At 42.2% G+C, this 72,089-nt stretch overlaps 3 protein-coding genes across 5 annotated transcripts in view; 2 read left to right on the plus strand and 1 right to left on the minus strand.

Moving 5' to 3' along the window:
* Nucleotides 1–2,015: 2,015 nt before the first annotated feature.
* LOC120048405 (monoacylglycerol lipase ABHD2) lies at nt 2,016–26,394 on the minus strand. 2 transcript variants are annotated; one of them, XM_038994360.1, is made up of 11 exons: nt 26,161–26,394; nt 24,325–24,414; nt 23,531–23,755; nt 19,074–19,249; nt 17,823–17,990; nt 17,423–17,606; nt 14,880–14,972; nt 14,286–14,384; nt 12,694–12,763; nt 12,395–12,479; nt 2,016–7,347 (listed from the first exon to the last, which is right to left on the minus strand). In XM_038994360.1, the coding sequence occupies exons 3-11, from the start codon at nt 23,746–23,748 to the stop codon at nt 7,136–7,138; spliced, it is 1,305 nt and encodes a 434-aa protein (XP_038850288.1). In that variant the 5' UTR covers nt 23,749–23,755; nt 24,325–24,414; nt 26,161–26,394; the 3' UTR covers nt 2,016–7,135. The 2 variants fall into 2 exon arrangements, with proteins under 2 accessions (XP_038850288.1, XP_038850295.1); XM_038994367.1 differs by lacking the exon at nt 26,161–26,394 and adding an exon at nt 24,600–26,139.
* A 1,801-nt stretch (nt 26,395–28,195) lies between these two features.
* On the plus strand, nt 28,196–53,566 carry LOC120048420 (lactadherin-like). Of its 2 annotated transcripts, none has more exons than XM_038994389.1 (10): nt 28,196–28,363; nt 33,385–33,510; nt 34,776–34,907; nt 42,566–42,679; nt 42,884–43,065; nt 43,627–43,782; nt 44,066–44,210; nt 45,969–46,153; nt 50,405–50,560; nt 51,680–53,566. In XM_038994389.1, exons 1-10 carry the CDS (start codon nt 28,285–28,287, stop codon nt 51,821–51,823), a joined length of 1,419 nt encoding a protein of 472 aa, XP_038850317.1. In that variant the 5' UTR covers nt 28,196–28,284; the 3' UTR covers nt 51,824–53,566. The 2 variants fall into 2 exon arrangements, with proteins under 2 accessions (XP_038850317.1, XP_038850306.1); XM_038994378.1 differs by having other exon boundaries at nt 28,197–28,363; nt 45,951–46,153.
* A 14,341-nt stretch (nt 53,567–67,907) lies between these two features.
* Nucleotides 67,908–72,089, plus strand: part of LOC120048562 (hyaluronan and proteoglycan link protein 3-like) — a 13,937-nt gene continuing 9,755 nt past the window's right edge. The window contains exons 1-3 of the mRNA XM_038994649.1: nt 67,908–68,316; nt 69,890–70,027; nt 70,319–70,541. Coding sequence (XP_038850577.1) covers nt 69,898–70,027; nt 70,319–70,541 — 353 coding nt within the window. The 5' untranslated portion in view covers nt 67,908–68,316; nt 69,890–69,897. The remainder of the gene's footprint in view (nt 68,317–69,889; nt 70,028–70,318; nt 70,542–72,089) is intronic.

Consider the following 72,089-nt stretch of genomic DNA (forward strand, 5'->3'; position numbering starts at 1 on the left):
TTATTTTAGTGTTCCCTTTATTTTTTTGAGCAGTGTATATATATATATACACACACATACAGTGCATTCAGAAAGTATTCAGACCCCTTGACTTTTGCCCCAAAAATTTTACGTTACAGCCTTATTCTAAAATGTATTAAATACAATTTTTTCTTCAGAAATCTACACACAATACGCCATAATAACAAAGCGAAAACAGTTTTTTTTTTACATTTTTGCCAATGTATAAAAAAACAAAACAGAAATAGCTTATTTACATAAGTATTCATACCCTTTGCTATAAGACTCATGACAGTCCGCTTGGAGTTTGCCAAAAGGCACCTAAAAACTCTCAGAACATGAGAAACAAGATTCTCTGGTCTGATGAAACCAAGATTTCTTTAGTCTGAATGCCAAGCCTCACGTCTGGAGGAAACCTGGCACCATCCCTACGGTGAAGCATGGTGGTGGCAGCATCATGCTGTGGGGATGTTTTTCAGCGTCAGGGACTGGGAGACTAGTCAGGATCAAGGCAAAGATGAACGGAGCAAAGTACAGAGAGATCCTTGATGAAAACCTGTTCCAGAGCTCTCAGGACCTCAGACTAGGGCGAAGGTTCACCTTCCAACAAGACAACGCAGGAGTGGCTTTGGGACAAGTCTCTGAATGTCCTTGAGTGGCCCAGGCAGAGCCCGGACTTGAACATCTCTGGAGAGACCTGAAAATAGCTATGCAGCAACACTCCCCATCCAACCTGACAGAGTTTAAGATTATCTGCAGAGGAGAATGGGAGAAACTACCCAAATACAGGTGTGCCAAGCTTGTAGCATCATACCCAAGAAGACTCAAGGCTGTAATCGCTCCCAAAGGTGCTTCAACAAAGTACTGAGTAAAGGGTCTGAATACTTACGTAAATGTGATATTTCAGTTTTTTATTTTTTATACATTTGCAAAAATGTCTAAATCCTGTTTTTGCTTTGTCCTTATGGGGTATTGTGTGTAGATTGATGATGGGGAAAAAACAATTTATTCTCAAATTTATTAAGGCTGTAACATAACAAAATGTGGAAAAAGTCAAGGGTGTCTGAATACTTTCCGAAGGCACTGTATATATTTACTAATTAAACTAAAGTAAATGTATATATATATTGTGTTATTCTATGGCTGGTTATGGCACCTGCATAAGGGTGTCAAAACCCACATTTATTCAAATGTGTTTTTTCCTTGCCAAGAAGTTTCCTTTCTTTGAAAGTTTGTTTCTTACGTCCTTTGTTGTTGTAATGAATTCTTTAGTCATGTTTTCATAACATTTTAAATAACTTGTAGAAAATACACTGTCATGAAGCATTAAGGCTATACTGTGTCTCTTTACTTGGACTAAGAAAATACACCTCATGACACTGTCAAGAAGCATTATGACCATCATAATCATATAAGCCAGATAGGCCTATCACGTACATGCCCTTATGTCAGTCATCAGTCAAAAAGAGGGTGTTTTGTCCTGCTCCTGAAATCTGCTCCTGCATTCACCCCAGTCATCAGCAACAGAGCATTGGGGTAGGTGCATGTCTGACATCAATGTGTGCATAATTACAATAATTGAATATGGTACATTTCAGAAAATGTTATATAACAAACATACTGTTGACAAGTAGGCTATGGTGTAATGGAATGTTTTACCTTGTGTGGTAGGTTTTGTGGGTTTTGACACTCTTATGTGGGTGTCATAACCAGCCATAAATTAACACAAAATGTTCATAAAACTGTCATGACATATATTATGACAAGTTGTCAGTTATGACATTATGATGATGCTGGTTGTCAAGTGTTACCAAGTTGAATACTTTTCTAATCAAGATGTTATTTTTCATTGTTAGTATTTTGTTTAGATCATTGACAAAAAAAATGACAATTAAATCCATTTTAATTCCACTTTGTAACACAACAAAATATGTAAAAAGTCAAGGGGTGTGAATACTTTCTGAAGGCATTGAACATGAGATCAATCATAACACCAGTTGCTCATGAAGACAAGAAACTTTTTACAAGAAAATAATTTATTTTTGGAACACAACCATATTTGTTTTATTATTACATCACACACACCATTGGGTTTCTTTACAAAAACACACCAGTGATCTGAATTCATCATTTCATACTGTATGATTATATCAGTGCACCAAAATTACATTTCCACATCCACCACCCTTCCAGAACAGCTAACATCTTCATACAATGAAACGGATTGTAAACACAAGAATAAAGCTCTAGAATGTTAAAAGTGAACATTTGTTGATGTCATGGATCACTGTGTTCTTATAGGTGGAAAGGGCTCCATTCCCCATATCTTAGCTGTGTTCACCAGCTTCAGGCATGGTCAGAACGTTTCAGATAGAAATGGATTGCATAGCATTTACAGAGCTTTCTTTCTTGTGGAATCGAGAACCATGTTGGTTCTATGCACTACTTTTCTATGAGCATCGTTCTGGACATTTCACCTCATGGAATAAACCCCTGGGGCTTTAGGAGTGCTGATCTAGGTCCCCAATGTCCATACAACCAATGAAATATTTTGATTTAAAAACTGATCCTAGATCAGCACTCCTACTCTGAGACACTAGTTACATTTGGCCTCTGATCTCAGTGTGGTGAGCTCATCCAGTCTCAAAAGGTTGTTTCTCAAAAGCAGGACCTGCAAGACCATAGTCAGTCACACAATTAGTTTCAACAAGCGGAAGTTAAGATTAATACATTGTTTCATATCAATCCTAAAATAAACTCAGAACGTCGGACATGGATTGGAGGCCATTCTCTATGTCGAAACAGAACTGCATAAATAAGATGGTTCTCCCACTTTCATTTTGTACTCATCTGTCCCCTCACATGTCTGCATTTACACCTTGAGAGAAACAAAAATCCCTATTGATTATTGCCTGAATCTGTTATAAAATGGCCCCTGGTCCCTGTCATACAGTAACATATAACTGGGTCGTTTCACCAAATGACTGCCTTTTGTATCCTTTTGATAGTTGAAGTAGAAATTATGTTCCAATATTGAATTTTAAAAGCCTGTTATTCATTGAAGTGCCCTTTAATATAGACCACATGGAGAATTCAATAAATCACATGTTTTATATGAATAGACTTCCTAAAGTGCAAAAATTCAGCATTGACATGTCCCTCCATGAACACTCGGTTTCCTCCAGGAAGATTTTAACCCAATTAAGCTCAACATTTCTCCATCATTGTAAAGCCCTAGTTATTTAGTTGCTTTGGCAGTCCTTTCTGAAGATTGTAATTCATTTCAAGAAAAAGAAAAAAGTCCCTTCATTTTAAAGGTTAACTCTGTTACGTAAACTGAACTTTCAATTTAAAATGGTGAAACTATAATAATAACCTAAAGACACTAATATCTAATAGTCAAATCACAGTGTAAAAGCAGATGAGCTGGTTCTGGTGTTTTGTGGTGGGGAACTGAGTGGGTCGAGCCTAACACGTCAACCCTGTTAGCCCATATATAGACAGGCTAGAAATGTTTAAACTTTTATTTTATTAAAGCTTGCATTCAATTGCCCCTCCTGGTTGTACACAACTGGCTCCCATTCCCTCCATCACAATGGGATTTACGGCTTATTTATGATCACCAACCCTATTACTTTATATAGTCGCTTTTTTATTTAACCTCTTGAGATGGGAAAAGTGTTTTTAATGAAGTTGAACATGTGCACTTTGAGAGAATGTTACCAGCTGAATTCTAAAAAGGCACTGAATTGGTGGAACGACCGAACTATGTATACATTTTAATTGATTTGTATCTTTAAAAAGTGAAGACATGTTTTGGTTTTCCAAACCAGAGATGGTGTTAGGACTCAGCATACACACCTACATTCATTCATATACACTCACTCTGACAAATCTGCACATACAAGAAAATAATAAGTCACCGTAACAATACAAAAAACATTTCAAAAAGAATTCTGAAAAACAAACAAAATGTTGAATTCTGTAAGTAGTTTGAAGAGATACAATCCAAACCTGCATTTCTGTGCAAAGTTAGGTGATAAGTGGATTTCTATAGACAGAACACACCCTGTTGGTGTGGAGTCATAGCAAAGACGGCTTGTTATGCTGGTGTATCAAGACTCAGATCTTACTCGCTGGGATATCTCAGAACGACATGACTATCGGTTAGACTGGACGAGTCACTGACTAACTGATTTTCTATCAACTTTTAACTAAAACTGTGAAGTGTCCTTAAAAAGTGGTAACAAACATTGGTAATAAACATCAGTTAGTTCAACAGCTGTATTAAAATCTTGTCTCACTGAGTTAACATCAATAATGTCTAAAGGACTACAGTACAGTAACCTACTGGCTGGATTTAAGACAGTAGTTGTAGTTTGCTCTCCAAGCCTGCAGATGGCACCCTTGTGTTTGGATGCCAGTTGACTGAGGAAGTTCGAGAAGGGAGTGACGTTTACAAGGCTGAAAGAACTCAGCCAGCCAAATGACTGGCAGGAGGTGATGTTGAAAGAGCTCATTATGGTACACAGAGGGTATGGGTTGGGTGAGACTGATACGCCTGGCAGCATCCCAAATGGCACCTTAATCCTTATATAGTGCACTACTTTTGACCAGAGTCCATAGGGATCAGGTTAAAAGTAGTGCACTATATTAGGGAATATGGTACCATTTAGGACATAACACTAATGTACAGTGAATCACCAACTTTTCCTCCCTACAGTTCACTTGGCTGGACCTCTGGACTGGACAAGTCATGACAACACACCACCAGCATGGCTGCCACTGCAGGCTTTGAAGGGGAAAATGCATGGCCATTATATATAAGAGGAGGAAACACGGAAAGCTATGACGTCTCAGCTATAACATCTAAACTTGATCTTTTTCGCCACTCCCCCTTGACTTCGGGGTTGTCTTTGCGAACCTCATCAGATTCTCATACACCTCAGCATGTTTCAGCATTAACATTCCAGCATTCCTTCAAACATAAACGTGTGTGCTAAGACCTTCGGTCCTGACAACTAAATGGAAAGAAATTCTCTCCCCCGTTGAAAGATAATGTTCCCTAGCAACAAAGTTGGGCCATTCCCATGTATAATATACTTCCTCTCTGGTAGACCTCAACACTGCCACCAATATTCTATCAGTATTCTACCACTGGTCAACTAAAAAAAACTTTTCTGTGACGACTTTTGGTTCAACAAAATGGAGTCTGTTGGAAGTCATAAACACAATGATTATGGCCATCCTACTCAGCACACCTCACAGCTCAGGTCCCATGAACACATGGTCTATAAAACCAGTCATCTACATGATTGTATGTTCACCTCTGTACAGTGCCCTCGACAATTAAGGGTTCAACATCAGATGTGATAAACCAGTTATCACAGCAGTTATGTACGTTGTGACTTTGGTTGAAAATGTATTTGTGATATTATTGAGTCAGAGCTGCTAGCCCAAACAAGTACACCTAGGTCCATTTCCATACGAGTGTCTGACACTGGAGTGTCTGTGTATTGGCAGTGGGCTACTCTCTGTGTCTAAGGGAATGACTCCATAGTCAGTCATGCTTCAGAAGACCTGGAGCTGATCAAGGGTATAGGACTGAGTAGGTTAGGGTTAGTAGTAAGGCTGAGTAGGTTGACTGCACAGGACAGACAGCCAAGGAAGACTCACCCTGAGGGCTAATCTCAAATGACACTATTCCCTACATAGTGTACTAACATGTAGGGCACTATATTGGAAAAAGTGTCTTATTTTTATATACAAAAATCCTCTACTGGGAGGGTGGACTGTAGGGTTTAGTGAACGTGGGGATCATTTGGGCCGTCTAACTTGAAGAGTTATCAACCTCTCTCCCTCCCGTTCGTTAGTGTCACTGAACTAAACGTTACGCAAAAAAAAACAAAGTTTCTAAACCTTTGTCTTCCGCTAGTCCCATAAAAGAATAACAAAATGGTTGAATAAAGAAAGAAACGTGACATACAACGTATAAAGTGCATTGAATAAAAGTGATAGAACAACGAGACAGTAGGAATGTGCATGGATCTCATTGAGATTGACCACAGGTCAGGTCCGCTAGGTAAAAACCTACCTCCACTGCTTAATATCACTGAGGGGCGAGTGAGATCTTGGATGCATCCCAAAAGGCACCCTATTCCCTTTGTAGTGCTCTACTTTTGACCAGGTCCACTAAATTTCACCATAGGATCTAGGGTGCATTGTGAGACATACCCCTTGATTCTACATGGAATCAAGTGCGAAATAGATACTCATTTTTTGGGTGACTCGTGATCTGAAAATAATTGTATAATAAAATGACTATAATAATAATAATAATAAACTAATTCAATATTTGTATACCTTCCAAAAAGGGCTGATATTCACCAAGAAACCATATTTAGGACTAAAACAGACTGAACGGCGAATCAGATCAACCTAATAGAAAAGGTCACATACTAACAGAGCTATCCCGTAGCTCTCCTTCTCAGCACACACGGCCTGCTAAACTAAACTGGCTTTTTATACAGTATTTGTGAGTAACATACATTGTATAAAGAGGCAGTGTTGGTTTAAGACGGCAAACTAGGCTAAAGCCTTGGCAGTCGTCAGCAGTGAGCGCACTGTAACGTACAGTAACTGCAGCTTCATTAGTCCTCAGAGATAGTACTAGGAGGTTTCTTCTGTGCTGGTTTTCTCTACGACTACACATCTACCATGTCGCTCTCTCCCTCTCTACTCGTAGGATGCCAGTTTGTTTCATCCCTTTTTAGTGAGTATTTGGTCAAAGTCTCCATGGTTGGATCTCAGGGATCTCTCTTGGTAATGTTTACGTAAGGACAAAAGTAGTTGTTCCTCTCCACGCCACTAGTTCCCCTCAGAGACAAAGCACAAAGGCATTTAGTTATTTTAGTTCCTTCACGTGTAAGGTGGTTTTGGTTAGAGGGGGGCAGCAGGAGGAGTAGAGGCTGAGGGAACAGGGGTACCAGGGAGGAGACGGTTGAGACAGTAACCCGAAAAGAGGCGTGAGAGGAGAGAGAGAGAGTAGTAGTTCAAGTTTGGTTAAGGTTTCTCCTCAGTGAGTGGGGAGGGGAGGGTCAGAGGTGAACGAGAGAGGAGTACAGGAAGTTAAAGGTTACGCTGCCTTCTCTTCAGGACAGGGTGTATTCAGGTTCCCGCTTTTTTGGCATGGCGGTTTCTGTTTTTCCCATTGGCACATGGCGTTGGCGTAACCCACGATCACCTTGTCCATCCAGGTGAGGGGCTGGGGGACGAGCACGGCCCCCTCAAAGAAGCCCAGGTGCCCCCCATGCAGTGTCAGGGCGAAGATGACATTCTGCTTCTTCTCTGGAGGGGGATAGGAACAGAAAGGGAGAGGTTAGAATATGAAGAAAGCGGCATCTTTTAAAACATATTTTTAAGTTGATAGACAAATGGATAGAAATGTATGAGAGGGAGAGAGATAAGAGGGATACAGTACAGAAAGCAAGTGGAGGAACGGGAGATGGAACCGCTGCCTCCAGGGGCATGTGATCCGGGTCGGCAGCACTACCACCAGACCAGCCCCCGGAACCACATGGGAGTCATTGTTTAGTGACAGTTATGTCAGGAATGATGCCATACATTCTGTAAAATGACGAACACAGCACATAATGTTACACCAAGGTCGTAAAATGGCGTCATCTGTGTAATGGGACAGAGATATTGAGTCAGGCGTCTAGGAGGACAAGGAGAGGAAGGAGAGCAGGGTCCAGTGTATTAACACCCATCACTATCCCGTTAGCTCAATAACCCTGATGAAAGATAAACAGCGCCTTGATAAAGGCAATAAACATGTAATATCTATCAGGATCGACCAACTAGAATAATTAACCTATTACTCTGTAGCTGAGCTACTTCATACCGTTCGGTTTTGTTTTTTGTTGAAACACCAATTGTTCAACCCAATCCACTGGGAGGTGCACGTCAACCAAAATGGGACAAGTCACTTTGATTGGCTGTACAGTACAGCCTATTTATAACCTATTTAGTGAGGTTAGTGTTCATATATTAACTTGAAATAAACTGTTAGAACATTGTAAATAACAGATTAAAATGGCACAACATAACCTTTTATGAAATGACTAAGCATGTAGCAAGTAACAACAGTATTAGAAGTGGTAGAACAGAATCAGGGTTGGGCTGATTAAGGAAGTAAATTGATATTCCAATTCAATAATAAAAATGGACCCCTATTTTCCATTACTTCTAAATTAAACAGAGAAGTAGAAGATTTGTTTTCTCCCACAATTGAAATCACTTCCTGAATGGACCCCAACCCTGAACAGAACACTAGCGTGGGATCCAGACATGGAGCTGTAATTTCTCCAGCTCTAACTGGGTTAGTGGGGAACACTGCAGTGTCCGCCTGGTGAGCGCGATCCCACAGGGCTTGTACCAACCATACACTATCTGCTAACATCTACCAGCGGTTATAATAGCCTAGGTGATTCTAGGAAATGACTCATATTTATAAAAAATTCAAGAAGGACACCCAAGCTTTCCATTAGGCTGAACCCTGAAGAGGGTTTGATGTAGGAACACATTCATAATAAACCATTCAGTTTGGCCGGCTGCATCTTTTGGGAAGCAGTGTCCTATCAATTGTTTAATAGCGTTTTAAAAAAGGACCATTAACTAGACGCAAGGAAAAGTTGAAGCTTGCTTTAAAACAGAAATAATGTCTAATATGCAGCTTCCATTTTGTGACACAGAAGATAAGTATGAGCAAAGCATCATGAGGTGGCCCAAATTGAGGTCAATTCTACAGAAGCCTAATTCATCTAAACTACACACTGTTAAGTCATAATAATACTGTCATATTCTTCATTTGAATAACATTTAATTTGAATCCTGAAATGAAATGGAATGTAACTCTGGGTTAAGCACTATGCAGCACGAGACTCCTGACTGAGGTTCCCAACTAAAAGATTGGTGGCTGGATTTGTCCGCCAGACAGTCCTAATGACATGTGCCAACTACCATGCGGCTTAAAGTTTGATTCCAGGTGAGGTGACTACATTAGTTATACAAAAGCTTTTGCATGTTTCCAGGCTTCCTGTGGCCAGTGTGAGTCAGCCTGACTCTTCTAGGGCAAAGGGGACAGAACCACCAGCTGATTTCCCCTTTCAGAGAGTTAGGCAGGGCACCAGCTGATTTCCCCTTTCAGAGAGTTAGGCAGGGCACCAGCTGATTTCCCCTTTCAGAGAGTTAGGCAGGGCACCAGCTGATTTCCCCTTTCAGAGAGTTAGGCAGGGCACCAGCTGATTTCCCCTTTCAGAGAGTTAGGCAGGGCACCAGCTGATTTCCCCTTTCAGAGAGTTAGGCAGGGCACCAGCTGATTTCCCCTTTCAGAGAGTTAGGCAGGGCACCAGCTGATTTCCCCTTTCAGAAAGTTAGGCAGGGCACCAGCTGATTTCCCCTTTCAGAAAGTTAGGCAGGGCACCAGCTGATTTCCCCTTTCAGAAAGTTAGGCAGGGCACCAGCTGATTTCCCCTTTCAGAAAGTTAGGCAGGGCACCAGCTGATTTCCCCTTTCAGAAAGTTAGGCAGGGCACCAGCTGATATCCCCTTTCAGAAAGTTAGGCAGGGCACCAGCTGATTTCCCCTTTCAGAGAGTTAGGCAGGGCACCAGCTGATTTCCCCTTTCAGAAAGTTAGGCAGGGCACCAGCTGATTTCCCCTTTCAGAAAGTTAGGCAGGGCACCAGCTGATATCCCCTTTCAGAAAGTTAGGCAGGGCACCAGCTGATATCCCCTTTAACTTCTCTAGGGTAGGAGGCAGCATTCAGAATTTTGGATGAAAAGCATGCCCAAATTAAACTGCCAGCTACTCATCCCCAGAATATAAGATATGCATATTATTAGTAGATTTGGATAGAAAACACTCTGAAGTCTCTAAAACTATTTGAATCATGTCTGTGAGTATAACAGAACTTATGTAGCAGGCGAAACCCCGAGGACAAACCATTCAGATAAAAAAAAAAAAATTGAGGTCACCCTGTTTTCAATGAGTTTTCATTGGGAATCCAGATTTCTAAGGGACTTGCTTGCAGTTCCTACTGCTTCCACTGGATGCCACCAGTCTTTAGAAATTGGTTGAGGTTATTCCTTTGTGTAATGAAGAAGTACGACCATCTTGAAAAAGTGTAACTTCATGTGTACTGTTTGATAGAGGCGCAAAGACCAGAAAGCATGCTTGAGTATGTTTTCTTCCTGTATTGAACACAGATCATCCCGTCTTCAATTTTATCAATTATTTACTTTAAAAAATACCTAAAGTTGGATTACAAAAGTAGTTTGAAATGTTTTTGCAAAGTACAGGTAACTTTTGAGATATTTTGTCGTCACGTTACGCAACTTGGAACCGGTGTTTTTCTGGATCAAACGCGCCAAATAAATGGACATTTTGGATATATATCGACGGAATTAATCGAAGAAAATGACCATTTGTGATGTTTATGGGACATAGTGGAGTGCCAACAACAGAAGCTCGTCAAAGGTAAGGCATGAATTATATTTTTATTTCTGCGTTGTGTCGCGCCTGCAGGGTTGAAATGTTTTCTCTTTTGTTTACTATGGTGCTATGCTCAGATAATAGCATAGTATGCTTTCGCCGAAAAGCCTATTTGAATTCTGACATGTTGGCTGAATTCACAACACGTGTAGCTTTAATTTGGTATCTTTCATGTTATTATTTAATGAAAGTTTGATATTTATAGTAATTAATTAGAATTTGGCGCGCTGCATTTTCTTTCGCTTTTGGCCTAAACTCCGATTTTTGGATATAAATATGAACTTTACCGAACAAAACATGCATGTATTGTGTAACATGAAGTCCTATGAGTGTCATCTGATGAAGATCATCAAAGGTTAGTGATTCATTTTAACTCAATTTCTGCTTTTTGTTACTCTCTTTGGCTGGAAAAATTGCTGTGTATTTCTGTGGCTATGTACTGCCCTAACATAATCGCAAGGTGTGCTTTCACCGTAAATCCGTTTTGAAATCAGACACTTTGGTTGGATTAATGAGAGGTTTATCTTTAAAATGGTGTATAATGCTTGTATGTTTGAGGAATTTTAATTATGAGATTTCTGTTGTTTTGAATTTGGCGCCCTGCAATTTCACTGGCTGTTGGTTAGGTGGGATACTACCGTCCCACATACCCTAGAGAAGTTAAGAGAGTTAGGCAGGGCACCAGCTGAGAATCTCCTATATCTCCTATATTTGTGGCCTGCTGGAGGTCATTTTGCAGGGCTCTGGCAGTGCACCTCCTGGCACAAAGGCGGAGGTAGCGGTCCTGCTGCTGGGTTGTTGCCCTCCTACGGCCTCCTCCACGTCTCCTGATGTACTGGCCTGTCTCCTGGTAGCGCCTCCATGCTCTGGACACTACGCTGACAGACACAGCAAACCTTTTTGCCACAGCTCGCATTGATGTGCCATCCTGGATGAACTGCACTACCTGAGCCACTTGTGTGGGTTGTAGACTCCGTCTCATGCTACCACTAGAGTGATAGCACCGCCAGCATTCAAAAGTGACCAAAACATCAGCCAGGAAGCATAGGAACTGAGAAGTGGTCTGTGGTCACCACCTGCAGAATCACTCCTTTTTTGGGGGTGTCTTGCTAATTGCCTATAATTTCCACCTTTTGTCTATTCCATTTGCACAACAGCATGTGAAATTTATTGTCAATCAGTGTTGCTTCCTAATTGGACAGTTTGATTTCACAGAAGTGTGATTGACTTGGAGTTACATTGTGTTGTTTAAGTGTTCCCTTTATTTTTTTGAGCAGTGTATAAACAACACGATCGACGTGTTGTACAAACATCTGTGTCTATTGTCTGTTGTAAATATAAACATGATCGACGTGTTGCAGCCTACTTCTGTTGTAACTATTAGTTGTAACTATAAACATGTTGTACAAACGTCTGTGTTAACTATAATGACATGATCAACATGTTATACAGACTTCTGTGTCTGTGTTAACTATAATGACATTGCATTATAACAGACGCAGGACACAGACAGTCCAAGTAGAGATGTAATTTTATCAAGTGGGGAATGCGCATGTTTAGCTCTGGGGGAAAGGTGTCCTGGGGACGGGATAGGGCGGTTCGAGCCGGTCATGCAGCCTCTGACAACTTTTTAAATGCCCAGAACTGTCCTGTGATTTTAGAGCTAGTACCAACAGTCAGATCAGTCTACTGGCTCTGAATGTGCACCTCAGCATGTCTTAGGTTGAAGACAATAGACTGACTGACAGATTGACCAGGCACTGCCGAGTGGCCCTGTGTCTCTGTAGGGACGAGCTCTGAGTAGAGAAACTCTGTGTGTGTACTAATGCAGGTGTGTGTTACCTGCCAGTGTGCGAGGGATGGTGAGCAGAGACCCGTGGACCAGAGGATCGTCTGCAGAGTTGACCAGCAGAAGTGGCACGTCAACCTACAAAATACAACCATCATTAGATATACTGTATGCAATACACAAGCCCAATAAGTCCACTTAGACAAGCTTAAATCATGAACTCTCCAAAGAACCTCACACTGTTCTAAGCACTTCCTTTAATACATTTCTGATATTCATACACACATACATGTTTAGAAGAGTATTGTTAATTCACACAGGAGAGAAGTAGGGATAGAGAGTATCAACCTACATTGTGAATATAATGCACACAGCTCTCCTTCTCGTAGTATTCTTTGAGGGAGTTGTGCCCGTGGAACTTCCTGCAGAGACAGGAGGGGTGACAGGTCACAAAACAAAGCAGCATGCTGTGGAAACTGGAGGGATTATTAAGTGACATACTAAGTGTGTGCGCACATCCCTACGAACCGTGCACAGCAAGATACTCAGAGGCCTTTCTTAGAGCTTGGCGATATAGCAAATTAATGTTTTAGCACACTGTTCAAAATGCCTGTATCGAAAAATCAAGGTAAAAAAATATATATATTTTTAACTGTCTTTTTTCTCGTCTCCTTTGCTCCTTCTGTGCTGTGTTCACTGTGCACCTTCCCACTGACACACAGCAAGCCCCTCCCCACAACAAAGACTAAAAGAGCACTTCTTCCTCTCTGACAACAAGCAGTTTAAACTCTATCTGCATTTAAACTAAACCTTTCTAATGATACCCTATTCATGTCTCAGCTCCCAACATGTAGAACAGAGCAGACCTTACTAAGACGTGTGTATCAACGACTTGGGCAAATGTATGCTAAGTTCCTGTCGTGCGCGGCATTGCGGTAACACCACCGCTAGCAGCATTTTACCCACATGCTGTTATGTGCTAGCTGTCTAGTATGTGTTTTATAAATGTGCAATGAGCATAACAAGACACATTAATATCAGGAATTGGCAACTCGTTCTCACTTGATTTCAATATCTAAACAAAGTGAACAGTTTGTTCGAACAGGTGGAGATGGACAGGAGGGTGTATTCATAACAGTTCAACTGTTATACCATGTTAGCAAGCAAATACACCCAAGTTGGCTAGACTTGAAATATAAAGATTAGCTGGCTACCCACTAGAAGGTGGGCTTGAGAGGTTGACCTGTGTTCATTATCAATAATTCCTGCTACCTTAAGTTAGTCATTATTAGTGAATGTACATTGTGCCTGGTTCTGGTTAAATATGTAACAAAAAGGGTATTTTCATAGATTTAAAAGCCAGCGCAGCGATTATTGCAAAAAAGCAGGTTAATCTATTTTGATAAAATACATTTAATTATTAATGGGTAAAAAGCTTAGGTATAATTTTACAAGCCCTGAATTCATCATATTATTCCAAACTGTTTGAAATGCAGTGTTTTGACCTTAAATTGTGCAACAAAGCTTATTTCAAGATTTAAATCGAGAAACTCCCATTAGTTAGAATTTGTTTTAGGCCATAATCGCCCAGCCCTGCTCAATGGCTCCTAGCATAGTGTTCCTACGTATTGACAAAACTCGAAAGGTTTGGCTTGAACTTCAGCAGGTACTGATGAGTGTTGACAGTATTTTAAACATACAGCCATAAATCTCACATTGACCCCCTGTGAAATCAGTCCTAAATATTGTAGTGTTGAGGACTCAACACTGATTTCACAGGGGGTCAGTGTGAGACCGGTTGCTCACAGGAATAACTGCGTTGTGTCATTTTAGCATGTGTTCCTTATTAGATTCTATTTAGTGTATTTTACTAAAATGTATTGGGTGGAAAGCAAAACACTGATTTGATTCTGAGTCTAGTTTCTTTTTCAGCATGTGCTATACCTCATGATGGTTTCATCGATCTGCATGAGGGAGGTGGCCGTGTAGAGCCGGCTCAGGTCTGAGTCCTCCATCTTCGTTGCACTTCCAAACAGACTGCCCCTGTAAACACACACACAAAATGTTGAGACATGCCATTGAAACACGTGACAACACTAGTTATTCTCAGTAAAATCCATACCTATACCAGGAATTTCCGTGCCATCGCTAATTGCCTCCATTTCATTAGTTAAATAGTTTGCCTCAGGGAGCTGCTGTGTATACATTTGGTGTTTCTCCTCTATGGGGAATTTGACTGATCTGCTGGGTTGTGACTATGAGTTAAGTCCAAGCCATTTGTCATAGATCTTAAATAATATAAGCCATTTAGCAGACAGTTTGTTTTCCTATGGGTGGCCCCAGCAGGGCTTGAACGGGTGTTATCAGGTGATGATAGCTCCCAATCACCACATGGAGTTTCCACCATATCGCTTTTACAGGAATTTGGCCATTTCAGATGCATGAGAAGTGTCATGGCCCTAGGGTAGGGGCTAGGGGTTTCTTTGGGACTGGGCCTACCAGTGTGACTGTGCTAAGTATTGGAACAGGGCTGAGTACCTGTGTGAGAGGATGATCTTCTTCATGTTGTCGGCCATGAGGAAGTTGTAGAAGCGTCTGCACTGGTCCCACTGTAGGAACGTCTCCTGGGCCCTGTACACACACACACCAGGAAGTCAGTTGTGTGTAGAGAGAGAACAAATGATATTGTTGTCATGGTTATATCTGTTTGGCCTGAGAACCAACATTGTCAAAAGTTGTCTAAAGCATGCAACACGGGTTATCACTGTAGGCCAATACAGGACAACAACAACAAACTGCTGCCAACAACACTTTGTACTCTTGAAGCTGACATGCTAACCACCACCCCACACGTTAAATCCACAGAACGATCTCTCACTGCACTATGAACTCACCAACACTACCTAGCTAGCAACAAGCTATCAACAAGCTAACAGTACTAGCAACTAGCTAATAACTAGCTAGCAGTACCCATCTAGCAATTAACTAGTCCAACTTCATATCTGCTAGTGCACATGTAATCAGTTACTCCTCAACCTTGTTTCACATGTTATCAGTTACAAGTAGGCTTAATCAGATTTTTTTGCCTGACCATAAGTCCAGAGACCTCTATGACACACCAAATGTGTTTGATGGATCCTTTTTGTCTTCTTCTAATGCCTCTTAAGAGGAAAGTAATCAAAAAGTAACTTAAAGTAATCAGATAATGTTACCGGGTTTGGACAATCCAAAAGTTACATTACTGCTTACAATTTCACAGGTAACTAGTAACTAACAAATTGCATTTAGAAAGTAACCTACCCACCCAACCCTGATGAGAAATACTACAGAGGTAGCATATATAGTGAGAACTACAGAGCAGGCATAACAATCCCATTCAACAGATGGCATGGGCAATGACAAAAGACAAGGCTTTAGCTATGACAGACAGGAATGGAAAATAAAACAGAGGTATAAAGACTAATCCCATTTCACAAAAGGCCAGTCTGCCTGGTCCTGACACACACACGAACACACTGTTTACTCTCTGGACAGAGCAGACAGTGTTCCTGCCAAGAGAAGTTGGCCACGTTTCACACTCTAAAAAGGTGGGGTTCAAAAACACGTTTCACAGAGTTCCATCTTCTCCGTCCCAGAGCTTGTGCAATACCACATCTAGAAACACTGGAGTTGTGCGTTTTCAGTCACTGTGTCGTGACAAAACAGTTTTCCCTGTCACGACAGAAGCTCAAGTGTTTACAAAGTCTATACTCATTATGATAACAGGGAGTCTGCTGCAGACCCAAGTGTAATCAAATAGATTACAGGGACTAAGAACGGAAAACCCTGAAACCACCTCCATGGAAGAACTGCATGGTGCATGAACAATAACACTAACAACCCAGGTTAACGGAGCAGCCAACAGTATGAGTCTGTTTCAGTATTCAATAACACAGAACTTCAGTACTGTAGCCTAGCCTACATCTTTGCCTACCTCAAAAGACTTGGCAAGGCAACAACCAGTTGTCTACAGCGGAGACAGACCGGCACCCGGGCAAGGATAAAAGGCGGGGCATCTGTCCTCTGTCTTTGTTGTGTTAGTCACCAGTCCACTGAGATCACAGATAAAGCCAAACTACAGGAAATGATCAATGTTTGCTGGAGAAAAAACAGGATCCCAGCTACTCTCAGCCTTGTTGCCATCTTTGTCAGACAGAAAGCTGCTGGGCAAAGTGAATTCCATCTGAGTGAACCTCCTTTTACAGAGTAGCAAGGCTCAGAAGTAAGAGAGACAGAGCACTTGCATTCAAAGCAATACACTTGGAAAGTATAAAGGTGCATAAAAGATGACGGCCCCCCATGTACTTACCATAAAACGCCTCGTTCGCCATATTGTACACTGCTCTCTGTTACTAATTTATTCTACTGGCATTATCACAGTATACATGATTCTAATTCTCGCGCCAAGACAGTGGCAATTTGAAAAAAAAGTTAATTGTGCTTATTTACTGGCACATTGAACCATGTCACGTGCCGTAGTTTACAAACTCAGTGGATCGTCCTCAAACTAAGAAATATCTGAATTTCTTCCATCTTTAGAAGCCTTCGCCAATGGTAAAACCCAACTGAACAGTATCATTTTTGACAGCTGTTTTACCATAGCTTGCAAAAGAGTAGCAATGGATGCTAACCAACTGTACAGTAAATAACTTCAGCTAGCTAGCTAACTTCACTAAGGTGGGGCAAAACAATTCACTTATTTACATTAAGTTAGCTATGTTACAGCTCATTGATAACAAGCATAACACTGGCTCTAAAAAAGACAATGTGTCTACACTGTTTATATTTTGATGGTTATGACACCTTCACTGACCAAGTATACAGCTGTGTGTAAAAAGGGGATATAGTATGTAATGCAACAAACACCATTAGCTAGGCAAAATGTCCGTTCAGCATCCTTGCGTAGCAATTATAATACACAAAATTGTGCAGCACTGCAATTTGTAACCCCACGGAAAAACACGGGATAGCCATTTTGAGTAGCTCTTACATGTTGCTTTTGCGTACTTGCACAGGGTATAAGTCTTAAGACCGTAGCTCACCTGAGTGCACTGTATCCCTGGCAGACGCTGACGCAGCACAGCACTCTCTCCTGATTGGTCCGGTTCTCTCCCAGGAACTTGCACACGATGTTGCCTCCCAGGCTGAAGCCCACCACTATGAGGTGGGTGTGAGGGAACATCTTCTTGATGTAACCCACCATGGACGCAAACTCCCACGTGCAACCTACCAGAACAAGCACACGGACCAGAGCAAAGACATTACATACTGGGGCTTTGAGTTGGTTCATTTCCTTGGGAGCATAATTCATGGCCACTGATCTGAAATGAGGGTGGTGTGGTGAAAACCTATCCTGTCTTTTCACCTATAAAACTTATTGTTGTTGCTTTTGTGTGTTTTTTTTATTAGGAGTGTGTGTTTGCACATGTCTGTAGTCCTCACCGTAGGTGAACATGCGAGGTGAGGTGAGCTCGATGTTGGGCAGAGCACCCAGGTGATTGAGCACAGCACACCTGTAACCCTCCTTCTGAGAGTGACCCACAAAGGTGCGGATGTAGTGCTTCTCGCTATGGTTACCGATCCCCGGGCATATCACCATGGTGACGTCATCTGTTGGAATAGCAAACATACGAACAGATGGATCAGTGAGCCGTTTGCAAATGAAAATATGTAAAAGGCAAGATTACACGTCCTCATTGCACGGTGTCGTACGCAAATATGACAGGCAGCAAACAGACAGTATGGTGCCACAATAAAACCTCTGTAGGATGAGATGTCCCAGTCACTCAAATAATAAAACAAGAAGTAGCCTACTTACCAGAGGCTCTTTATTACCTTAATTTAACAGGCTAGTCAATTAAGAACAATTTGTTATTTACAATGACGGCCTGACAAGAGGCAAAAGGGATACAAATGTATTTTTTAAATAACTATGTAAGATAAAAGGGACAACAGACAGAAGCCACTGGCAACAGCACAACTAGAACAGGAAACAAACAGTGGATGTGTGTGTAGGCATGTGTGAAGTAAAGCAACATGCTCCCTTCCATATGGCAACGCAAACTAGTGACAATTAGAAACTACTACGTCTCAACTCTGAGGTCAAAACAAATGAACTACGTCCCAAATGGCACCCTATTCAGTACACTACTTTTGACCATGGCCAATAGTCTGGTCAAAAGTAGTGCACTAAATAGGGAATAGGGTACCATTTGGGTCGCAACCCTGATCTCATCACCTTAGCCGAAAGTAGAGTTTACCTAGAGTCACGGTCTGTAAATCTGTGTCCTCAACAACACTGACATAATAATCACCTACACAACGGGAAATGGAACCATAGTGTAAACAGGTCAATGGACCAACAAAGGCGTCAAAACCGCCCTGACAAACTGAGCCCAGACAGGACCGATACTGTACATAGGACAGGTCCATAGCACAACATTGGGCTATGATGAATTTACTCTCATGCTTCCAATGAGCTCATTCAACAGCTTTCCTTCCCATTGCACTTCTCTCCTTGGTCATTGCTGTAAATCAACAGTTAAATCTAGGCATAGAAAAGGTAAGGCAAGCACATCTCAATTGAGGGGGATGTTTTTGTTGTTGACTGTTTATATTGCAAAAAGAGAATCCTAGGCCAACAGAGATTCTCCATTCTTGATAAATGATCCATAAATGATTGAACTAGCCCACCTCCTGTCCGGTGGTCCCCCATGGGCTCGAAGAGGTCAAAGGTGGCGGTGGCCCCATCCTGCATGGGTAAGTACTTCCTGAGGCCTATGGGGTGAGGGCAGCTGACCCGCCCCATCTTGCCATACAGTGCTGTCTGCAGGTGGCCACTTTTACCCCACAGCAGGGGCGGAATGTACCTGCAAAACACACAAACACACAGATTCACTGCGGGCTGTTCTGGTTCGGACAAGGCTTACTTACTACATTTACTCAAGAGATGAAAGGTTTATTTGCAGGTAATAAAATACATTGTAATTCTTCGTATAGGCCCTAGGAGCTCTATCACATAGGCTAGTAGCCTACATCGCACACATACAGTACACTCTACATGTGTGGAATGTGCAACAGTGTCCATAAGAGGTTCCTGTAAGAAAAACACAACAGCATTAGGATATTAGGATGTCCCTTGAAGTAATAGAATAACTTTACTTGATGACTTGTTCTTGCTGACAGTTTTATTTTGGTCAGTCAGCTAATGTAGTATACTATTTTATTTGTATTCAACCTTTAACTAGGCAAGTTAATTAAGAACTCATTGTTATTTACAATGACGGCCTACTAAGAGGCAAAAGGCCTCCTGCGGGGAACGGGGCTGGGATAAAATTTTAAAAAACAATTTAAAAAAAGGTAGGAAAAAAGAGACTTCATGACAAAAGAGACACCAACACTACATAAAAAAGAGAGACCTAAGACAACATGGCAGCAGCACAACATGAAAACACAGTATCAGCACAACATGGCAGCAGCACAACACGACAACAACACAACATGACAACACGGCAGCAGTACAACATGGCAGCAGTACAACATGACAACACAGTAGCAACACAACATGGCAGCAGTACAACATGACAACACAGTAGCAACACAACATGGCAGCAGTACAACATGGCAGCAGTACAACACAGTAGCAATAACAAAGAGGCAACAACATGGCAGCAGCACAACATGACAACAGCACAAACGTTGTTAGGCACAGACAACAAGGGCAAAAAGGTGGGTGGTTTATTTGCTGTGTTGACTCTGTCACAGTGCATTGGAACAACATTTACACACAGCGGGGGACAGGGAAGAGATTCACATTCCTAAGTAAAAAACACACGAAGCTGACCATCCTTGATAATGCATCTGCCCTGGTACTGTATCTGTATGGGAGCAGACGTATGTAAGGGTCCAACCCTGCAGGAGATCAAAGTGGATCTATCTGCTGCTAGCACTGCAGTGAGACATGAGCTGGGATAGTCATATCACAGTCATACAATCTACCATCTCACATCCGCACACTGAGTTTAGCACAGAAGTACACCGAACATTTAGCAGGAAACCCTTGGCAAAATGCCAAAGACAAGTAGTGGTTTCCATTGTAGGTCTGTTTATAGATTAGCAGCCACGATAACAAAAGAAGGAGATCGATGTTGACAATTGCAATGTCCTCAAATGTAGCTTTGGCCTCCGATGCTCCCTGACTGGAGCGAATAGCTAGGCAGCTCCCTGACTGGAGCGAATAGCTAGGCAGCTCCCTGACTGGAGAGAATAGCTAGGCAGCTCCCTGACTGGAGAGAATAGCTAGGCAGCTCCCTGACTGGAGAGAATAGCTAGGCAGCTCCCTGACTGGAGCGAATAGCTAGGCAGCTCCCTGACTGGAGCGAATAACTAGGCAGCTCCCTGACTGGAGAGAATAGCTAGGCAGCTCCCTGACTGGAGAGAATAGCTAGGCAGCTCCCTGACTGGAGCGAATAGCTAGGCAGCTCCCTGACTGGAGCGAATAGCTAGGCAGCTGTTTGCAGAGAAAACCAAGGTCAGAGATAACCAAGGTCAGAGATAACCAAGGTCAGGGTGAACCTCTCTGTGTCAAAGGACGGACTGACGGTCCACACACATGGGTGGGGAGTGTACAAACTGGTACAGTAAATATCGTCAGCGAGCAAAGTCTGTTGCTAAATCAACAGTTGCACAACCCCCTCAATCTCATCTTCCTCCACTGTCATTAGAGCAGTCTGAGCACCTGGACATTACTTCCCTTACGTAACGCCCATCTCAAAACACAATGACCGCTGATGCTTCCCCACACCATTACTAATATTACAGATAAGACCTCCAACCCCTGTGTGTAAACAGCATTATCAACTCTGACGTAGGTAGAGTTAGGAAGGTAGCATGAAGTAGAACAGAAAAGCAGGAGTACTCCGGACCTCCAGGCTCTGATTTAAATATCCCCGATATAGACTAATACACTAAAGTCTTGGTCAGGTTTGATTGCCCAGAACATTCTCGCTCTGCGAATAATCCTCGACTGGCAGGGATGACGTAATGTTGTCACAGGACGACTAAGAGGACAAGGGGAGGAGTCCAGGCAGGCGAGGGGGGGGGGCTATGGCCCAATACTGTCATGACTGATGAAAGCTACACTTTTGAATATCTGTGTGACTGAAATCAGTCTGTCATATTGCCTACACTTTAGAGTGGTGTAGGTCTGGGTGCTCCAGTCAAGACAGAAAGAAAATGAGAATCTGAATCTCGTCTGTGACCGCACACATGTTCCTCCACACACATGTAGCGACATGTCTGTGCGCAAGTTTGTGTCCTCATACATGTCTATGTGCATGAGTGTGTGCGCTGTAACCTGCTGTCGCCCTTGACAGTCATCAGCAGACCAAAGCAAAGGAAACAGAAGCCAGCGTGGGCTGATAGATAGACAACACCCTTAGTTGTCTGAGGTACAGATCAAAGTCACGGGTCTGTTCTATTGGAAGTCTGATTTAATAACTAGCCTTTTGATATGATGCAATACACAGCCCTCTGATCTACTGCCTGAAGGGGTAACCACAACACTTTTGGGGGGTAAAATCATGGGGTAAGCCAGTTAACCTAAGCTCTTCGAGGCATTCATAAATTATATTCTTAAAAAAAAAACAATGGCTACATATCATTATTTGAAACATTCAAAAACAGATGAACCAATCCCACATTGCCCCTTTACAGGGCTGGTTTCCTGAACACAAAGCCATCCGAGACGGATTGAGATAAAAGGCCAAGTAGACCTCTGATCATGGAAACCTGGCTTCACTCAGTATCAGAGAAGAATGGCTCTGTTGCACATCACTCCAATGCAGGATCTGCCCTTTCAGAGGCTAACTCCCAAACTCTCCTTGGGCTAAATTGAGTAAAATGTTTCAGCTGCGCCCTTATTTTCTACAATACAATGACAGATGGAATGCATTGACTGCTTTGAACACAGAGTCGTTGCCCCCCTGTCTCGTATTTCCTCCACTGTGTACCTCTCTCCTTCTCCGTGATTGATCTGTCCGTGGTCACCGTGCTGGAAACAGTGTTATGCAACTTGACTGGGTGTCACTAGGAGTTACACAAACCGTCCTGGACCATTAGTCAGCATAAACAGTGCCAAGGAGCAATAGATGAATGAACGACAGCCCTACTAGCCCAATATCCTTTTACACACTTTCTGTCTTGGCTAGCTTTTGACTGAGTACAGCCCAGTGGAAGGATATAGTGCAAAATTAAGATTAAAATGAATTTAATTAAGAAGCAATTCACCTACTAATTAGTATAATGAACCTTATAAATGATAAAATGTGCAAGAGTTGGAGCTAAACAAATAGTCTTATCACATACTTATTAAGCCTATGACTAGATCAAATGAACTGACGGCAAATATTTAACTGGGCATCCCTCCCTGAGGAAGTCTGGAACATTCCAGGTCCGTTAGTCACGGCTAAAAACACACCAGTCTTAAAACACACAGACAGACTGTCAAACAAAAGCAAACAGCGCACATGAACACACACAAACCTCAAACTACATCTACAGTCTGCTTGGATAAAAAGTATCTGCATCCCAATTCCCTACATATTGCACTACTCTTGACCAGAGCTCTAAGGACTCGTGGCCAGAGATTTGAGATGAAATAACAGAGGCTTACATAACGAGACAGCAGCTGAGGGAAGCCTCCAGAGTCTCCCACCGGGCTTCAGACTCCCTTAAGACAGGGCTATTAGGCCAGTAGAGTAGAGTACTGGCTCTGAACCATGCCACACATTCAGAGAAACCTCTAGTCATACAGGAGTATCGCTTTATTCCACAACACACAGGAGTTCTTTGGAATGTGGGACTAGATGTAGGCTATAGTGTAGAGTGACAACAGCAGCGTTGGTGCTGTCACGGCAAGGCGATCATGGGTGCAGTGTTCCAATTACGGGCTACTGAAAACTCCCAGAACAAATCATAAGACCCCAATAAGCTATAAAATAGTCATGGCCAACTCGGTGGCCTTGTGGTTAGAGTGTCCGCCCTGAGACTGGAAGGTTGGGTTCCCCGGTCGAGTCATACCAAAGCCTGGAAAAATGGGACCTGATGGGATATTTAAAACATGGCCAAAGACTGAACGACAGGCCACTCACTCTTTGGTCAGGATGGGGCAGGACTTGAGCAGGAAGCGGTTGAGGGGCGTGTCCTGGTAGGTGATGTCAGGGGCGGCGGTGGGACTCTTGAGGTTCAGGCAGCGGACGATGACGTACAGCACCGTTGCGACCGCCGCCAGCTTCATGCCGTCGAACATGGCCGGCATCTCCGGGGCGACGATGGTGTAGTCATAGTAGCCCGAGTCTTGGGTGGCCATGGTGCCTCTGACAGACAAACACAGAGAAGTAAACAAAGCGTTAGACTGTAAATATTCCACGTAGAACAAATACAGCTAGTACAGATGATCCTGCTACACGGAAAACATTAAATCAACTAGCCTACATCAGCCATGCTCACATGTACACTGATTAACTGTACCCTGGACAACACAACTACATTTATGTCACTTTAAACTTACGTCTTGTTCACCAAACTTAATCAGTGGCAGTAAACAGTGTGGACCATGGAACAAACAGAGGGCACAAAGTGGTCTAGCTATTTCTCTGTCAAAAAGAGGAATTCAAGGAATGTAGCCTAGCAACAGCTAAATATGTTTCAGCTGCCTGCTAGGAGCAATGACAGAAGCAGAAAATTAACAAAGCCAATGATGGTAAACAGACTTGCCAAAACAAAAAGAGATGGTGGAGAAAGAGGTAGGCTGGTTTACAGTCCAAAAAGAAGAACTTGTGGTATGTAAATATGAGTCAGATGAGGTAGTTTAGATAAAACAAACAAACTTCAGAACATGGATAGGAAAGAGTTGAGCAATTCTATCAAACAATTATTTACTTACAATTTAGGTTTCAATTCAATAAAAAGATGATCCACTCTGTCCAACAGCCTTTATTTGTGCGGTGACAGAATCACAGTGACTTGGTAAAATCTGGAAGAAATACAAACACTTTTATTTCATGTTTTAAAACAGGTGTTAAGAATCTGCGTGATCTGGCCAAGACAACCCAACAGAACATCAGAGAAAATGTGCCTCTTCATATCTCCATACTAGACTTCTTTCCTTTAACATGGTTCTACAATCCCTATAGGTCCTCTTCAATATTAAGCACTGACCTCAAACCAGTCATTTGTGACGGATGTGTTCAAGTTCATCTGTCTCCTTGGTTAACAAGAGAATGTGCAGTGATCAATCCTAACAGCCCCATTACTAACAGTGATCCCCGCTGTCCTCCACTGCTCCAAATGGAATTCCCCGTAGAGCAGGGAATTGCTGCCCTCTCCAATCAGAAAGAACACGGTCTGATAAGAATCAATTACATTAGCCATGGCCACTAAGGTCAGCAGGCCACTAAGGTCAGCACTTCTATGAATCCTTTCTAAGGCTGTGTGCACTAGGCCTATATAGGGAATAGGGTGCCATTTGGGATGTAAACTAGGCTCTGTGTGTTCTCCTCTATACCCTCTAGAATGCATTAGTTAAGTCATAATAATAACAGCAGAAACTACAAGCCACTATTCGGGGGGGGGGGGGGGTTTGAAAGCATACTTTGATTTCATGGATGCTCAGATCTTGCATCCATAGCTCTGTCTATGAATTTGAGTGTTTTTACATTTCTCTAACCCCATCCCTCAGCTTTTTACCAAAACAAGTGATGGGTGGCCGCTTTGTTGTTGTTTCATGTAAACTGCAGATTGCCTCTGATGTGGGAAGGCCAGTCAGTCATCCAGCGTGATCACTGATGTAGCCTTAAATCATTTGGGGGGGAAAGCAGGTGCCTCAATAGGCCACGGCTAGCCTGTGCTAAGAATCACAGCCTGCCCTGCCACCATGAGATACAATAACATTCCAGAGCTGCGTAGTTGAGAGATTAGGGAAACCACCACGGGCTCAGCCCCATATCACCCTACTCTTTAATCTGTCTGTCACAGTAGTGAACATTTGCAGCTGGGCATGAGTGAGAATGCATTGAGATGGCTTACCCCAAATTTAACTCTCCTGTTTTAGTTTTCATCACATGGACCACTTTTTTCACATGTGTATTGGTAGGCAGGTGTAGGAATAATTTGCCTAAGTGTGTGATGATGACGATGATAATATAGAAATAGAAACACACTGCATGAGAAGACAATTACCTAGCTAGCTAATTTAGTTAGCCATCTCAGTAAATGCAGATTATCATAGTGCGCAGCAAGCCTAGTCAAGGGAAACCCACCACCAGCTACAATACGCACCATGCAGTCCCCGTTGCTTTATCTATCAATGGCTTTGCCACCGACAAGTAATGCTGGACACAGCAATGTTTTAGATGGCTTTCGTAAAATAAAAATGTTTTTGTCGACATAAGTAATAATATAGTAAACAAGAAAGAGAGGACTAGTACTGTAACGTTAGCTCGATGCTATTTGGCAAAGGGCCCCAACTCACCATCACTGCTTTTCGCGCATCCACGAGCTAGTGGTGGAATGAATGTTGACAACCTCTCTCGCAGTATGTCAAACCAACATACATCTAGCGAACTAAGCAAGGTATTTGTTCAAATGGAAAATAAAATGTGTTAGGGAGCTAGCATACCTTGCTTAGTTCGACAGTGGTGTGTTCAGCTAGCGAAACCGACGAAAACAACACAGCGCCCCGTCCCTAATCGTAACAGACAGAGATAGCTGGCAAACTAACCTCGTTACCGTCCTCTCCTACACCGTGTCCAGTCTTTTCCTTTTCTCCTTTGTGTCTGAATCCGTGTCTTTCCATAGGGATGTTTCTATATTTATCTCGAAATAATTTACGGTCCGTCTTTTCTATTATTTCACCCTCTCTGTCGATGGACATGCATTGACATGTAGCTACCGCTAGACTGACATCTCGGAATTCACTTCCTATTCCTATCTCATTTGCATATGATTCCCCTTCTTCTATTGGGTTATAAACGCAGAAACGTAATTTCTCTGACGTATTTTCCCATTTCTTACGCTGCGCGGCTCCAGTTTCTTTACAGCGATTGGCTAAAGAAAATGAATACAATTGTATCCCCCCAAAACATATTCAGGAAAATAACATGCTTACATATTCATCCGTTAATTTAATAAATAGCTAGCTCAATGATCACAACTTATTGCTGAAACGTGTGGAGAGTCGTGCGTCAATGTATAAGCCAATATAATTGTGTCTCATATAATACGTTTTCATTGTCAAAATGATCAATAGCATATAGTCTTTCTTGGAATGTGCAAGAAGCATGAGGATGCCTCCAAACAACAGTTATGTAACATCAATACATTCCCTTTTAGAAAGAAATCTGAGCGCTTTGTTCAGATAGCCTACACATTACAGCTGAATATGTACATCCTTTCTTATTCCTTCAAGCAATAACTTTTGTGCAAACACACAACTTTCCTAATGGATCACACACATTCACAACACTATAACAAAATCATTTTCAAATAATCAAATGTACTTGTAGGCTTTTGATCTGTAATTACTGTAATTACTTTATGTAAGTTTGACCCATAGAAATAATTACAGTAGTGGTTCCCAAACTGTGGAGCGCGTCCCCCCCCCCCCCCCCCCCCCCATTACATACATTAGAGAGATATTTATAACTGCCAGAAATGTCCAGATCAACTAGCCCATGTCAGCTAATGTTTTTCAGCTAGGTTTTTTAGCCTATAGATTTTGTTGTAATGTTCAAGTCACTCAAATATCACATAAATACACACTAGACATGGCAAAATCTACAGAATTGCAAGGAAATTAGCTTTAAAACTGAAAAAAATTATGCACCCGTGACAAAAATGTGTGTAATTGCAGGAAATAATCTTTAAACCTGCAAATGTTCCTCAACGCCAACAAGAGGGTGTGAGCAATTTGTCTCATGAACAGGGCTTGTTCTCATATAAATAGGCGTGGCGCACACACACGGGGGGGTGAGCGGGTGTTCTCCAATTCTGGAAGAGGGTCCTGAGTGAAAAAGTTTGGAAACCCCTGAGTTAGAGGACACATTTTGAAGTAGTCAATTTCCTTCTTCTACTACTTCTATGAGTTGGCAAACAAACTGAAAGGGGGCATACTGCCACCTGGAGTGTGTTGTTTGAACAAGTATAAAAGCCAAGGTTGGCGTTTTACTGCCACCTGTAGTTATGGAATGTTTGCTCACAAGTATAATTCATTGTGATGACCTGGATGGAATTATGTGATCCTTCCTTAACCCATAGGAAGTCCCTACCCAGTAGACTACTTCAAAATTGCGAAAGTCCTCAATGGCGCTGCCCATGCTAAAACGTGCTTTTGGGCACTATAGAGTCCTCTATCTATCTCTATGGTTTGACCATAGCCACAAGTTGTTCTATTTCATTGAGAAAAACGACCACTAGGAAGCGATAAAACTCAAAATGTGGACATCAAACCCCCCAGGTCCAGATCTGCAGAGGGAAGGGTAAAAGTACCCACTATAAAGGGTACATTAGTTACTTATAGCGAAAAATGTTAGCCTACCATTGTTCTTATACTATAGCCAGACTTCACCAACATAGTAAGTTCTCTGAGTACATATGTCTATTCCAAAGTGTTTATAAAAATATATATAAAGTGAAACACAAATGTTAACACAAATTTTACAGTACAAGGTTTAGGGATCTACTCCAGCCTCCGACACGCCCACCCGCGCATTAATCCATGGAACCAGCTAATTTAGAACCCGCCTACCTTCCCTGTCAATCTCAGCCGGGAAACTAGCCGTATCTCCGTATTACATTATCCATCTGGTCTACTCTCGGAAAGAGTGGGGAATTCTCAGAAATCAACATGAAACGTCACGGGTTTTTGTGCCCTTTGACATTTATTTGCGCTTGTGTCCTTATCGCTGCCGTCTGCTCAGTGAAAGGTGAGTCCCGTTTATTTAGTTGGTTAACTAATCCAACCCTATCGCAAGAATCTACTGTTAAAGCCTAATCCTTCAAAGGGACAATCCGGAGTTCAAACAATAACAAAACGTCTGACCCGCTACTTGTTTTGGTAAACAGCTGAAAGATGTGGCTTGAGAAATATAACCACTCTCAAATTCACAGATAGACTAACCATCCATGAGGACTAACCATCCATGTGGACTGACCATCCATGTGGACTGACCATCCATGTGGACTGACCATCCATGAGGACTGACCATCCATGAGATCAAAATGATAGTGTTAACCATGTTTTGACGCTATAGACCTACAGTGTATATTTACATCGACTTTGTTTACAAACATTGGAGTAAAACAAGCTTATATTTTGGGTTCTGATGAAGGTCATGAAGCATTTATAAATTATATTCTTCAATAATCAATGGCTATATGTCATTAATTTAACAGTTCACAAATGGATGTAGCAACTCCAGATTGTCCCTTTAACGTGCAAGGACTTTATATGTTACATTCAGAGGACGTTATATGTTACATTCAGAGGACTTTATATGTTACATTCAGAGGTCTTTATATGTTACATTCAGAGGTCTTTATATGTTACATTCAGAGGTCTTTATATGTTACATTCAGAGGTAGACTGGCTCTGGCAGCCAAAACAGACAAAGACTCCATCTGAGGTTCTAGAAACATAAAGCCCTCTACTCTCATATTAGATACAAATTATTTCACAAAGTATACACTTACTGTACAGTACACTGTTTCAACCAACAGTATTTTTGAGTTACAACAAGTTTCTGGCATCCTTCTTCCATTACACACATACTGGTTACTCACAGGTGTTCATATTTGTATCATTTACCTGTATTGATTTTATTCAGATGACTATTTTTCACTGTAAAAGAACTAAGCAAAGTAACTGTCTGTAGGCCAACACTTCATTAATGCCAGATATAACTGCTGATTTTGCCTGTCATTCTCATGTCCAACTCTCTTGTATTTACTGCTCTGGCCCATACCTCTTGCATCAGACACTTACAATGCAATGTCCCAACTTTTCACCTGTAGGTCTCAGTGAAAAGGTTAAATGTCACAGGAGATGGACATCCAAATGTGGGCTGGATGATAAACATAATGGGATGAGAACTTATTGGCACACTCTTTTTAATCAGGAAACTGTAATTTTCTTGTCATGACTTCTTAGTTTTTTTGTGTAGTCAGGTCTGTAAAATGAAGGGATGTCAGTTTCTATGATCCATGATTAGTTTATCATTTAACTCATCATGAATAACATTTCCCTGCATTGCTCAGCTAAGAATGACATTTGAAGTGTTCTTTCAGTCAAGTGATTTTCCTTCTCACCTACTCAAACACACTTTTCAAGCTCTGCTTTCATCCTTTTTATGCATTTAATTGTGTCAATCATATTTTAAACATTTATCACGTATCACCACTGAAAATATTTTGTCTGTCTAATCTTAGCTAAAAAAATCACTAGAACTTAGATAGTGAAGATTGCTGCTCTTTGTCTTTGACAATTCCACGATCCAATCCAGAGGGCTGTACGTCTCTCAAATGGTCTAGGTGAGTGCAGTTGTTCAGATAACCCCCATAAACCTAAAAGATCATCAAAGGTGGCGCTTCAAAAGTGTGACGGGTATAATTTCAGTCCTGTCTGCTATTTTTAGGGCACCCCAAAGAGTAAATGTATGTAATTGAACACTTGACTCAGACATATTGTTGCCATGTGATTTTTGATGATAGACTGTCAAGCCTGTACTTAAATGTAAAGATATGGTTAGCAATGTATTTTTGTTACTCAACCCACCCCAATGCACACACAGAAGGGTTGGAAGCACAGGGTCAGCCACTGTGCAGCACCCCTGGAGCAGATGGCAGCTAGATATTAAATACTCACCAGGTTTTTACTGTCGGGCCTGTGATTCTACACGGAAACCCTCCGCTTTCTGGCCTGTCTCTCTAACTCTTTAGGCTACCTGCTACCCCCAAGTAGGATCTGTTCTCTACTAGTCCTAATGTACACACAGTATACTGTATTTCCATAAGATATTCTTCACAGAAAGTGTATAAGAAGCTGTACCGATTGAATAGGAATCATCCGTATGTGATGTTACCTGTTCCCGCTGTAAAGCAGCATTATCGGCCTACAAAGCTGCTATCTACAACCTAAAAGGGTTCTTCAGCTGTCCCCATATAACTGTTTAAAGAACCTTTTTGGTTCCAGGTAGAACCCATTTGGTTCCAGGTAGAACCCATTTGAGTTCCAGGTAGAACCCTTTACACAAAGGATTCTACATGGAACCCAAAAGAGTTCTACCTGGAACCAAAAAGGGTTCTCTTATGGGGACAGATTAATAACCCTTTTGGAACCCTTTTTTCTAAGAGTGTACAGGTGTATGGCTACTGTAATGAAAGGTCTACCTGTAAGCTTAGGCAACAATGTGCTCAATTATGTCCGCATCACTATACAACAAAACATACGTTTCTTTGCAACATCTCTTGGAATAGTTATAATGCAGAGATTTTCAGATTATCTTCAGAGAATTTAGAGAATCATCAGTTTCTCTCTGGTGATAGAATGAGCTCTGTATAGTCACTCTTATTTGTGCGGCAGGAATGTTTACCTCGACCACCTGTCCATGTTGTGTGTTGATAGGTTCAGGTGGTATACCTGACTCAAGCCCCCTGACCCTCGACACACCTAGGTCGCGTTCCACTGCTTAGACGTTGTCAGATCTTACAACGCCTGTACAGGTTTGTTACCTATCAGAGAACCACATCAATCTGCCAGTTGATGACACAGTCAATGAAGTGGCTGGCACGCAGCAACCATTGGTTGATGCATGCGACGTCTGAGCAGTGGAACGTGACCCTAGTGTTGTGTAAAAGCATTTTGCTACATCCGCAATAACATCTGCTAAATATGTGTATGTGACCAATAAAATTTGATTTGTAAGTGTTGGTCATTCCTGAAATGAGGAAAATGGAATCCACTTCGAGGTACAGTATATCCCTGGTCTGTTAATAATGTAGGGAATCCTGCATTCTTTTAGTCTGGCAGACAAACACATTCTGTTAGTGAAGTAAAGCACAGGGGGAGGTGAGAATGAAATTCACGGTCCATTTAACATGTCAGTGTGTTTGTCTGGACCCAGAGCAATAATCTTTGGCTAGTTCCCATGACAGACTGTTAACATACTGTAGCTGACCAGCCTGCTCGCAAGTTTAGGTTCTGGGTTCCGAGATGAATCTTTCACTGTGTTTAAATGTGTTTCTTAGTATCCAAGCAGCAGGAAAAGCAGAACATAAGTTATTTTGCACCCACGCACTTCATTGTTATTGCAGGTGTAGCGAAATGCTTGTGGTGTAGCGAAATTCTTGTGGTGTAGCTAAATGCTTGTACACAACACGAGGGTCGCGTTCCACTTGAATAGCTGACAGTTGGTGAATTGGTGAAAGAAACTGAAACAAGTTGATACCATTGATGATTTATTGTCATGAACCATAAACTCAAAGACCGCTGTCACTTCTGCTCCCCTTTCCATCCCTCCCTTTCCTGACTGTAATCAGCAGAGGAATTTTGGGGTTCCAGGTAGAACCCTCTGTGGAAAGGGTTCTACATGGAACCTAAAAGGGTTCTACCTGGAACCAAATGGGTTCTACTAGCAACTGAAAAGGGTTCTACCTGGAACCAAATGGGTTCTACCTGCAACCAAAAATGGTTCTCATATGGGGTCAGTCAAAGAACCCTTTAAGGTTCTAGATGGCACCTTTTTTTATAGGAATCTCCACAAAATCATGAAATGCCTTTAACTTGAAATGCCTTGTATACTTTTAACACAACACTTTCTCTCACCCCTTTGTCAGCTCCTCAAAATAAGTGTTTTAACGCTGGTGTTCATGCTGTAGAGTGTCTGTTGTCGGTTGGTTGTAAAGCCAGTATGCTCACTACAAAAGGTTGACCGAGGCTGTAAAACCCATTGATGAATAGAACAGCCCAGGTGAATGGTGAGAGGAGTGAGATCCCCACCATGCAGCCCTCTACATTACATAGACCTGGGTATCTAAAACACTTAGTAACTACATTGTACCAAGAGGGTAACTACATCAAGTATACCTGTAACTCTATAGTAAGCTACTTAGCAATACTTGACAGAGAGCACACCAACTATTTTTCTCAGGCAGGGAGCTTGTTCATGAGTGTCAACTCTAATGACCATTCTCAGCTCACCTCTTCAAACTCCTGTATGTCATTGAACCTACCCATTTGTAAAGCAACTATGATTCTGTTTTATGAATTGGAATAGTATGCTGGTATGTCATGTCATGGAGGACTGTAAGGTCACTCTTGGCTTAGTGGAACCATAAAACCACCTGTCTCCCTCTGGATGTTTCTGTCCTCTCCTTCCTGTGCTCTGTGAGTCAGCACTATGACCTCCCAGCTAACATTGGCCCTCAACATCACCACATCTCCTTTGTGTTCATGGAGGGAAACGACTCTCGTTAGAGTGCCAGTGCCTGTATTCACAAAGTGTCTCAGAGTAGGAGTGCTGACCTAGTATCAGGTCTTCCCTACCCGTGTCATCTTTTTCATTATGATCTGAAAGAATATACTGACCCTAGAGCAGCACTCCTACTGTGAGATGCTTTGTGAATACAGGACCAGGAGTCCAGGGATGTCCCTTATCAAGCCTCCAACTCTTCATGCTGTGATGTAAGATATGCTTGATCACATGTAATGGAGAGGCCATTGAGGTGAGGTGTAACTGCCTTTTGACACAGAGATTGTCAAACTGTTTAAAACATGGCAGGTGCATGGAGGCTCCATATCGTGCCTTTATGGGGCCACACTGTGACACTCCTCTCTCTCACCTCATTTTATTACCTCCCCCCTCTCTCCCTCTCTTTACCACTGTCTCTTCCCCCTCTCCCTCTCCCCCGTCTCTCTCTCTCTCTCTCTCTCTCGCTCCCCCTCTTCCAGGAGATTACTGTGAAGTGAATCTCTGCCATAACGGAGGGATGTGTGTGACCGGGGTGGGGGAGGACCCATTCATCTGTATCTGTGCTGATGCTTTTACTGGAGACACCTGCCACCTCAATGAGACTGGTAAGGAGGAGTAGCGCTAGCCAAATATGGTCAAGACAGGTCAATGAGACTGGTAAGGAGGAGTAGAGCTTGCCAAATATGGTCAAGGCAGGTCAATGAGACTGGTAAGGAGGAGTAGAGCTAGCCAAATATGGTCAAGACAGGTCAAATAGACTGGTAAGGAGGAGTAGAGCTGGCCAAATATGGTCAAGACAGGTCAAATAGACTGGTAAGGAGGAGTAGAGCTTGCCAAATATGGTCAAGACAGGTCAATGAGACTGGTAAGGAGGAGTAGCGCTAGCCAAATATGGTCAAGGCAGGTCAATGAGACTGGGAAGGAGGAGTAGAGCTAGCCAAATATGGTCAAGGCAGGTCAATGAGACTGGTAAGGAGGAGTAGAGCTTGCCAAATATGGTCAAGACAGGTCAAATAGACTGGTAAGGAGGAGTAGAGCTTGCCAAATATGGTCAAGACAGGTCAATGAGACTGGTAAGGATGAATAGAGCTTGCCAAATATGGTCAAGACAGGTCAAATAGACTGGTAAGGATGAGTAGAGCTTGCCAAATATGGTCAAGACAGGTCAAATAGACTGGTAAGGAGGAGTAGAGCTTGCCAAATATGGTCAAGACAGGTCAATGAGACTGGTAAGGAGGAGTAGAGCTAGCCAAATATGGTCAAGACAGGTCAAATAGACTGGTAAGGAGGAGTAGAGCTAGCCAAATATGGTCAAGACAGGTCAATGAGACTGGTAAGGATGAATAGAGCTTGCCAAATATGGTCAAGACAGGTCAAATAGACTGGTAAGGATGAGTAGAGCTTGCCAAATATGGTCAAGACAGGTCAAATAGACTGGTAAGGAGGAGTAGAGCTTGCCAAATATGGTCAAGACAGGTCAATGAGACTGGTAAGGAGGAGTAGAGCTAGCCAAATATGGTCAAGACAGGTCAAATAGACTGGTAAGGAGGAGTAGAGCTAGCCAAATATGGTCAAGACAGGTCAATGAGACTGGTAAGGAGGAATAGAGCTAGCCAAATATGGTCAAGGCAGGCGGACGTATTTACAAAGCTTTAAGTTTCAAATGGGACAATTCAATATACTCAGTATACTGACATTTTGGTCTTGTCACTTCATTTTTAGAAGCAAAGCTAATTTCTTGGACTGGCACCCAGGCACTGGCTTCCATTTCTGTTCGTTAAACCTGACTGTTTTTCATTAAATGAAAGCATATTCTAGTTTTTTTTCCTTGAGTGTGTCCCGTCTTTATAATTGGTCAATCCTATCTTAGGTCCCTGCATTCCCAACCCCTGCAGGAATGATGGGTCGTGTGAGGTCATCACTCCGACCAGACGAGGAGACGTGTTCAGCGAGTACGTGTGTAAATGCCAGCCTGGCTTCGAGGGCGTGCACTGCCAGATCAGTAAGTTCCTCACTTGTGACTGTACCTGTCCTAATTCGCCCTGCCGACCCGGGCTTTCCTTCAAGTAATCCCAGATCTGGATTGGTGAAAGTAATAGGGAAGTAGTCGAACATGGACAACATGTCTGTGCTACTCAGCGTTTCCCCTAGATTGTTGTCTTAAGATACATTTTTTTATCAAAAACAATTAATGCCAAATTGTTTTAGGTGAGGAGAACCAGAGCTTGGGTTGGGTAGGGTCCACTACCCCAATCCTAACTTCCACCATTCCGGTCAAAACATCAAACTGACAGACAGAATGGTGTGTCATGGCAGGTCTTGTTGAGGCATTATTTACATTAATGGGTGTAAAAGTTGGAAACGCCTGAGATATTTTCCACTCTGTGCATGAGTGTAAGAAAGCATTGTGGTGAGCTCATGATTCATGAAAGACTTTCATTCAGCTCGTTGGAGAGCTGTTAGCGAATGAGGAAATGGCAACCCACCCAAGCCTCTTAGAGTGAAAAAGCGCTTTTAAGCCATTTTGACTAAATGCAGCATGACTGGGTGAGTGGTGGATATGAATCTCCTTTCAATCTCCTGCTTGGAAGGCATAAGATGTTCAGTGTGATCTCAGCTTTTGAAGAAGTTGTGAGTTAGCTCTTTGACCTTCACTGGGGGTCCAATCTGGTCCTTACTTTAGAAAATCATTTTAAATATGTGAGTAGTACAGAAAAGACATTACCTTTCAGTCATTAGCAGACACTCATATCCAAAGGGACCTTTTGTAAGTGCTTACATGGAGCAGAATGGATTAAAACAACTGTATTATCCACATGATATGGAAATGTCCCTTCGGCTTCACACTATGACATAACAGTAACATGACATTAAAGGGGCAATCTGTGTTAAATCTTTAGACTTTTAAAATTAATTATACATGCCCATTTCTCATGAGTTTAGATCAACTGTCGTACCCTATTAGAACCCCAAATATAAACTTGTTTTACTCTTGTTTGTTAAACTTGTTTGTAAACAATGTAATTGCAGTCAAAAACTGTATAGCCTTAAAACATGGTTAAAACTATCATTTTGAGATCATGTATGGACAGTCCTTGTATCCAAAGCTCTGTCCATGAATTAGAAATATGTTGATTTCTCCAGCCCCTTCCCTCAGCTGTTAACCAAAACAGCAGCTGGGTGGCTTTGTTATTGTATCGAAACTGCAGATTGCCCCTTTAAAAACAGGGATGTCGTTATGATGACATTTACAACATTTATTTGGATAACAAAAATCTAAGAATGAGTGTTCTAAACTCTTCTATGGTGAGGAGAAGTAACTCTGCCTGCAGTGCATCCCAGGGACACACCCAGGATGTGGTGAAGCGTGGGCTACTGATGGATGGGCTTTAAATACTGTGTGTGTGTGTGTGTGTGTGTGTGTGTGTGTGTGTGTGTGTGTGTGTGTGTGTGTGTGTGTGTGTGTGTGTGTGTGTGTGTGTGTGTGTGTGTGTGTGTGTGTGTGTGTGTGTGTGTGTGTGTGTGTGTGTGTGTGTGTGTGTGTGAGAACACTGACTGGCCAGAACAATGCATTCTGAAAGTATTGGATCCTGTTTGAATAGTTTCCATCCTTCCTCAGAGCAATCACTGATCCAACCAAATTGGATACGTAACAGGCAACAGCATAGGTTCCACCACATACCTTTCACCTATCTACACTGTAAAACATTCAAGAAATCCATGTAGCTTAAATATCCAAATTGGCTGGACTTGAAATGTGTAAGTTGTTGAGCTGACATGGAATACTCTACTAACCTAATAATTTCTGCTCAGTGTGAGTTGAATTTGAAAAACAACTTACCTATTTGTGTTGCAAAGGAAACTTTAATATTTGAGTAGTAATGCGTCATATTTCAGCCTCTAAAATATACAGTACCAGTCAAAAGTTTGGACACACCTACTCCTTCCAGGGTTTTTCTTTATTTGTACTATTTTCTACATTGTAGAATAATAGTGAAGACATCAAACTATGAAATAACACATATAGAATTTAGTAACCAAAAAAGTGTTAAACAAATCAAAATATATTTGAGATGTTTCGAAGTAGCCACTCTTTGCCTTGATGATAGCTTTGCACACTCTTGGCATTTTCTCAACCAGCTTCGTGAGGTACTCACCTGGAATGCATTTCAATTAACAGGTGTGCCTTGTTAAAAGTTAATTTGTTGAATTTCTTTCCTTCTTAATGCGTTTGAGCTAATCAGTTGTGTTGTGACAAGGTAGGGTTGGTATACAGAAGATAGCCCTATTTGGTAAAAGACCAAGTCCATATTTATGGCAAGAACAGCTCAAATAAGCAAAGAGAAATGACAGCACATCATTACTTTAAGACATGAAGGTCAATCAATCCGGAAAATTTCAAGAACTTTTAAGTTTCTTAAAGTGCTTTGATAAAACTGGCTCTCATGAGGACCGCCACAGGAAAGGAAGACCTCTGCTACAGAGGATGTTCATTAGAGTTAACTGCACCTCAGATTCAAGTTCAAGTAACAGACACATCTCAACAACTGTTCAATGGAGACTGCGGGAATCAGGCCTTCATGGTCATATTGCTGCAAAGAAACCACTGCTAAAGGACACCAATAAGAAGAAGAGACTTGCTTGGGCCAAGAAACACGAGCAATGAACATTAGATCGGTGTAAATCTGTCCTTTGGTCTGATGAGTCCAAATTTGAGATTTTTGGTTCCAATCACTGTGTCTTTGTGAGACACAGAGTAGGTGAACGGATGATCATGCTTCACGGTGGGAACCACACATGCGGAGGAGGTGTGATGGTGTGGTGGTGCCTTGCAGGTGACACTGTCTGTGATTTATTTAGAATTCAAGGCACACTTAACCAGCATGGCTTCCACAGCGATACCCCATCCCATCTGGTTTGCGCTTAGTGGGACTATCATTTGTTTTTCAACAGGACAATGACCCAAAACACACCTCCAGGCTGTGTAATGGCTATTTGACCAAGAAGGAGAGTGATGGAGTGACCTGTTCTCCACAATCACCTGACCTCAACCCAATTGAGATGGTTTGGGATGAGTTGGACCACAGAGTGAAGGAAAAGCAGCCAACAAGTGCTCAGCATATGTGTGTTGGAACTCCTTCAAGACTGTTGAAAAAGCATTCCATGTGAAGCTGGTTGAGAGAATGCCAAGAGTGTGCAAAGCTGTCATCAAGGCAAAGGGTGGCTACTTCGAGGAATCTAAAATATAGAATATATTTGAGTTGTTAAACAGTTTTCTTTGTTTATGACATGATTCCATATGTGTTATTTCATAGTTTTGATGTCTTCACTATTATTCTACAACGTAGAAAATAATAAAAATAAAGAAAAACCCTTGAATGAGTAGGTGTGTCCAAACTTCTGACTGGTACTGTATGTAATAATGATAAACTGGTCCCTGACAAAAAATGTAATAAAGTCAAATGGAACTTGCAAAGGCAAGAGAAATTGGACTCACGTTGAGCATAAATAATTGGGTTAATGGGGTATACCATTTCAGCTCAACAATTTCCCAATTTTAAATTCAGCCATCTTGGATATTTATGTTCAACTGACTTTTTCTAAGTTGCATGTTTTGTGTGTACAAGCTTCTACCAGGTTTTCTCTAATACCCCCCTAGCCAGCCAGGAACTCTCCCTCTGAGGCATCTTTACAGCAATTAGCCATGGTCCACTCTAATCTCAGAAGGCTTTAGCAGAGCGAGGAGAGCGCTGCCAGTCCTGCTCTCTACACAGTAGGCCTCGCTATTGAGAGCCTCAGTGCTAGTTGGGTCAGTAGTTGCCATCTCATTAAAATAAACTGATATTCATGCATGGACTGGTACAAGACTTTTCACATTCCAGATTAGGATCTAGGAGGCTAATGCCACTATAACCCTTGTCCTTTCCATTCATTTCCTTGGTTTGTCCAAGTTTTCCATTGAAAGTCCAGAATCTGATTGAAAAACCAGGCGCGCTGATGCGACTACAAAACTGTAGATGATTCATAGCATATTTATAACCTCTAACTGCTAGTCTGACCACCTATTGCAGTGTTTTTGCTGTTTGGTTGTCACCGCCCACGTTTGTTCTTGTTCCACCAGACGTCATAGATGTTATAGGCCTGTAGGGAGGGTGGATCCCAGTACTGTCTTGTTAGTCCATCTTTGACACCAACATTCTCCTGCTTGGGTAGTGGTTGGATATACTGCTGTTTGTTATGGTCCCCATTATTCTAGAATCTTCTGCCCTTCCTTCTAAGAATGGATCAAACCACTCTTCCTTCTGTCAGTGTCCCTGTCTGTCATTGGCACAGACGTAGACACATACACACATGCAGGCGCACGCACACACACATATACACACACACACACACAGTCTAAAGACACACCTACGGCATTTAATCTACCTAATCAAGGTCAGAGATGTTATTTACGGAGTAGATTCTCAGAATGACTGGAGGGTGTGTGTGTGTGTGTGTGTTTTTTTGTGTATGTGCATGCACGTGGGTGTGTGTGCTTGTATTTCTCAGTGTGGGTGTGTGTGTTGTCACGCCGTTGATCGGAATGGGTTTTAGAGTTGGGACCAATCCTCTTAGAGTTAACGGGAACAGCAGCTAAACAGAGATGTAGTGTTAAAGTGCTGTCTGCCCCCTAGATTACAACCTGGAAGTGGCTCCCAGAGACACTTAGATTGCTATAAACACAGTTTTCAACCACTGTGTTTACTGTTTATGGCCTATTTTAAAATTCCAGGGATGAGTAATTACAATATCAAGATGTTCTATCTCTATGGTTACCTAATATTTCTGTCCGATGACCCACCAAACCATTTTGGAATTTTCCTGTGACTCACGGGCACTGAATGAATGAACAAAGCAGATTTTTTGAAGGTCCACACTCTAGAACGAATCAGTAATGACTCACTAACGGGTACCGACCCACCATTTGAAATATACGGTTTTATCAGACAACAATAATCACTTATACAATTCCCCTGATGCCAATGACCTTGTTGAATAATTTTTGTTGTTGTTCTTCATTAAGAACCAAACAGAATCAAACAGAGAGGGACCTACCAATGTTTTCTGTTGCAAAACATTTTGCTATGGTTTGCTATGGTGTGGACTAATGAATACAGCCCAGGCATAAATCCATGTTATTTATAATACAACTGAGCCCCCTGGTGGGGACTATAAAGAGCTACAGCAGTGGACAGACTACCATAGACTACTCCCAGATCACCTCACCCTGCAGGCACAACATAGAACACACCCAAAACCACAACCCTGCCCTTCACCTGTGGTAATTTATGATGCCTGGCCCCAAAGTTTCCCCCAACTGTGCCCCTGTCATCACCCCTGTGTCTTAGAGAACACACCTGCAGAGAGGCATTATGGAGGCACGCTGGTGGTATTGTGGTGCTTCAAGGTTCACCCACCTGGCTGATTAGCCTGCATGCCAGGTAGTCTTACTACTGGGTTATATCTGATTTACCTTTGGGGTACAAGTGTACTGCATTTAACCATCAGGGACTGTGTTCTCTCCTGCTCAGGTCCAGGGAGGGTTTTAGATGTCAGACCCAGTGGGCAGAACTGGTTCATTCTGATGTATTTTCAATCGTTATGGTCTGGTTGTATAGAGCAAATCTAGTTATATGACCAGATAAGGACAACAATGTTTAGTCTTTCTTGATGTCTTCCTGAAACAAATCCATCCAGAAAATCATTATGTGACATAATGAAGTCCCATATGCATATGTCAGGACAAGGTTTATTATGTGACATAATGAAGTCCCATGTCAGATTCCTATGTTAAGACAAGGTTTATTATGTGACATAATGAAGTCCCATGTCAGATTCCTATGTCAGGACAAGGTTTATTATGATGACATAATGAAGTCCCATGTCAGATTCCTATGCCAGGACAAGGTTTATTATGTGACATAATGAAGTCCCATGTCAGATTCCTATGTCAGGACAAGGTTTATTATGATGACATAATGAAGTCCCATGTCAGATTCCTATGTTAGGACAAGGTTTATTATGTGACATTATGAAGTCCCATGTCAGATTCCTATGTTAGGACAAGGTTTATTATGATGACATAATGAAGTCCCATGTCAGATTCCTATGTTAGGACAAGGTTTATTATGTGACATTATGAAGTCCCATGTCAGATTCCTATGTCAGGACAAGGTTTATTATGATGACATTATGAAGTCCCATGTCAGATTCCTATGTCAGGACAAGGTTTATTATGTGACATTATGAAGTCCCATGTCAGATTCATATGTCAGGACAAGGTTTATTATGTGACATAATGAAGTCCCATATTCCTGTGTAAGGACAAGGTTTATTATGTGACATAATGAAGTCCCATGTCAGATTCCTATGTCAGGACAAGGTTTATTATGTGACATAATGAAGTCCCATGTCAGATTCCTATGTCAGGACAAGGTTTATTATGTGTCATTATGAAGTCCCATGTCAGATTCCTATGTCAGGACAAGGTTTATTATGATGACATAATGAAGTCCCATGTCAGATTCCTATGTCAGGACAAGGTTTATTATGATGACATTATGAAGTCCCATGTCAGATTCCTATGTTAGGACAAGGTTTATTATGTGACATAATGAAGTCCCATGTCAGATTCCTATGTTAGGACAAGGTTTATTATGTGTCATTATGAAGTCCCATGTCAGATTCCTATGTCAGGACAAGGTGTATTATGTGTCATTATGAAGTCCCATGTCAGATTCCTATGTCAGGACAAGGTTTATTATGTGACATAATGAAGTCCCATGTCAGATTCCTATGTCAGGACAAGGTTTATTATGTGACATAATGAAGTCCCATGTCAGATTCCTATGTTAGGACAAGGTTTATTATGTGTCATTATGAATTCCCATGTCAGATTCCTATGTTAGGACAAGGTTTATTATGTGTCATTATGAAGTCCCATGTCAGATTCCTATGTCAGGACAAGGTTTATTATGATGACATAATGAAGTCCCATGTCAGATTCCTATGTCAGGACACGGTTTATTATGTGACATTATGAAGTCCCATGTCAGATTCATATGTCAGGACAAGGTTTATTATGTGACATAATGAAGTCCCATGTCAGATTCCTATGTCAGGACAAGGTTTATTATGATGACATAATGAAGTCCCATGTCAGATTCCTATGTCAGGACAAGGTTTATTATGTGTCATTATGAAGTCCCATGTCAGATTCCTATGTTAGGACAAGGTTTATTATGTGACATAATGAAGTCCCATGTCAGATTCCTATGTCAGGACAAGGTTTATTATGATGACATAATGAAGTCCCATGTCAGATTCCTATGTTAGGACAAGGTTTATTATGTGTCATTATGAAGTCCCATGTCAGATTCCTATGTCAGGACAAGGTTTATTATGTGTCATTATGAAGTCCCATGTCAGATTCCTATGTTAGGACAAGGTTTATTATGTGTCATTATGAAGTCCCATGTCAGATTCCTATGTCAGGACAAGGTTTATTATGATGACATAATGAAGTCCCATGTCAGATTCCTATGTCAGGACAAGGTTTATTATGATGACATACCCAACTTCTATATAACTGTGTCTATCTCTTGTGCTTGTCCTGTCTAGATGTGAATGACTGTGAGAAGCAGCCATGTAAGAACGGTGGGATGTGTCGAGATCTGGATGGTGACTACACCTGCCTGTGCCCTTCACCCTACGTTGGAAAGCAATGCCAGCTCCGTAAGTATAGGGCAGGGGAATCGCTGTGTAGTAGAGACTGAAACATGTCTACAACTCTGTGTATTACACGTTATGAACTGTCTCTCTTTGTACTTTAAGTCACAACCAGTATGTCCATATTAGAGATTATAACCTGTGTAAGTACAACTATAACCTATGTAAGACGTTATAACATATGTATGTCTGTGTATGTGTTGGTTCCAGGTTGTATCTCTCTGATGGGGATGGAGGGAGGAGAAATCGTAGAGTCTCAGATCTCGGCCTCCTCTGTACACTATGGCATTATGGGTCTTCAGCGCTGGGGTCCAGAACTGGCCCGGCTCAACAACCAGGGCATGGTCAACGCCTGGACCGCCGCCAACCATGACAAGAACCCCTGGATGGAGGTTAGAGAACAAAGTCAGTTTAGTAAATAATCACTTGATGTGGTAATCGTGTTCTCAAATGGTAGGTCATAACCCACTGGTGGACCGTGGCCAGCTCCTCATGGGTCCAGACTAAACCTTGGCTTGAAACATGCTTTTCTACTTGATGAAGTCACTCAATCTGGCCTCTCTATGGACGTTGTCATGGAAAAGAAATGAAACACCTTTTGATTTGTCTGAATGATGCCACACAGCTCTAGTAAAGTCTAAGCATGCAGTACACATATAAACAGCCATACACTGTACACTCTCAGAAAAAAAGGTGCCATCTAGAACATAAAAGGGTTCTTTGGCTGTCCCCATAGGAGAACCCTTTGAAGAACCCTTTTTGGTTCCAGCAATAACCCTTTTGGGTTCGATGTAGAATCCTTTCTAGCTGGAACAAAAAAAATGTTCCTATGGGGACAACTGTAGAAACCTTTTGGAACCCTTTTCTTCTAAGAGTGTATCATCTAAATCCCAGTGGGGAGGATGATTAGTGGTTTGACCCCTGTCTGACCTCTCTCTGACCTCCGACCCTAGATCAACATGCAAAAGAAGATGCGCCTAACTGGCATCATCACCCAGGGTGCCAGTCGAATGGGCATAGCTGAGTACATTAAGGTCTTTAAAGTGTCTTCCAGCTTTGATGGTAAGACCTACACCCCCTACAGACCAGCGGGACAGAGGAAGGACAAGGTGACTTTACAATATGACTTTACCATAGTAATATGCATTTATAGTTAGTGACTCAGTGTAAGTTCATTTAAACAGTTGTCCCATTTCCTACAGTCTACAATAAAGGGTCAGATACGTTTCATCCTCTTAATGGTTAAGGTCAGAATGGTGGGAGGTTTAAGCTGTTCCTAGATCTGTTCCTAGATCTGTTCCTACTGGCATGTTTTACTTGGAGCTGTACAGTTGCTCCCACATGAATGCCTGTAACAACTTGGTGACCTCACTTCTGTGCCCTGTGCCACAGGTGTTTGTGGGTAACATTGATAATGACAGCACCAAGACCAACCTGTTTGACCCTCCCATCGTGGCCCAGTTCATCCGTGTCATTCCTGTGGTGTGTCGCAAGGCCTGCACCCTGCGTATGGAGCTGGTGGGCTGTGAGCTCAATGGTAAACAGACACCTCTACACGGGGAAATAGAGAGGAAAGACGACTAGACTGCATCTCAATGGTTTGAATTATCTTCCTTTCCTCCTCGTCTGCATCGATCTGGAAACTCAGGACAGGTGATAGAAATATGGTCTGGCCATTTGATGTCTTGTTTTTTACATCAGATGATAATAAGGAGAATAAGAGAGGAAGCCACTCCAGACTATTGAGATGCAGCTGTAAATAAAACCCCATTCAAAACCCCAGGGACATTCAGAGTCCTCTGCCTGAACCACAAATAGATATTGAGAAAACTTACAAGCCCACCAAGTAAAAGGCATTAAGTTGGGTACATGCAGTCTCCTTGTGTTGACACTGTGGCTCTTCTGTCCAGCTTGCTGACAGTAAGAGGGGTTTGTTTAGATGGCCTAACACTAGTCTAGATTTAGTTATGGTTAGACCACATACTGTAGGGAATGGTTTGGACAGCATTCAGAGGGAGACCCATGCCGTGCAACAATGGAGACGGAATTCCTGACGAAAGCACCACCCATACACTCACGCACACTCACACACCATGTCCATATGTGTTTCCAGCCCCACCCTATTACTCAGTGTGTATAGAGCTACAGTTCAAATTGACTTGCTGCTAGTAAGGCTATTGGGCACTTTTCCTATTCCCCATTATTTTCCTATTCCCCATTATTTTCCTATTCCCTGCCTCACCTTTCCTATTCATTTCAATGCCTCCTTTATACAATTGATATTTGTTTATTATCAATATCTGTCTGGTACTTTTCATTCCCTGCTTTCATTACTTGGTCTTATTATTGACTTTCTGTACTGTGCCTTTACACAGGAAATAATCTGCCATACATATCTGTCCTACACTGTTTATGTCATGCTACCTGTCCTACATTGTTTATGTCATGCTATCTACAGTACACTTCACTGTTTATGTCATGCTATCTGTCCTACACTGTTTATGTCATGCTACCTGTCCTATGCTGTTTATGTCATGCTATCTACAGTACACTTCACTGTTTGTCATGCTATCTACAGTACACTTCACTGTTTATGTCATGCCACATGTCCTACACTGTTTATGTCATGCTATCTGTCCTACACTGTTTATGTCATGCTATCTGTCCTACACTGTTTATGTCATGCTATCTGTCCTATGCTGTTTATTTCATGCTACCTGTCCTACACTGTTTGTCATGCTATCTACAGTACACTTCACTGTTTATGTCATGCCACATGTCCTACACTGTTTATGTCATGCTATCTGTCCTACACTGTTTATGTCATGCTATCTGTCCTACACTGTTTATGTCATGCTATCTGTCCTACACTGTTTATGTCATGCCACATGTCCTACACTGTTTATGTCATGCTATCTGTCCTACACTGTTTATGTCATGCTATCTGTCCTATGCTGTTTATGTCATGCTATCTGTTCTTCACTGTTTATGTCATGCTAACGATCCTACACTGTTTATGTCATGCTATCTGTCCGTCACTGTTTATGTCATGTTGTCAAATTAATCGATCAATCAGTAAGTGGCTAATCTACATGCCTTGAGCTGCAGTGTTGGCTGGTGGAGGGATAAATTAGGAGGACGGGCTCCTTGTAATGTACTCCACTGAGTGGGTGGTTCTTCACTTGGGTGTGGTCATTGGTTTCTCTCTATTGGTTCTCTGTCTTTCACCTCCGCTCCTTTCCTGTCCATCATTGTCTCTCTGCTGTTTCGTTTACAGTATATTCCAACACGACAGGTTGCTCTGAGCCAATGGGCATGAAGTCCCGCCTCGTCTCTGATGGACAGCTCTCGGCGTCCAGTGCCTTCCGCACCTGGGGCATTGATGCCTTCACCTGGCACCCACAGTTCGCCCGGCTAGACAAACAGGGCAAGACCAACGCCTGGTCCCCCGCCACGAACAACCGCTCAGAGTGGCTACAGGTGAGACTGACTCCACCAGCGCTAATATAATGATGAGATCTCCTCTTTTAAAGGGGCAATATGGATTCCAAAAACAAACCACTTGTTTTGGTAAACAGCTAAGGGATGGGGCCTGGAGAAATGTAACCACACTCAAATTCATAGACAGAGCTATGGATGCAAGGACTGAACATCCATGAGCTCAAAAGCATAGTTTTAACCATGTTTTGAAGTTAGTGTTTGTTTAAAATTACATTGTTTACAAACAATGGAGTAAAGCAGCTAAACGTCTATTCTTTAAGAACCAATAGCAGCTATATACACTACCATTCAATAGCTAGCTATATACACTACCATTCAATAGCTAGCTATATACACTACCATTCAATAGCAGCTATATACACTACCATTCAATAGCTAGCTATATACACTACCATTCAATAGCAGCTATATACACTACCATTCAATAGCAGCTATATACACTACCATTCAATAGCTAGCTATATACACTACCATTCAATAGCTAGCTATATACACTACCATTCAATAGCAGCTATATACACTACCATTCAATAGCAGCTATATACACTACCATTCAATATCAGCTATATACACTACCATTCAATAGCTAGCTATATACACTACCATTCAATAGCTAGCTATATACACTACCATTCAATAGCTAGCTATATACACTACCATTCAATAGCTAGCTATATACACTACCATTCAATAGCTAGCTATATACACTACCATTCAATAGCTAGCTATATACACTACCATTCAATAGCTAGCTATATACACTACTATTCAATAGCAGCTATATACACTACCATTCAATAGCTAGCTATATACACTACCATTCAATAGCTAGCTATATACACTACCATTCAATAGCAGCTATATACACTACCATTCAATAGCTAGCTATATACACTACCATTCAATAGCAGCTATATACACTACCATTCAATAGCAGCTATATACACTACCATTCAATAGCTAGCTATATACACTACCATTCAATAGCTAGCTATATACACTACCATTCAATAGCAGCTATATACACTACCATTCAATAGCAGCTATATACACTACCATTCAATAGCAGCTATATACACTACCATTCAATAGCTAGCTATATACACTACCATTCAATAGCAGCTATATACACTACCATTCAATAGCTAGCTATATACACTACCATGCAATAGCTAGCTATATACACTACCATTCAATAGCTAGCTATATACACTACCATTCAATAGCTCGCTATATACACTACCATTCAATAGCTCGCTATATACACTACCATTCAATAGCTCGCTATATACACTACCATTCAATAGCTCGCTATATACACTACCATTCAATAGCTCGCTATATACACTACCATTCAATAGCTCGCTATATACACTACCATTCAATAGCAGCTATATACACTACCATTCAATAGCTAGCTATATACACTACCATTCAATAGCTAGCTATATACACTACCATTCAATAGCTAGCTATATACACTACCATTCAATAGCTAGCTATATACACTACCATTCAATAGCTAGCTATATACACTACCATTCAATAGCTAGCTATATACACTACCATTCAATAGCTAGCTATATACACTACCATTCAATAGCTAGCTATATACACTACCATTCAATAGCTCGCTATATACACTACCATTCAATAGCTCGCTATATACACTACCATTCAATAGCTCGCTATATACACTACCATTCAATAGCAGCTATATACACTACCATTCAATAGCAGCTATATACACTACCATTCAATAGCTAGCTATATACACTACCATTCAATAGCAGCTATATACACTACCATTCAATAGCTAACTATATACACTACCATTCAATAGCTAGCTATATACACTACCATTCAATAGCTAGCTATATACACTACCATTCAATAGCTCGCTATATACACTACCATTCAATAGCTCGCTATATACACTACCATTCAATAGCTCGCTATATACACTACCATTCAATAGCTAGCTATGTACACTACCATTCAATAGCTAGCTATGTACACTACCATTCAATAGCTAGCTATGTACACTACCATTCAATAGCTAGCTATGTACACTACCATTCAATAGCTCGCTATGTACACTACCATTCAATAGCTCGCTATGTACACTACCATTCAATAGCTCGCTATATACACTACCATTCAATAGCAGCTATATACACTACCATTCAATAGCAGCTATATACACTACCATTCAATAGCTAGCTATATACACTACCATCCAATAGCTAGCTATATACACTACCATCCAATAGCTAGCTATATACACTACCATTCAATAGCTCGCTATATACACTACCATTCAATAGCTCGCTATATACACTACCATTCAATAGCTCGCTATATACACTACCATTCAATAGCTCGCTATATACACTACCATTCAATAGCTCGCTATATACACTACCATTCAATAGCTCGCTATATACACTACCATTCAATAGCTCGCTATATACACTACCATTCAATAGCTCGCTATATACACTACCATTCAATAGCTCGCTATATACACTACCATTCAATAGCTCGCTATATACACTACCATTCAATAGCTCGCTATATACACTACCATTCAATAGCTCGCTATATACACTACCATTCAATAGCTCGCTATATACACTACCATTCAATAGCTCGCTATATACACTACCATTCAATAGCTCGCTATATACACTACCATTCAATAGCTCGCTATATACACTACCATTCAATAGCTCGCTATATACACTACCATTCAATAGCTCGCTATATACACTACCATTCAATAGCTCGCTATATACACTACCATTCAATAGCTCGCTATATACACTACCATTCAAAAGTCTGGGGTCACTTAGAAATGGCCTTGTTTTTGAAGGCTATTCCATGCGAGAAATCGCCAAGAAACTGAAGATCTGGTACAACGCTGTGTTCTACTCCCTTCCCAGAACAGCGCAGACTGGCTCTAACCAGAATAGAAAGAGGAGTGGGAGGCCCCGGTGCACAACTGAGCAAGAGGACTAGTACATTAGAGTGTCTATTTTGAGAAACAGACGCCTCACAAGTCCTCAAATGGCAGCTTCATTAAATAGTACCCGCAATCTCTTCAGAGTACCTCAACAAATTGACAACTACAATGCCAAAGGTCTGCAAGGCTGTAATTGCTGCAAATAGAGGATTCTTTGACAAAAGCAACGTTTGAAGGACACAATTATTATTTCAATGAAAAATCATTATTTATAACCTTGTCAACGTCTTGACTATATTTCCTATTCATTTTGCAACTCATTTCATGTATGTTTTCATGGAAAACAAGGACCTTTCTAAGTGACCCCAAACTTTTGAACAGTAGTGTAAGTAAAATACATGTATGTACCAATCCCACATTGCCATTTTAAACTGTCTTCTCTAACAAAGGATTACAGGTGGCACTTTATTTTACGGTTTAGAAATGACATGGTAATTACTTGGAAGTTACTTGGTAAAATGGTATTCATACAGTAATAACCTATGAGTTACTTGTTTGTGTCTTTAGGATGGGAACTTTTAGCTACCAGGTAGTTCCCAGTTGTGTTGAATTAGTTGTAGTACGTACCAGAGTGTACAGATTGTTACTGCATCATTTCTTACTAAATACCATCTAGATATCAATGGAAACAGTGCTTAGAGGAAGGATCACTTTCTCTTCCTAATATGATTTGTAACACAAAAAGTAATGGATCATTTTTATCATCCTTGTGGGATTCTGACATCTGTTCTTGCTTCATACTATTTTATATGATGAAACAGCTATTCAATATTGGGCACAAATTGTGTGGGAAAACAGACATCAGGGATAGGAGTCTGACATACGTTGATGTAGGATCTTTGTTTATAAACTTCACCCCGCGCACACACTTCTTATTCTGAAAAGTGAAGACATTCCTGTGAGGGGAGTCTACCTTGTAGTAGTTGTAGGTTTTTATGACACTGATGAAGGTCAGATGGACGAAACGTTTGAAATGGAATAAACCTTTTCATTTTTTCACCTGAAATCAATGTGTGTGAACTATCCTTCTCTTTTTTACTATGGTTTTTCTACAGTAGCCAAGACACGTTTTGTGATTTAATTTGACCTTGGGAAAAGAGCTACTTCGTAAATACCAAAATACAGGGTTCATTGAATTGAAGGTATTATCTCATCATTAATCTGGTATATATGTTACTGTCTTGTCCTCCATGATCCTGTCCCAGGTGGACCTGGAGAAGACCAAGCATCTGACAGGCATCATCACCCAGGGGGCCAAGGACTTTGGGGTGGTGCAGTTTGTGTCCGCCTTCAAAGTGGCCTACAGCGACGACGGACAGGCCTGGAACCTGGTGAAGGATGAGAACACCAACACAGAGAAGGTCTGTGAACCACTGCTCACAACGTATTCTCATTATGACAGTCTCATATATTGGGGCTCCCCAACAAAATAAGTATTTTTCAGCCTCATAGTTCTGATAAGCTTAACTAGCTTCCTTTCCTTGTCTCCTCTCCATCATCGCCACTTATCTGTTAGATGATAAGTCTACCCAGCCATTCCAATGTTCATAAAGGAAAGGAGAGAAAGCCATTTAAAAGTAAAAAAACACAGACACATACTCTAATCTTTTTTACCCTGACTATTTGATTTTGACAGTAGGGATAAGGGGTTTTGCAAACCTCTGCACAGTTTGTTGACATGAGTTGGGACCTGACTGTGTTTTCCGTGCCAATTTACGGACCCCCTCTCCGGACTCCCACCCTGTGTGTGGAGTGTATCCCCTGGCCCTCTGTGTGAATGATCTCTTTACTTCCTGTTTTGCCCCTGGCTGGATAAGTGCTAGTGACGCTCACCCCTGTAGCCCCCCTCTCTGTGTGGAATAGGAGAGGCCAATCTTCACCCCCATGGGAGTGCTGCAAGCAAGGGGCTGTTTAAATTTGCATTGGGGGCCTACACTGAATAATTCAATGACCTTCAGTGACGTATAAACAACCAATCTTTTCATTGAGTGTAGACCCTTGACATTATATGACGTAGCCAGGGGCTTCCTCAGAGGGACTGGGAGGGGAGTTGTGTTTGGGTCGTAAGGCTGTCATCATGAATGAGGTCATAGTTCAGACCAATTTTACAACCCTTGATGGGAGGCCTCAGACTTTGACCTTTACATATTGGTTCATAATAGATCTGTCCTCCCATTCAGTAGTACCATTAAAAATGACTGTTTCAATGAATATGGTGAATATTGAAGTTTATCTGAACAATAACTGTTACACACATGAAGTAATGTCTTAACATTGACCATTGATGTGTGTGTTCCCTGACAGATTTGGTAGTTAACCATTGATGTGTGTGTTCCCTGACAGATATTGTAGTTGGACATTGATGTGTGTGTGTTCCCTGACAGATTTGGTAGTTAACCATTGACCATTGATGTGTGTGTGTTCCCTGACAGATTTGGTAGTTAACCATTGACCATTGATGTGTGTGTGTTCCCTGACAGATTTTCCAAGGCAACATTGACAACAACATGCATAAGAAGAACCTGTTTGAGCCTCCGTTCTACGCCCGCTACCTGCGCGTTGTGCCCTGGGAGTGGCACGAGCGCATCACCCTGCGCATGGAGCTGCTGGGCTGTGACTTCTAGAACTACATTACCCATAATCCACCAGTGCTCCACTCAGCCCTTCACCCAGTCTCCATACCGTACCTGTTCACACTTGACCCACACTGGAATTAGTCACACCTTCCTCTGCACCAGGACATAGAAATCTAATGTATAGAATGTACATTGGGAAAATGTGTCAGGTTCTAACGTTCCAGAACTTTGTATCAATAGAATATGCTCCAGATTAAGTCTGCTCTACAGCTTGTATTTCTACAAATATTTTTCAGATTTTTTATTATCTAGCTAAAACTGATCAATTCCAATTGGTTTTCAAATCTTTCCACAGTGACTGTGGCACAGTGTCAATTCTAAATATATGGGCTCTCACATTCTCTTTGTAGAATTAGGGTATGTCTGAAATGACAGCCTATTCCCTATGTAGTGCACAATTTTTGACCTATTGGCTGTACATGTGCTGTGGTCAAAAGTAGCACAGTATAGGGAACATGTCAGACAAACCCTTCCCCCAGCGCTGCCAGTTGCAACACGTTCCAAACACTCACAGTTCTGTGTGATGTCACTTTGCCAGCCGACCTAGCAGCTGCTTGTCCCGCCGTGCTCTCTGACATTATGTATCCAGGGTGAGAGCCTTCTATTTACAGCAGTGGTATTCAGAGTCAGGGTCGCCAAATAAAAATAACATCCTATCCCAGTCGGCGTGGACTTATCCTAGTTGGTGGCAACCTAAAAAATGAAGAGTAGCCAACAGATTATTGTATTGGACAATATACGTTTTTGAGAAAGATTGGTTCTCTTAATTTTTATAAGAGCGATGAAAAGACAATGAATTGAAGGTTATTTGTTGATGTAAAAATCTAAACTTAGAGATTTGAAGGTTGTGTTTTTAGATTTGGGTTGGGGTCACCAGAAATTCTGCAGAAAAAATGTGGTCCCTGCTGAAAAAGTTTGAATAGCACTGATTTAACACAGGAGGCTGGTGGCACCTTCATTGGGGAGGACGGGCTCGTAGTAATGGCTGTCGCAGAATTAATGGAATGGTATCAAACACACGGTTTCTATGTGTTTGATGCCACTCCATTCGCTCCATTCCAGCCATTATTATAAGCTGTCTTCCCCTCATCAGCCTCCACTGTGATTTACAGTAAACAAAAGGCTCTGTCGAGGACCACAAAAAAGCAGCTTGCAGTCCTGATGTGGCCCCCAGACCTGGAGTTAAAGACCCCTGGTCTACCATAATATAGATGGGAGTGTATCGCAGGGAGAGTAGACACATCAGCTGGTCGATATGAGCACTTAGTAGTATATTAAAGCAGGGCCTGTGTGCAATATACTTTTTGGTAAATAGCTGGACATAATAAATTAACAAATGTGTTAATTGACAATGGAATTACTCTACTGTATATTACCTATACTGTATATTAATTGAAGGAAGGACATTGCTTTTTAAAGTGAAACTGAAAGCTGCAAAGGATTGTTCAGTATGATAGTATGATGTACCTTTCACACTTGATCCATGACTTCAGTTTTTTTCCAATTTAGCAGATTTGTTTATGTTCTAATAGTAATCATGCATTCCAAGTAGGCCTAAAACAGGGTTTTCCCATAATTTATTAGCAGAAATGAAATTGTACAGACAAGTAGAAATTATTGAGTGAGTAGAAATTATTAGACAATATGTTGTGGTTTTTAATTATTTTTTAAAGAAATCAAATATGTTGGTCTTCAACAGACATCATTAATTTAAAAAAGTTGAAAAACCTGTGTTAAACATTTTGATTGAAAAGAATGTCCATTACATAAGACATTGCATGGGTAGACATTGATGTCAGTCTTACAGTAATAGCATCAACTTAGTTAGAAGCATAAAAAGAAGTGTTCCTTTGTAATTTTGCCCTTCTGCCTAACTCTCAGTGACAGGCAGATTCTCTCTGTCTTTCTCTCGCTCTCTTGCTCTCTCTCTCATTTCTCTTTGTCCCTCTACTACTTCCCTTCTCCTTTTCCCTCCCTCTCTCTCCCTCCCACTGTTTCTTCCTCTTCAATTTGTGTCCATGCCGCTGCCAGGACGTTACAGAGCAGAACTTTGTGTTCCCCCTAGTTCTGCAGTGGAGCCCCATTCTCCTGCCTGACCTGTCTGATCATACTGTCAGTATGGGCGTGTCGTGGATAGCAGGACAGAAAAAAGTTGGTTCCAGCAGAAGTGGGACCTGATTATTAAGTGACATCATGGGGGCTTGTTTATGGGGCTGTGTGTGTTAGTGCATACAATCTGAATTGCTTTTATAAAATAAACAGACACTCTTAAACTTCATAGTTGCAATAAACGTGTTTACAGCCAACGTCAGTATAAACTACAGTAATTTAGTTGACTCTTTGGGCGTGATGACTGTCTAGAAATAATGCTCTGTTCACGACTTCCCGACTGTACAATAGCAGAATAATTCATAAAACACTGTCATTAAGGCTAGACTAAATCATCTCAACCTTTTTGAAGGAAAATTCGATGTCTAGTCCATTTTGGTGTCCCATACATGTTGGGACTAGGAAGTAGTCTGGCCAGTCCAGTGTGAACCACAGAAGACAACCCATGGGTTTGTCCTAAATGGCACCCTAATGCCTTTTGACCAGAGCCCTATGGGTCCCTGGTCAAAAGTAGTGCACTAAATAGGGAATAGGGTGCTTTTTGGGATACAAGCCATTGATGACCACTCTACCGCTCTGTTGTAACACTGTCTGACCCCTGAGGGATTTCCATTGTGGGTCAGACCGGACAGACCATGGTCCTGTGGTCTGTGTCTCTCCCATCCAAACATTCCCTGGCTGTGTCCCAAATGGCACCCATCTAAATATGGTACCTTTGACCAGGGCACATAGGGCTCTGGTTAAAAGTAGTGCACTATATAGGGAATCGGGTGCCATTTGGGGCGGGGCACCTATGACCCAATACAGGACTCTCCTGGCTGGGTAATAGACTGGTGTTTATAGTAGTAATCAGACCCTCTTAGCTCCTCATCTCCCTGCTATTCACACACGCTGGTATGTCTAGCCCCTGGCCAAGGCTTTCAACTACACTCTGACTATATGTTAGCACTGTGTGTGTGTGTGTGTGGTTTTACTATCCTTGTCACAAAATCTTTGTCACAAAATGTTACATCTAAATAAGATGTTTGGTGCAGTATTTCTCAAGTGTAAAAGTGTGCATGAAAACGAGTCATCTATAATTGAATGACAACAAACACTTCATTAAAGAATCCCTACTGTTGACCAATGACCGACGAAGGGCCGTAGGCTCCGAACATCGTTTTCCCTTGACCAAAAAGCTCTATGTGCACGAACAGCCGGGGAAAAAACCTTGCCGGAGAACAAAACGAACAAAACCATCACAAAATGTAGTAATATACAGTGCCTTCAGAAAGTATTAATCAATACAGAAATATCTCATTTACATAAGTATTCACAACCCTGAGTCAATATTTTGTAAAGGCACCTTTGGTCTGATTACAGCTTTGAGTCATCTTGGGTATGTCAGTATCAGCTTTGCACATCTGGATTTGGGGATTTTCTCCCATTCTTCCTTGCAGATTTTCTCAAGCTCTGTTAAATTAGATGTGGAGTGGCTAAGAACAGCAACCTTCAAGTCTTTCCACAGATTTTCAATGTGACTCAAGTCTGGGCTTTGGCTGGGCCACTCAAGGACTTTCACATTCTTCTGAAGAAGAAATTCCAGCATTGCTTTGGCTGTATGCTTGGGGTCATTTTCCTATTGGAACGTAAATCTTCACCCCCGGTCTAAGGTCTTTTGCACTCTAAAACAGGTTCTCAGCAAGGATTTGCCTGAATTTTGCTCCATTTATTGTTCCCTTTATCCTTACCAGTTTCCCAGTCCCTGCCGCTGAAACGCTTCCACCGCCATGCTTCGTGGTAGGGATGATGTTAGACGGGTGATGAGCTGTGCCTGGTTTTCTCCAGACATAACACTTTCCATTCAGGGCAAAAGGTTACATTTTTGTCTCATCAGACCACAGAATCTTTTGCTTATGCTCTGAGTCTTACACGTGCCTTTTTGCAAACTCCAGGCGTGCTGTCATGTGCATTTTTCTCAGGAGTGGCTTCTGTCTGGCCACTCTCCCATAAAGCCCAGATTGGGGAAGGGCTGTAGAGACTGTTGTCCTTCTGGCAGGTTCTCCCATCTCAGCCAAGGAACTCTGTAGTTATGTCAGAGTGGTCATTTGGTTCTTGATCACCTCACTGACCAAGGTCCTTCTTGCCCGGTTGCTCAGTTTGGTCGGACGCCCAGCTCTAGGCAGAGTCTGGGTAGTTCCATACTTTGTTCCATTTCCCCATGATAGAGGCCACTGTGCTCTTGGAAACTTTCAACATTCTAGAAATAGTTTTATACCCTTCCCCATATATATGCCTCATCACAATTATATCTCGCAGATCTACGGACAGTTCCTTGGACTTCATGGTATAGTTTCTGCTCTGACTGTCAACTGTGGGACCTTATTTAATCATGTCCAAACAATTGAATTGGCCACAGGTGGACTCCAATCAAGTTGTAGTGACGTCTCAAGGATAATCAAAGGAAATTGGATGCACCTGAGCTCAATTTGGAGTGTCATAGCAAAGGGGTGTGAGTACTTATTACATTTCTTACATTTCTATAAAGATGTTTTCACTGTCATAATGGGGTATTGTGTGTAGATGGGTGATACAAATGCAGGCTGTAACACAACAAAATGTGGAATAAGTCATGAATACTTTCTGAAGGCACTGTATGCACAAAGAGTTTCCTCTTCTTTCAGATGGGGAGCATGCGGATGCCTAAAGGGTTAGGGAAAATAGGATTTTGAATGGGAATCAACTGTTTGGTCCACACAAGGATATTAAAATGTGTGTGTGTGTGTGTGTGTGTGTGTGTGTGTGTGTGTGTGTGTGTGTGTGTGTGTGTGTGTGTGTGTGTGTGTGTGTGTGTGTGTGTGTGTGTGTGTGTGTGTGTGTGGCAAGAGGAGAGACAGAGAGTGGTGTGTGCGCCTGCGTGTGTATGTGTGCGCATGTCTGTGTATGTGGACACAGTGCAAGTGCACCGTAAAAGGAAAGGTTGCACCCAGAAACAACAGTTTCCCGCTGGAGTGCCGCATCTCGGATGAATAACATCTGCTTTACAGTGTGTGTTTAGGATAGATGGATCAGAAGAGAGTGTAACCCTCTCTGTTCTCTCTCTGCAGGCTGCAAACCAACCCTTTACTCCCCCAACAGCTGGCCAAGATGAGCTCATTTGTTATGGTTGGGGTTGTGATAGAAGATAGGGATTCTGTAATGAGAGGGGCCCCATAACTACACAGCATGCAGAAGTCAACAGAAAGTGAGTAAGTAAAACAAGCTTACATTTTCATTTTGGATTCTGATGGGGGTGCAACAGTTGAACTAAACTCAGGAGGCATTTATAAGTTATATTCTTCAGTATTCAATAGGTACAGTATTGGGACTGTGACACATTTTCTGTTGTTTTGGCTCTGGACTATTAGGTTAAAATGCAGACTGTCAACTTTGAGGGTATTTTCATCCATATCGGGTGAACCATAAAATTACAGCACTTTTTGTACATAGTCCTCCCATTTTAGGAGACCAGAATTCACTTATGTGTATTAAAGTAGTAAAAAGTTAAGTATTTGGTCTCATATTCATAGCACACAATGACTACATTAAGATTGTGACTTTACAAATTTGTTGGATGCATTTGCTGTTTGTTTTGGTTGTGTTTACGATTATTTTGTGCCCAATAGAAAGTAATGGTAAATAATATATTGTGTCATTTTGTAGTCACTTGTATTGTAAATAAGAATAGAATATGTTTCTAAACACTTCTACATTAATGTGAATGTTACCATGATTACGGATAATCTTGAATGGTGAATAATGATGAGTGAGAAAGTTACAGATGCACAAATATGATACCCCCAAGACTTGCTAACCTGTCATCATTACAATAACAGGGGAGGTTAGCATTTGGGGAGAGGTGGGGGGGTTATATTTGTGCATCTCACTAATACTTATTCATTTATTTAAGCATCAGCTGTCAGAGCAGCTCACAGATCATTGCACCTGTACATAGCCTATCTGTAAATAGCCCATCCAACTACTTCATCCCCATTTTGTATTTTTATTTTTTTGCTCCTTTGCACCCCAGTATCTCGTTCAAATATTTTTTATTGAACACACACAAGAATGGTGTATAGGTATAAAAGACAAGTATGCAATTCTTATCTAAACATAAAAGAGCAGACAGAAACAACAAGACCCAGAGTTCTAGGTAGAAAGTAAATAATACAAAATAAGACATGCAGAACAAGGACAGGTAGAAAGAAAAAGGAGAGACGAAGCAGGTACGGGGAGTAAAACATGTCATAAATAACGGACATGGAACGAGACAGGAACAGCGTCAGCAAACTAATACTAAAGACAAAACAATACAATGCAGCAGCAGGGAACAGAGCTGGGAACTGACACATATAGGAGAGGTAATAACAGGTGATGGGTGAGTCCAGGTGAGTCCAGCAGCAGGGAACAGAGCTGGGAACTGACACATATAGGAGAGGTAATAACAGGTGATGGGTGAGTCCAGGTGAGTCCAGCAGCAGGGAACAGAGCTGGGAACTGACACATATAGGAGAGGAAATAAACAGCTGATGAATGAGTCCAGGTGAGTCCAGCAGCAGGGAACAGAGCTGGGAACTGACACATATAGGAGAGGTAATAACAGGTGATGAATGAGTCCAGGTGAGTCCAGCAGCAGGGAACAGAGCTGGGAACTGACACATATAGGGGAGGAAATTAACAGGTGATAACTGAGTCCAGGTGAGTCCAGCAGCGGGGAACAGAGCTGGGAACTGACAAATATAGGGGAGGAAATTAACAGGTGATAACTGAGTCCAGGTGAGTCCAGCAGCGGGGAACAGAGCTGGGAACTGACAAATATAGGGGAGGAAATTAACAGGTGATAACTGAGTCCAGGTGAGTCCAGCAGTGGGGAACAGAGCTGGGAACTGACACATATAGGAGAGGTAATAACAGGTGATGGGTGAGTCCAGGTGAGTCCAGCAGCGGGGAACAGAGCTGGGAACTGACACATATAGGAGAGGTAATAACAGGTGATGGGTGAGTCCAGGTGAGTCCAGCAGCGGGGAACAGAGCTGGGAACTGACACATATAGGGGAGGAAATAACAGGTGATGGGTGAGTCCAGGTGAGTCCAGCAGCAGGGAACAGAGCTGGGAACTGACACATATAGGAGAGGTAATAACAGGTGATGGGTGAGTCCAGGTGAGTCCAGCAGCGGGGAACAGAGCTGGGAACTGACACATATAGGAGAGGAAATAAACAGGTGATGGGTGAGTCCAGGTGAGTCCAGCAGCAGGGAACAGAGCTGGGAACTGACACATATAGGAGAGGTAATAACAGGTGATGGGTGAGTCCAGGTGAGTCCAGCAGCGGGGAACAGAGCTGGGAACTGACACATATAGGAGAGGTTATAACAGGTGATGGGTGAGTCCAGGTGAGTCCAGCAGCAGGGAACAGAGCTGGGAACTGACACATATAGGAGAGGTAATAACAGGTGATGGGTGAGTCCAGGTGAGTCCAGCAGCGGGGAACAGAGCTGGGAACTGACACATATAGGAGAGGTTATAACAGGTGATGGGTGAGTCCAGGTGAGTCCAGCAGCAGGGAACAGAGCTGGGAACTGACACATATAGGAGAGGTAATAACAGGTGATGGGTGAGTCCAGGTGAGTCCAGCAGCAGGGAACAGAGCTGGGAACTGACACATATAGGAGAGGTAATAACAGGTGATGGGTGAGTCCAGGTGAGTCCAGCAGCAGGTAACAGAGCTGGGAACTGACACATATAGGAGAGGTAATAACAGGTGATGGGTGAGTCCAGGTGAGTCCAGCAGCAGGGAACAGAGCTGGGGAACTGACACATATAGGAGAGGTAATAACAGGTGATGGGTGAGTCCAGGTGAGTCCAGCAGCAGGGAACAGAGCTGGGGAACTGACACATATAGGGGAGGAAATAAACAGCTGATGAATGAGTCCAGGCGAGTCCAGCAGCAGGGAACAGAGCTGGGGAACTGACAAATATAGGGGAGGAAATAAACAGCTGATGAATGAGTCCAGGTGAGTCCAATATCGCTGATGCATGTGACGAGGGAAGGCAGGTGTGCGTAATAGATTGCAGGAGTACGCGATGAAGGGCAGCCTGGCGCCCTCAAGCGCCAGGGGGGAGAAGAGCGGGAGCAGACATGACAAAAGGTAGGTTAAAATATTACAATTAAGAGTATGTTAAAATGTATACATTCACAGCGCCGACTGGTCCAAGTAAGAGAGGAAAGGCTGCCAGATTTGATAAAATGTTGATCATTTATTGTTCAGAATATATCTAATTCTTTCTAAGTGTACAGTGTTTGCCAATTCGCTGAGACATAATTTGGTAGAGGGAGCTTCCTTCCTTTTCCAAAACAACAAGATGCATTCTTTTGCCGAAATGAGACTGTAAGAGATGAGTTGTTTTTGGGGGTTGGTTAATCCGTTTAGGGAATCAGACACTCCCAGGATTATCAGAAGCGGGTCTGGGTCAATTGAAGTCTCCAGAACTTCAGAGAGGATCTTAAAAATTCCACACCAATAACCATACAAGCCTGACATTTATCACACATAGGGGATGTATCAATAAATATGCTTTGCAGCTTAATTTTGGAATAGTGTAATCTGTGTAATACCTTGAATTGTTTGAGACGATGTCTGGAGTTAATGGAGCATGTGTGGATATACTCCAAGCTATCTTCCCAGTCTGCCACAGAAATGTCAGTCCCTAGTTCTTCCTCCATTTTGCCTTAATGGTATCTGTAGAAGGTGTGCTAACAGATTGAAAGCGTCATATAGACAAGATATCAGTTTGTTTGAGGTGGGGGATATTTTTATGCATCCGTCAAACATGGACGGTTTAGCATTCCCAAATGTCGGAAGGTGTTTTCTAACATAGTCTCTAATCTGTAGGTATCTGAAAAAGTTACTTCTGGGAAGATTATAAATTTCCCTCAGCAACTCAGAGGCAAAAGTCCCTTCTATGTATAGATCCCCTATGGTATTTATCCCTAGTTCTCCACATCGCTCAAAGGTGTTATCAAGGTTAGAGGGGGCAAAGGAAGGATTCCTCGCAACAGGGAGCATGAAGGATATTGGTCTAAGGTCAAAGTGGACTTTAATTTGCTTCCAGATTCGGACTGTGCTATGTATAATAGGATTGTTACTATAAAGTGACATCTCCAGATTGACAGGCAACAAAATCACAGCGCCAATAGAGAAGCGGTGACACTCCTCACTCTCCATACTACAGGATGACGGAAGTGTGTCATCCAGCAAAAACGTAACAGCGCCAGGAGGTTAGCGGCCCAATAGTAAAATATAGAATTTGGGAGACACAATCCTCCTTCCATCTTGGATTTACAGAGGTGTTGTCACGGCCATCGAAAGAAGCGGACCAAAGTGCAGCGTAGTGAGCGTACATTTCCTTTTATTATAGAATGTCGCCAACAAAACAAGAAACAAAATAAACGACCGTGAAGCTTCCGAGGGCTATGGTGCCACTAACAAAGTCAACTACCCACAATCACAGGTGGGAAAAAGGGCTGCCTAAGTATGATTCCCAATCAGAGACAACGATAGACAGCTGTCCCTGATTGAGAACCATACCCGGCCAAAACCATAGAAACACAAATCATAGAAATAAAGGACATAGAATGCCCAAATCACACCCTGACCAAACCAAAAATAAACATAAAAAAGGCTCTCTAAGGTCAGGGCGTGACAGGTGTTTTTTACCTATCCTGTGTGTTTTATAATCCCAGATGAATGGATTGATAATTGAGTCCAGTTGTTTATGAAAGGACTTGGGTATGAATACTGGAATGTTCTGGAATAGGTAGAGCAGTTGTGGGAGGAAGACCATTTTAATGGCATTAATTCTTCAGAGCAGAGAAATTGGGAGAGTTCTCCAAAATTGTATGTTTGCCTTTAGTTTTTGCATCAGAGAGGGGAAATTCTCTTTAAATAGTGAGGAGTATTGTTTGGTAACTACAATTCCTAGGTAGGTACATTTTTCTGAATATAACTTAACTGGAAGATGTTCTAACCAAGAGGTGTTTTGCAACCATATGGGTATTAATTCGCTCTTGTTCCAATTTATTCTGTATCCCGAGAAGGTACCAAACAAATTAATCACATCAAGAATAGCTGGAATACTAGCTTGGGGTTCTGTTACATAGAGGAGAATGTCATCTGCGTTTAGAGAAATCTTATTTAGAGTATCTTTAGTATTATAGCCGTGTATTGCTGCATGAGATCTGATCACCTGAGCGAGAGGTTCAATAATTAGAGCAAAGAGCATAGGCGACAGCGCACAACCCTGCCTTGTCCCTCTATAAAGGTTAAATCGGGGCGACAATGATTGGTTAGTGAATATTCTCGCACAGAGGTTCCTATATTAAAGCTGGAACCAATTTATGAACCCATCTCCAATATAACATTTCTGTAGGATCTTGAATAGATAGGACCACTCAACTTGGCCAAAGGCCTTTTCGGCATCAAGAGATATAACGGCAAGGTCCACGTTGGGTAACCTCTGAGCATACATAATGTTGAAGAGGCGCCTGAGATTGAATAATGAGTTTCTGTTAGGGATAAAGCTGGTCTGGTCCGAATGGACCAATTTGCCCATTAAAGTGCTAATCCTGTTAGCCAGAGTTTTTGCAAAAATCTTTTGGTCTGTATTAAGGAGAGATATTGGTCTATATGACCCTACCTCTTCCAGATCTTTATCCTTCTTATGTATAACTGTAATGAAAGCCTCATCCAAAGTAGGTGGGAGAGCTCCATCCTCACTGGCCTGAACCAACATTTTGTGCAGGTAGGGAGAGAGCATGTTGCTGAATGTTTTATAGAATTCACCAGGGTATCCATCTGGGCCCGGGGTCTTGCCACTCTTTAGAGATTTAATTGTTTCTCGAATATCTCCAAGATATATTTCCTTATTCGGGAAGTTGGAATCTTCCTGGTTCAGGGCAGGGAGATTACAGTCCTCCAAAAAGTTTTGCATAATTAAGGGGTTAGGATCTGCTTTAGATGTATATAGAGTCTCGTAAAACTGACGGAATCTGTCATTGATGTCTTTGGGGGTAGAGAGTAATTCCCCAGATGCAGATTTAACTTTGTGAATCATTCGGTCACTCACATTTTTTCGAAGTTGTCTGGCGAGTAATTTGTGTGGTTTGTCACCAAACTCAAAATATTTCTGGTTGGCATAGAGAAAAGATTTAGCAATTTTAGCTGAGAGAATCTGATTATATTCAAATAATTATTTTATGTTTCTCCATGGATGGATGGCTAGCAGTCTCCCTATCCAGTAAGTGAATTTGTCCCTCCAATTCTACAATTTTTTCTCTGTTTTGCCTACTCCTGGCAGCCTGAAAGGAGATGATACAGCCTCTCAAATAAGCCTTTAGTGTTTCCCACAATAATGCTGGGGACGTCTCTGTGTTGTTGTTGGTATCAAATACATTTTTTATTTGGTCTTTAAGATGTTCACAGAATGTTGGTTCTGTGAGAAGCTGAGGATTCAACCTCCAGACCCTCTCGTTTGATACGATGTCACCCAATCTCAGGGAGAAGGTGAGTGGACTGTGGTCAGAGATTAAAATATCATGATACCTCACATTACAGGTATAGGGGAGTAATTTCGCATCAACCAAAAAGTAGTCAATTCGGGTATAAACATTGTGAACATGAGAGTAAAAGGAGTATTCCCTACTCGTACGGTTAGAGATCCTCCATATATCAAATAAATTAGATTTTTTTATGTAGGTATTCAAGAATTCGCTTGAATAGGAGGTAGGGGTTCGCCGGGTAGAGGATCTATCCAAATATTGGTCTAGCACACAGTTAAGGTCCCCTCCAATGACCAGATTAGTATGGGAGATATCTGGAATCAGGGCAAGGACTCTTTTGAAAAAGAGGGGTTATCAATGTTTGGCCCATAGATATTTAGTAAAGTTACAGAAGTAGAGTGGATCTCTCCTATTACGATCACACAACGACCCTCTTTATCCGCAATAGTGGTTTTATGTAGAAAGGGAATTACTTTCCGTACCAGAATCGCTGTGCCTCTCATTTTGGCGGAGAAGTTAGTGATACACTTGCCCCACCCACCTACATTTAAGTCTGCTATGAGAATTGTTTTTCAGATGGGTTTCTTGCAAAAATATAATATCAGACGAGAGTGCTTTCAAGTGAGCTAGGACCTTGCCTCTCTTAATTGGTTCGTTTAAACCCTTGACATTCCAGGAAGTAAATGTAAGCCCCGCCCTCCTCTCATTTGCAGTTCATATGGTGGCCTGCATAACATGTAACTCAATAAAAAGGTAAGAAAGCCCACCAAACCATTACGATCAGCATATGTAGCACCTACACCCGAGCAGTATCCAACCGAGCCCTCCCCTCCGGCAAGCACCCTTACCCTGTCCCCCAACTTTCCACAACATTTACACTCCCCCTCAACCCACCTTTAACAGGCATACACAAATAGGAGACAAAAAAAACAAAAAATAAACATATTGTCTGGCCGATGCCAAAAATGCACGGCGCGACCTCGAACGAGAGGTAATTGTCACGCCCTGACCTTAGAGAGACGTTTTATTTCTCTATTTGGTTAGGTCAGGGTGTGATTTGGGGTGGGCATTCTATGTTGTCTATTTCCTTGTTTTTTTCCCAATCAGCGGCAGCTGTCTATCGTTGTCTCTGATTGGGAATCATACTTAGGCAGCCCTTTTTCCCACTTTCTGTTGTGGGATCTTGTTTTTGTTAGTTGCTGTGTTAGCGCTACAATACTTTACGTGTCGTTTATCTTTCTTGTTTTTTTGGTGTTCATTTTAGTAAATTCAAAATGTACGCCTACCACGCTGCACCTTGGTCTCATTCAGACGACAGACGTAACAGAAGATCCCACCCCCAACGGACCAAGCAGCGTGGTCAGGAGGACTGGACCTGGGAGGACATCCTGGAGGGAGCAGGACCCTGGACAAGGGCCGGGGAGTATCGCCGTCTGAAGGAGGAGATAGAGGCAGCGAAAGCGGAATGGTGACGATACGAGGAGATAGCTCAGCGAAGCAAGCACGAGAGGCAGCCCCCAAAACATTTTTGGGGGAGGGCACACGGGGAGATTGGCGGAGTCAGGGTTCAGACCTGAGCCAACTCACCGTGCTTACCGTGGGGAGCGAGTGACCGGTCAAGCATCGTGTTATCCGGTTCTGCGCACCATGCCTTCAGAGCGCATCCACAGCCCGGTGCGCTCTGTGCAAGCTCCCTGCAGTTGCCGTGCTAGAGTGGGCATTCAGCCAGGACAGATTGTGCCGGCTCAGCGCTCCTGGCCTCCGGTGCGTCTCTTCGGCCCAGGATATCCTGCGCCAGCTCTACGCACGGTATCCCCAGTTCGCCAGCACAACCCAGTGCGGCCTGTTCCAGCTCCCCGCACTTGCCATGCTACAGGGGGGATTCAGCCAGGACGCGTTGTGCCAGCTCTACGCTCCAGACCTCCATTGCGCCTCCACGGCCCAGCATATCCTGCGCCGGCTCTACGCACTATGCCTCCAGTGCGCCTTCATAGCCCAGTGCGTCCCGTGCCAGCTCTCCACACTCACCGAGCTAATGTGGGTATCCAGCCAGGACGTGTTGTGGCAGCTCCCCGCACCAGGCTTCCAGTACGTCTCTTTAGTCCGGTGAGACCTGTTCCGGCTCCACGTACGAAGCCTCCAGTGATGATCCATGGCACAAAGCCTCCAGTGATGATCCATGGCCCGGAGCCTGTAGTGATGATCCATGGCACGAAGCCTCCAGTGATAATCCATGGCACGAAGCCTCCAGTGATGATCCATGGCCCGGAGCCTCCAGTGATGATCCATGGCACAGAGCCTCCAGTGATGATCCATGGCACAGAGCCTCCAGTGACGATCCATGGCCCGGAGCCTGTAGCGACGATCCATGGCAAGGAGCCTGCAGCGACGGTCCCCTGTCCGGAGCCTCCAGCGACGGTCCCCAGTCCGGAGCCTCCAGCGACGGTCCCCAGTCTGGAGCCTCCAGCTACAGTCCCCAGTCCGGAGCCTTCAGCGACGGTCCCCAGTCCGGGGTCTCCAGCGACGGTCCGCAGTCTGGGGTCTCCAGCGACGGTCTGCAGTCCGGGGCCTCCAGCGGTGGTTCCCAGTTCAGAGCCTCCGGCGATGATCCACGGTCCGGTTCCTCCGGCCACGATTCACGGTCCGGAGTCCCGGCGACGATCCACGATCCGGTTCCACAATAGTGGAGGGATCAGCGTAGGGAGCGTGGGCTACATCCCGAACCGGAGCCGCCACCGAGGGTAGATGCCCACCCGGACCCTCCCCTATAGGTTCAGGTTTGTGGCCGGGAGTCCGCACCTTGGGGGGGGGGGGGGGGGGGGGGGGGGGGGGGGGGGGGGGGGGGGGGGGGGGTGTACTGTCACACCCTGACCTTAGAGAGCCGTTTTATTTCTCTATTTGGTTAGGTCAGGGTGTGATTTGGGGTGGGCATTCTATGTTGTCTATTTCTTTGTTTTTGGCCGAGTATGGTTCCCAATCAGAGGCAGCTGTCTATCGTTGTCTCTGATTGGGACAGCCCTTTTTCCCACTTTCTGTTGTGAGATCTTGTTTTTGTTAGTTGCTGTGTTAACGCTACAATACTTTACGTGTCTTTTATCTTTCTTGTTTTTTTGGTGTTCATTTTAATAAATTCAAAATGTACGCCTACCACGCTGCACCTTGGTCTCATTCAGACGACAGACGTAACAGTAATAACAAAAATAAAATCCCAACTATACGTTCACCTCTCACTATCCTAGAACTTCTACTAACATATGAACTGAGGAGGCTGCCGCAAATAAAGTGTTCATTTAGCATCTAATAAACCAAAACAGAATCAATTGCAATTCAATTGCAATTTAAACATATTGGCAATTAAGTGTCATCCTGGGTCAATCCCTGAGATAAACAAGATAGATACAGCTTCGCAAGATTATATTGCTAAGCAATGCCGGTCTAAACATAAACCATCAGCAACCGATATAGACAGCAGGGCATTTACATCACTCTACATTCATCTTCATCACTCTACATTCATCTTCTGCACATCTATCACTCCAGTGTTTAGTTGCTAAATTGTAATTACTTCGCCACTATGGCCTATTTATTTATATTGTGTTATTGACTGTACGTTTGTTTATTCCATGTGTAACTCTGCGTTGCTGTTTGTGTCGCACTGCTTTGCTTTATATTGGCCAGGTCGCAGTTGTAAATGAGAACTTGTTCTCAATTGGCCTACCTGGTTAAATAAAGGTTAAATAAAAAATAAAAAATACAAATGCACGATTCATTCAGGATTATCTGTAATCATGATAGCATCCACATTAATGTAGAAGTGTTTAGAAACATATTAGATTCTTATTTACAATAAAAGTGACTCCAAAATTACGCAATAAGTTATTTACCATTACTTTCTATTGGACACAAAATAATCGCAAACACAACCAAAACAAACAGCAAATGCGTCCAACAAATTTCTAAAGTCACAAGCTTGATGTAGTCATTACGTGCTATGAATATGGGACCAAATACTACATTTTTGACAATTTTAATACACATATACTGTAAGTTAATTAGTCAAAATACTTTTGGTCTCCTAAAATGGGGGACTATGTCGAAAACGTGCTGTTATTTTTAAACGGTTCACCCGATATGGATGGAAATGCCCTAAAATGAAAGCTGACAGTCCGCACTTTAACCTCATAGTCATTGTATCATTGAAAATCCAAAGTTCTGCAGTACATAGCCAAAACAACAAAAAGGTATCACTGTCCTAATACTTTTGGAGCTCACTCTATATATCATTATTTAAAAGTCAACAAATGTATGTAGCAATCGCAGATTGCCCCTTTAAAGTTTTAGAGACTCTGGGGAAAGTGACTCAATTCATGCAGTGTATTAGAGCATGTCCGTCATTATTTCTGCTGACCTGGCAATTATGCATTGGATCCGTTTATAATGAAAACAAATGGTCAGATGGATCGGTTTTGCTTTGTTTAAATTCACACAACCGCAAATTACTCAAGGTTTTTGGGAAAACTTGTAGATTATTTTCATGTATTCTTTTGAAGACAGGTACTTGGATATGTTTTTTGTGTCATCATTGCGGTCAGAATCCATAGTGCCACTATAACCACAGGCGGGTACCTTTTCTGAGGACGGTCCAAGAACTCCGCAGATTTACACATTTTTTTCTGCTGAACATCCATAAGAAGAAGCTGCATCTTTCCCTTTTCTTTGATATAATATTTTGCGGTTTAATAAAAACTCGAAGAAGAAAAGTCACGCGGCATTATACCAGCTAGTTGTTAAACTGTAAGTAAATAATAATCACCACATGAAGAATATCATAAAACAGATGACAAATTAACGGTATCAGATTGAAAAATATTATTCTGATTCAGGTTGGTAAATTGTATTACTCATATCGTCGCTACGTAGTTTGATAAGTTGTTTTACTGGAATCGTCGCTATGTTTAAGTAAATGTCAGGTGTACAGAACAGGAGGCAGTATCATATTCCTTACCGACTTTCTGGGAAGTTGACTATTACGGTGCATATAGCCTCTATAGGTTTCTATATTATAATCATAGACTATTATGATCAAGAAGTCTAATTGAGATGTTGAATCAAAACACATGTATTGTTGCCTATTGAATATTTTGAGTACTGTTTTTTGTGTGACCAAATGTTATTTTTTTTAAATAATCTGTAAAACACAAAACACATTGAAATGTAATAACCTACAAACACAACAACCCCTACCCTCCACCCCATGGCAAACCTTCTCTGAGAAAATAACAGGAAAAAAATAGACTATAGACATTAAATGAAATTGCCTTTCAGATCTAGTATTCAGGGCAAAGAACTGCAGTAATATGTTTTAGATGGATTTAATTGTATAATGCATTTTGTTCCCGTATTCACTCTGATTAACTAGACTGTATTTGGGTCAGAAGCACAGACATCTGGAGCAAGAGCACAGACAAATTATTGCTAAATTAAGATGTTGTTTTCACATCAGCTTTTGACTAGGAACCAAAGTTTACTACGTACTAAATAAAACAAAACAAAAATGTTAATCTACAACCATTGCAATGCTCAAACAGTGACATAAACTTCACAAGTCTTTTGTGAGTTGCAGATTTGCCATGCAAAACATGATATGATACTGCCACCTATTGGCAGTTTATAGCTACGACTACTGTTAATATGCAAGTGGAACGTAACAGTATTAGGGCTAGGGAGATAGGCCAGCAGCAGGGGAGAGAGAGGCTAGTGCTAGCTGGGATCCTTGAAGTTTAAATGTTAGATGGTTAAGATAAGGGTTAAGATTATTGTTATCGTTAGGTATGGTTTATGTTTATGTTTATGTTTATGGTTAGGGTTTAGGGTAGGGAGATCCCAAGGATCCCGGATAGCACTAGCTGTGGAGAAAGGTCAGGGGGCTGAGGTCAAAGTCAGTGGTTCCCACACCCTTTACAGTTCTTAATTTTTTTTTCTTAGACCCACCACATAATCTAAATCAATGTGTCTTGAACAGGCCCCAGTGTTTAGCCGCTACCCAGAGGGAATTATCTGTGACCCTCCTCTGGGTCCCGTCCCACCATATGGGAACCACTGGGAAGGGGGTCCAGTCAAGACACCATCCCAACTCTATTTGTGTACCTTCTCCCTGCATTGTGCACTGGTTCGTTCCCACTCAAGGATTTAAAATAATCGAAATGGTGGTTGAATTGGCTGAACAGATATCAGTCCAGTCCTTTTATACCCATGAGGGGAGTGAACAAGTGCACACTTCGGGGAGAAGGGAGAGTATTATAATTAGGCTGAAGACACTATACTCGTACCCCAAGCCTTATATTTGCTTGTACCCTCTATGGTTCAGTGACAAGGATGATGGTGGCTCACCCTCGCCCCCTGTTGGTGATATTGCTGCAGCTGCTCCTCTCCTGCTTGCCCGCGCTCGGATACTCCAACAGATTCTTCTACCAAGACATTCTCAACGGAAACGGCAATGGAGAGAGTAGGAGCATGCACTTATGTTTTATGAATGAAGAGTTGAACATGAGTACATGCCTTAGGTAGGGGCAATGCATCCACCTTCCATGTAACATACACATAAATGTTTTGCAATTGAAAACGATAGTGAGCCTTTCTTATTGAACAAGTCCAGGTAGTTCCTCCCTCTTTCAGTCCCTTGGTGCCTAATGAACACGACCCATAAATGGCTTATCAATTCAAACTCTCAGAGGAGGTTGCACAGACCCAAATGAAGTCTGACTAACTGCTGTTTTGTGTGTGTTTTCCTTTCTAGTCCACTTTAACGGTGTAAAGCTCCATGTGGACTCCTCCCAGCCCTCTGTGTTCGCTTTGCGGGGGAGTAACGCAACCCTACCCTGCCGATACTGGTATGAGCCAGAGTTGAGCTCCCCCAGGAGGGTGCGGGTGAAGTGGTCCTGGCTGCCCGTCGTGGGGGGCCATGAGACAGACGTTCTAGTGGCCATCGGGCCCCGCATTCACAGCTTTGGGGATTTCAGGTACTCTAGCTATTCTTGATGCAGGCCCGATCATTCTAAAACCATTATGATCATTTGTGTTTAGTGAGTGTTTTTATTTCTATACTGTAGTTCTTAAGATCCCGCCTTTGATTTTTATAGTTTAATTTTTTTTATTTTGTATTCCTTTTATTTCTATACTGTCATACTTTCATTGTTATAATTGTGTCACAAATTCCTTATTATGTACCTTGCATTTCTTTTACTGCATTTTGGTGAATTCAGGGCTTCCTCGCAGAGACATCTGTCGAAATGGGACTTCACTGTATAAATAAAGGTTACATTAAAAAAAGGCTTAATTCACACTCGGCAGAAGTGGAAAAAGTACCCAATTGTCATACTTGAGTAAAAGTAAAGCTATCTTAAAACTTCTTTAGGATTGATGGGTCCCCTGCGGGGCGGTTGAGCTAATTAAATGTGATTAGCATGAGGTTGTAAATGACTCAAGAATTTTTTTAAGCCACCCAGTAAAATACTACTGGAGTAAAAGTCCAAAAGTATCTGGTCTTAAATATACATAAGTATCAAAAGTCAATGTGAATGCTTTAAATTAAATTCCTTATATTAAGCAAACCAGACTGTCAGATTCTTGATTTAAAGATTCACAGCCAGGGGCACACTCCAAAACTCAGACACAATTGGCCAACGCAACATGAGTTGAGTCCACCAGAGCAGACACGGGGGTGATGATGTGTTATATTGATCCAGAGCAGACACGGGGGTGATGATGTGTTATATTGATCCAGAGCAGACACGGGGGTGATGATGTGTTATATTGATCCAGAGCAGACACGGGGGTGATGATGTGTTATATTGATCCAGAGCAGACACGGGGGTGATGATGTGTTATATTGATCCAGAGCAGACACAGGGGTGATGATGTGTTATATTGATCCAGAGCAGACACGGGGGTGATGGTGTGTTATATTGATCCAGAGCAGACACGGGGGTGATGGTGTGTTATATTGATCCAGAGCAGACACGGGGGTGATGATGTGTTATATTGATCCAGAGCAGACACGGGGGTGATGATGTGTTATATTGATCCAGAGCAGACACGGGGGTGATGGTGTGTTATATTGATCCAGAGCAGACACGGGGGTGATGGTGTGTTATATTGATCCAGAGCAGACACGGGGGTGATGGTGTGTTATATTGATCCAGAGCAGACACGGGGGTGATGATGTGTTATATTGATCCAGAGCAGACACGGGGGTGATGATGTGTTATATTGATCCAGAGCAGACACGGGGGTGATGGTGTGTTATATTGATCCAGAGCAGACACGGGGGTGATGATGTGTTATATTGATCCAGAGCAGACACGGGGGTGATGGTGTGTTATATTGATCCAGAGCAGACACGGGGGTGATGATGTGTTATATTGATACGTGTGTGAATTGGACACTTTTTGCTGTCCTGCCTGAGCGTGTCAATGTAACAAGCACTTTTGGGTGTCAGGAAAAATGTATGGGAATAAAAAGTGTATTTTCTTTAGGAATGAAGTGGAGTTAAAGTTGACAAACATATG

Source organism: Salvelinus namaycush, chromosome 1, assembly GCF_016432855.1.
Source record: "Salvelinus namaycush isolate Seneca chromosome 1, SaNama_1.0, whole genome shotgun sequence".
In the NCBI taxonomy this organism is placed as follows: Eukaryota; Metazoa; Chordata; class Actinopteri; order Salmoniformes; family Salmonidae; genus Salvelinus; species Salvelinus namaycush.

Excerpts from the sequence above, each read along its gene's own strand:
- LOC120048420 (XM_038994378.1), top strand. The coding sequence starts at position 28,285 with ATGAAACGTCACGGGTTTTTGTGCCCTTTGACATTTATTTGCGCTTGT. Across the intron at positions 33,511-34,775 it reads CTGCCACCTCAATGAGACTG|GTCCCTGCATTCCCAACCCC; the intron begins GTAAGGAGGAGT and ends ATCCTATCTTAG. Across the intron at positions 43,066-43,626 it reads ACAAGAACCCCTGGATGGAG|ATCAACATGCAAAAGAAGAT; the intron begins GTTAGAGAACAA and ends CTCCGACCCTAG.
- LOC120048405 (XM_038994360.1), bottom strand. The coding sequence starts at position 23,748 with ATGGCCACCCAAGACTCGGGCTACTATGACTACACCATCGTCGCCCCG. Across the intron at positions 17,991-19,073 it reads GGGGGACCACCGGACAGGAG|ATGACGTCACCATGGTGATA; the intron begins GTGGGCTAGTTC and ends CTATTCCAACAG. Across the intron at positions 17,607-17,822 it reads ACCTCGCATGTTCACCTACG|GTTGCACGTGGGAGTTTGCG; the intron begins GTGAGGACTACA and ends TTGTTCTGGTAG.